A 72,089-nucleotide genomic window follows, 5' to 3' on the forward strand; every position below is an offset into this window, starting at 1 on the left:
AGATGGTGGACGCCAGAATGGGGTCTCCCTTGTGTTGACCCCCGGGAGCCGCGAATCTAACGGCATCATGAGGATAATCTAGTTGAATTTTCATTGTGATTCACATATCCAGGGTGGGGAATTGCATATACTAGAGTCAGCCGTTTCCAAGATTACACTGTTAGTAAAAGCGGAGCATAACTCTAAACTCGGGAATCAACCCTGTTGTAGTCTTCAGAGCTGACTCAAATCCCAGGACCAAAATCCATCCTCAGAGTACTGTGGACTGGGTAGGAGGCGGCGCTTCAGTGACCCCTGGGTCTTAAATACTTTACACATTTCCACATTGCCCCTTGTTAGCAGAGTGGGAACAGGAAAGGTACATAAGCAAAATAATAAGGGAGGGGCTGGATGCTGGGGAGGAAACTGTATTTATTTTCCTTATCCTTATGTTCCTCTTCCTTATCCCTGTAACGAAATACCATAAGAGAAGCTACTTGAAGGAATCCTCTGTTTCGGGTCTCAGTTTCAGAGTATTCAATTTTATGCTAGGGCAGGGATGGGCAGTGGCTTCCTCAGTGGTGACAGAAGCTTGGGGCTGCTGCTCTTCCGGGCAGATTGGGAAACAAACCTTGGGCAGGAACCAGAGGTGATTATAAACTTCAAGGCCCCTCCCCTAGTAACTACTTCTGCTACATGTCTCAAAGGTTCCACAGCCTCCTCCATACATTTCCACCAGCCTGGGAAGAGGTGACTCAGCCCATGAGCCTTTAAGGATCATTTCAGACTCCAGCCATGATAGGAATCAATAATAACATCACAAGAACATAGGATTAAATTCTTCTTTATGCCTATGTAATTTTAATATATTCCATCCGGGAAGTAAAATTAAGTGCATAGACAAAGTGACATCCGGTATGATCTGACAATTTAAGACTAGAGATATAGCTGTAGCTCAGTGATAGAGCATGTGTTTGATCCCAAGCAACACACACACACACACACACACACACACACACACACACACACAAAACCCAAAACAAAACAAAACAAAACAAAAACCCTAAAGAAAGGAAGGAATAATACTGAGCCAGGGTACAGTATGACAGCCAGGAGGTCTCAGCTCCCTAGAACAGACACTTCCTGGTAAGAAACTTCAGTGCCAACACAAAGGACTAAATGATAAGCCAATTTCTAATTGTTCTTTTCTCTTTAAAAATCAAGATTTTAGCTGGGGTGGTGGTGGTGGTGGTGGTGGTGGTGGTGGTGGTAAATGCCTTTAATCCCAGCACTGGGGAGGCAGAGGCAGGCGGATCTCTGAGTTCAAGGCCAGCCTGGGCTACAGAGTGAGTTCCAGGAAAGACTCCAAAGCTACACTGAGAAACTCTGTCTCGAAAAACCAAAAATAAAAAAATATAAATAAATATTGAGATTTTAAAAGCATTAAAACAGAAAATAAGGCAGATAGCACAGAGACGCAGATTAGTGTGTTTTTCGGCATCATCGAAGACCCCTCTTTGTGTAATAGAGAATAACACAGAGACTCACAACTGACTAAGGTGCAGAGAATCAGAGACCGCAAAACACTCAGCCTTCCATAGAAAACCTGTATTTGACAAGGATTAGGAGGTGTGGCCTTGTTGGAGGAAGTGTGCCACTGGGAGTGGACTTTGAGATTTCAAAAGCCCATGCTAGACCCAGGCTCTCTCTTCCTGCTGTCTACAGATGTGGATGTAGAATCCTCAGCTACTCCAGCACCGTGTCTGCCGGTGTGCTGCCATGATGATAATGGAGTAAACTTCTGAAACTTTATGCAAGTCATAATTAAATGCTTTCTAAGAATTTCTGTGGTCGTGGTGTCTCTTCACAGCACTAGGACACTAACTAAGGCAGGGGCAGAAAGGTTCTAAGAACCAGAGGATGACTGCAAGAAAACCATGTTCTGAACTCAGATTGCACATGTGAACTCACAGCAGTCATGACAGTATACACAGCCCAAACAAGATTTCAGCATGGAGAGGAGAGGTGGGCACAAAGCCCCACCCTCCTCAGGCCGATATTGGCAAACGACTTTTGTGGAGTATTATTTTAAGATGTGTTACATTCATTTATGCTGTGGAATAATTGTTTAATGATATGGAGATGTGTTGCATTCTTATTATGTTGCATTTGTTTAACTCTGTAAAACTGTGTTACTTTGCCTGTCTAAAACACCTGGTTGGCCAATAGCTAGGCAGGACAGAGAAATAGGCAGGGCTGCCAGGCAGAGAGAATAAATAAGAGGAGAAATCTAGGATCCCTTGTGGCAGAATGACCTTGGATGTTTTCAAAACAGATGTATTTAGTTTTACTTTATGTGTATGAGTGTTTTGTCTATATGTATGTATGCACATTCTATGCAATCCTGGTACCTGAGGAGGCTAGAAAGGATCACTGGATCCCCTGAAACTGGAATTGTGATGACTGTGAACCACCATGTGGTTGCTGGGATCTGAACTCAGCGAGAGCAAAACACTCTTAACTGCTGAGCCAGTTTTGATCCTGCTTGCCACCACGTGTACCACCATGTCAGGTTCTCTCTTTTGTTTTTGTGTTTTTCAAGACAGGGTTTCTTTGTGTACCTCTGGCTGTCCTAGAACTCGCTCTGTAGATGAGGATTAAAGGCGTGCACTGCCTTTAATCCTAGCACTCAGGAGGCAGAGCCAGTTGGATCTCTGAGTTTGAGGCCAGCCTAGTTTACAGAGTGAGATCCAGAACAGGCACCAAAACTACACAGAGAAACTCTGTCTCAAAAAAAAAAAAATTAAAAAAGAGGGGCAGGTGGATCTCTGTGAGTTCAAGGCCAGCCTGGGCTAGAGTGAGTTCCAGGAAAGGTGCAAAGCTACACAGAGAAACCCTGTCTCAAAAAAACAAACCAAACAAAACAAAGGAAGGAAGGAAGGAAGGAAGGAAGGAAGGAAGGAAGGAAGGAAGGAAGAAACATTTAATAGCAGGGTGGTGGTGCAGCATGTCTTTAGTACCAGCACTCAGGAGGCAGAGGCAGGTGGACCTCTGTGAGTTAGAGACCAGCCTGGTCTACAAGGAGAGTTCCAGAACAGCCAGGGCTACACCGAGAAACCCTGTCTTGAGGGGGAAAAAAGTGTGCACCACCACCTTCCCAGTCTTACCATGCCATTTTCAATGTGGTGCTGGGGAATGAGTCTAGGACTTTGTGCATGCTAGCTAAGCATACTACTGACCGAGGCCCAGCCTCATCATTTAGATTAATGTAATTGTTGTAATTATTAATATAGTTTTATTAAGCTCTCCAAGCAAAACTACAGCTTTGGGTTAAGAAGCACAAACATTTTTTCCTCTATCCAGCAAGCCAAAGATGAGAGGCATTTCCTATAAAGGAAGAATATGGAGGGGACTGACCTTACTTTGTCTAGGCAAAGTGGGGCAATAAACTCTCCAGAGTCCTGTTTGTGCACAGTTTGGGACAGAAGATGGCAGCAGGCGAGGCATTGGGGCAATCTTTCCCAGTGGTTAGCATTACCACAATCCAGGTGGAGTTGTCACTGTGCCCCATTAACTTCTTAGAGATCTTGAGGGCCACTGCTAGGGTCTGGGAGTCTTTGTCATAGTAAGTTTAAACATCTTAAATGCCATGTTCAGCAGATCTCTTAAGAGTTAGAGGACTGGTAGGATACTAGATATAAAGCAAAGGATAACTAGACTACAACACACAGCTCCAGAGAAGACAACTAACAAGGAGGACCCAACGAGGGATGCATAGATCACCCCCAGGAAGGTGAAATAGATGAGATCTCCATGAGTAAACTGGGTATGAGGGGTAGGCAATGGAGGGTAGGGCATGGGGGATGAGAACATAAGGGGATGGTATGGTCAAGCTGGAACAGGGATGGAGTGGAAGAGCAATGAAAGAGATACCATAATAGAGGGAGACTTTGTGGGGATAGGGGAAAACTGGGTGCTAGGGAAGTTCCAAGGAATCCACAAGGATGACCCCAGCTTAGAATACTATCAGTAGTGGAGAGGGTGCCTGAACTGGCTTTCCCCAGTAATCAGATTGGTGAATACCTCTCATCATAGAGCCTTCCTCCAGTAACTGATGGAAGCAGATGCAGAGATCCACAACCAAACACTCGGCCAAGCTCATTTTTACATTGGACTGCTCCTTCTGTGATATTATTTTACCTGATGACAGGTGAGAGAAGTGATGGAAAAGAAACTCAAAATCTGCAGAAGTCTCATAGGAACGTTATTTTCTACCCTGAGCCTTGGGGGAAAAGAGCTTGACTCCAAGTCCTGCCTTAGGAGGCAGTACAATAGAATTAATATAACATATCACAGAGCCTGGCAGCTCTCCTAGACACACCAATAACCTCCACAAAGCATTGGCTTTCTCCCCTCTACCTCACACTTTCTAAGGTACCTGCATAGGTTCCCATGTAATTCCTAAAAACAGAAGTGTTTGACCTGCCTGAACATATACTGAGCAAAATCCATTGAGTTCAGCTGTAAACTGAAGTTCTCTCAAAAAATAACCTACACCTTCACCAAGCATTTCACAAGATTGATTGAGTAATGAGAAATTGAATGACTGTGGAGAGTTAGAATGTTGCAATTCCAGAGCCAAATTATCTTGGGTTACCTTAACCCTCTAAATAGCCATTTAATGTCTACTGCTGTTTGACTTGACATCCTTGTGACTAGTAGGTTAAATTTCTTGGAATATACAAACAGACCCCTACCTTCCACCAACACAAAATCTATAAATTTCATCAGATAACATCTGAAGCCTATTCCAGAGACTTCACCATTTTGCCACCTGATGTTTCCACCAATGTCTTCAAAAAGTGCATTGATTTATAGGTTTGTTATGCCAAGCATGGTGGTGCAGTGTCTTTTATCCCAGCACTCAGGAGGCAGAGACAGGCAGGTGGACATCTCTGCATTCAGAGCCAGCTTGGTCTACATAGCAAGTTACAGGGAAGGCAGAAGTTACTACTTTGGAACATATTTGGAAAACCAAATCTGTGTCCTCTGCTCATATGTGTCTTCAGAATGAGCTATCTATGACTATCTTTGTGGGAGATAGGTGGGAGCTTCTTTTGTTCTTACTGTTGATATGGCATGTGTTTTTCCCCCCTGAGGAGTCTATTTGTATTCACCCCTGTGGTGGTTTAAAAGAAAATGGCCCCCAAAGGGAGTGACACCATAGGGGGTGTGGCCTTGTTGGAGGAAGTGTGTTACTGTGGGGGCTTTGATGTCTCCTATGCTCAAGCTATGTCCAGTCATCCTGTTGCCTGTGGATTAAGATGTAGAACTCTCAGCTCCCTCTCCAGCACCATCTCTGTCTGCAGGCCACAATGGTTTCCACCACAGTGATAATGTAATAAACATCTGAAATTGTAAGCTCCAATTTAATTTTTGCCTTTATAAGAGTGGTTGTGAGCCGGGCAGTGGTGGCGCACGCCTGTAATCCCAGCACTCGGGAGGCAGAGGCAGGTGGATCTCTGTGAGTTCGAGGCCAGCCTGGTCTATGGGTGTTCCAGGACAGGCTCCAAAGCTACAGAGAAACCCTGTCTCAAAAAACCAAAAAAAAAAAAAAAAAAAAAAAAAAAGGAGTTGTTGTGGCCATGTTGTTTCTTCACAGCTATAGAAACCCTAGCTAAGCCACTGATACCAAGGGCAAAGACAGACAAACAAATTATTCCTCCTAAGTACAGCTTGGTGGCCTAAAGCTGCATCTTTAGAGTACTCTGGACAATTTGCAGACAGCTATACTGCCACAGACTTTCCTTTGCCAGGATGGTGCTGCACGCCCTTAATCCCAGCATTTGAGAGGCAGACACAGAAGGTCTGTGAGTTTCCAACTAGCCTGGTCTGCATAGTTAGACCCTGTCTCAGACCCTGTCTCAAATGAAACAGTTTCCACAACTTGCAAAGCACAGAGACTAAGTGTCAGTGGAGTGCTCTGCCACAGATGGGAGATCTGTACTGTACCCTCCCATCGAGGATCAAATGTCAGCACAGAAAAAGGGTGGAAAGAGTGTAAGAGCCAGAGCTTAGGAAAGACTGGACTAAAACAGTGTCTTCTGGGCATGACAGGTCCACTGCAGCATCTGCGGTTGCCTGTACAAGACCCACACAAGCCCATTGTGGTAGCACACACCCATAGGATTTGCTGAAGGAGGTGGGGGATCAGGAGGATCACAAGTTTGAGGCCAGCCTGGGCTATACATTCTTATGGGACATGGTGGTACATGCCTTTAGTCCCAGCACTCAGGAGGCAGACAGATCTCTGTGAGCTTGAGGCCAAGCACATCTACAGAGAAGGTTCCAGATTAGTCAGAGCTCAAAGCTACAAAGAAAAACCCTGTCTCCAAAAAAATAAAAAATAGAAAAACTAAAAACCCTGAACAGGATCAAGCTTGTGAGGCTCCACCTCAACTAAGTAAAGTGGTATGAATGACTGTGGCTTCTGAAGAAAAGAGAATCAGTTTTCTTTAAAGTTACAGCTCCTAATAGACCCACCACACTGCAGTGGATGACCTCACACCCAGGAGTATATGGGCAGCAATGATTGAACTTACATATTATTAAACAAAAAGGACATGAAGCTGAGGGAGTGTGAGGTGTAAGTGGATCTGGGAGAACTAGGGGGTGAATATGATTAAAACACATGAAATTCTGAAGGATTGATAAAAAAACATTATGTTTCTTAAAGAGTGTCTTCTTATGTGCAACTGATTACTGCTTATCTATCCTTGAGGAGGGGTTTCATGAGTTTTCTTCTCCCTCCTTATAGGAATTTATTTAAACGTGTGTGTGTGTGTGTGTGTGTGTGTGTGTGTGTGTGTGTGTGCGCGCGCACTCCAACATGCATGTGCCATATTGCATGTATGGGGAGGTCAGAGGACAACTTGTGGAAGTTGCGTCCAGGGGACCAGACTTAGGCTGCTAAGCTCCACAGCAAGCACTGCTGAGCCATCTTACCAGCCCCTTGTAGGAAATTTGCTAAGCTCAGTCTGGTAAAGGCCTCCTTGAGATGATCATAACTCCTCTCACTACAGATAGCAATAATGATGTCCAGCCAGGAGGACACGTTATGATCACATGGCCATCCTGTTCCTTCTGTCCCCTAATGAGCACTAGAGAGCTTTGGTGGTCTGCGTTGTTTTAACAGGCAGTCATGCCATCCATATTTTCACTTCAACCTTATTTCTTTTAAGTCCTACCTAGTTCCTCCATTCTTTTTTAGAGAGATCAAACCTACATCACCCAGTGATTTAGGCAGAGTATGCAGAAGACAGTGTTTCCCTCTGAGGCTCTCCTTTCCAGAGAACCTTGTATCCCTATTTCTACCTGCTGAAGTATCCCAGATCTCTGTCTTCTGGTTCTGAAAGTGGGGTGCAAATAGACTTTAAATAGCGCCATTTATTTGACAATAATAACTTACAATTCGAGAGGAAGGTTGGTCATTCCTCATGACTAATTCCACAGTCATCTAACATTCTAGTTCCCTGTCACACTTTTGTTATTACATCCAAATGCCTACTTACAATAACAGTGCGAATATGTATGTTGAACACCCACACTAGAATTTTAAATCTTAGCTCTTTCTGAATGCTGTTTTGGTGAATTCAATGTGGGAGGCGGGATCATTTAAAACTTCATATTTTCTACTATAGTGAAAGGCATAATTTCTCTGACATGTTTTTTTTTTCCATCTCGAATAAGGAATTACACTACAATAGTGTTTTAAAATAAGATTTGTTGACATAATGGCATTTTTCCCTCTTCACTTCTGCCCAAACTAAAATAGTTCAGGAACATTTATTGACTTATCATAACTGTTAAGAAATTATAGTCATTATATCTACCATCACTTTCCTTATAAATCATTCTGGGGAAAGAACGTACCATTCCATCCCTGAAGAAATCCTCTTGTGTTCCTGGCTTTGTTCTTTATCCATCATACAGCTCTTGGGCAGCTGAGCAAAGCACAAAGCACACGCAATCCAGCCTCCCTCCCAGATCTCACTTTGAAAAGGCTTTCTTCACCATTGCAGAGTGGAAGGTTATCTTACTTCCCTGGCGAGGAGTCCACAGTGTGAATGTAAAGTTGCAGACTTGATCAATGAAAGGGCAAAACAAACAGTGGAACCTTTCAGTTTAAATTTTCTCTTTTCTTTTTTTTTTGTTTTGTTTTGTTTTGTTTTGTTTTGTTTTTCGAGACATGGTTTCTCTGTGTAGCTTTGGTGCCTGTCCTGGAACTCACTCTGTAGCCCAGGCTGGCCTCAAACTCACAGAGATCGGCCTGCCTCTGCCTCCCGAGTGGTGGGATTACAGGTGTGCGCCACCACTGCCCGGCTTCTTTGGGGTCTCAGTTTAAATTTTCATGTTGTGAGTGGCAGTGGCATCATAAATCAACAAGTTATACTACATCTAACTATAGGCATATTTACATATTTTACATTGTTGTACATAGTCAAGATCTAAATAAAACATTTGTTATTTCATTAGCTATTACACATTCAAAGTACTCAAACCTAAATTGAAAAAATGCTATTTAAATATTTAACATTTGGATCAGGAGAGGTGGTTCAGTGATTAAGAGCACTTGCGTCTCTTGCAAAGGACAGGAGTTTAGTTTCTAACACCTACAGGCAACTCAGTCACTTATAACTCCAGCTCCAGAGGATCTGATGCCCTCTGCTGACCTCCACATACACCTGTACACATACACATATGCATAAATAAAAACAAGCCTTTAAAATAAATATTTTATGTTGAATTCACTTACTATTAGACTTCGAAAATAGTGCAGTGCCCTGTTTACTAAAATGGCATTAGATAGTCCTTTGGTTCTGCCATATAACAGAGTTTGTTTGGGACATTGCTTATAGGCAAAACAATGTACCCACATAAGTGAGAAGCCAGGAATGAGATATAAGAGACTTAGAAATAGAGAGTAAAGAAACAGAAAACACAGGTGTAGTATTGTGTTCCCAAAAATATTGTGCAGGCTAATAAACTTATCTGGGGTCAGAGAACAGGACAGCCACAATATTAAACTTGAGGATAGGCAGTGGTAGCACACGCCTTTAATCCTAGCATTCCAGAGACAGAAATACCTCTGGATCTTTGAGTTCAAGGCCACGTTGGAAACAGCCAGGCATGGTGACACTCGCCTTTAATCCCAGAAATCCAGCCTTTAATCCCAGGAGTGATGGTAGAAAGTAGAAAGATACATAAGGTGTGAAGACCAGAAACTAGAAGCATTTGGCTGGTGAAGCTTTTAGGCTTTGGAGCAGCACAGTTCAGCTGAGAGCGATTTGGATGAAGACTCAGAAGCTTGCAGCTGAGGAACTGGTGAGGTGAGGTAGCTGTGGCTTGTTCTGTCTCTCTGATCCTCCAGCATTCACCCCAATACCTGGCTCAGGTTTGATTTTATTAATAAGAATCTTCAAGATTCATGCTACACACAGGATAGACTTGGGCGGGCCTGGATCCTTATCCACCAGCCCAGAACTTTATACCAAAGGTCTATTTATAACAATGCCAAGGGGTGGAGCAAAACACTTCCCCTTTGCTAGTTACAGTCACCTGGTATCCAGGTTGGTGGTCCAGTCAACCTCTTATGCCGTCCTGCTGGGTACAGCCACTAGGAAACCTAGTGGACTTCAACATGGGAGGACCTTACAATGATGCAGACTCAGCTCAGCTTGCCCTTACCCAATCGGATGATTACTTAACGTAACTCCTGGATCAACTCATGTGTTGGTTGTTTGATTAATTGTGAAATCTGCCAATTTTGAAATATTGGCATTCCATGTTTTTAAGATATTGTGATGCTTCATGTCTCAGGGGTCTTGTCTACACAAGCTATTCTGTGGCCACTGAGTTAACGAATGACCTCTGTTGGATGATTATTTCCTTTGAGTTGGACAAGATGATTGCTCTCTTCAATCAGAGTAGCTTGGGTGACCCATGCAAGACATCTGGGTGAAGCGTTAATCTCACTAATCTTTATCAATAAAAAATCAGGAGTCAAATACTGGGGTAAGAACCTGAAAGATCAGAAAACAAAGAGCAGCCACCAGTTGCTTCCTACCTCTTCGTTCCTCTATCCAAAAAGGCAGAGATCCTCTCTCAGCCCCCACCTTCCCACGTCCTGTCTCCTCTCTGTCTACAGTCCTTCAAACCTCTAAGGTCACCAAGTGGCTAGCTCAGCCCTCTGAATCCAAACAAGCTTTATTTGTCAGAACACAATCAAAATATCACACAGCACCTGGGGCTCCCCCAAGCTAGGTAAGGACTGTGAATATTCCTGCAGAGAAGGCAGAGACTCAAGGATCTTCAGTATCTGCTGGTCAGCCTGTCTAGCTAAATCTTGGGGCTCCAAGCTCAGAAGAAGACCCTGTATCAAAATATAAGGTAGAGAACAACCGAGGAAAAACTTGATACCAACCTCTGGCCTCTACGTGAATGCACACAGATGTGCACATGTACCTGTACACACACATGTGTGCACAGATGAACAAACCATTACAACTGGATCAATGGTGGTTCAACAGGTGAAAAGGTGCTTGCCGCCAAGCCTGATGACCTGAGTTTGATCCCCCAAATCCACATGGGAGATGGAAAGAACTGACTCCCACAAGTTGTCCTGTAGCGGCACTCATGTGTAAGCACACACTAAGCTGATATCTGAAAAATAATGAGGGAACAGCACTATATAGCCCTTGGGGTTAGTATGAGTATCTCAGGAAACAGAAGACAGTGGGGATCTCCTGAGGCCGTTTTTTTTTGTTGTTGTTGTTTTTGTTTTTTTGGGTTTTTTTTTTTTTTTCGAGATAGGGTTTCTCTGTAGCTTTGGAGCCTATCCTGGACTAGCTCTGTAGATCAGGCTGGCCTCAAACTTGCAGGGATCCACCTGCCTCTGCCTTCCGAGTGCTGGGATTACAGGCATGCGCCGCCACCACCACCCGGCGAGGTCACTCTTTTGTTGAGGAACTGGAAGGATTAGGAGATCAGGGCTGTTGGGACACAGCTAGAGAGGGAGGATGAGGCCAGCAGAGTGCATGGAGGTGACTGTAGGGAAACCTTGTGATCATTCTAAGATCTCATTGCCACTCCAGGGTCTTCTGCTGAATTGGAATGACACCTAATCTTCAGTGTGACCAAGAAAAAACAAAACAAAACGCTGTGTGGAAGCAGAAACAGGAAGGGACCTTTGTAAAAAGCCAACAAAAGCTGTGGCAGTTTGGGCTTGGAGCTATGAAAGATAGTATAAATGAAGGAAGTGCTGGCTTTTGAGAAATGGAGTGGACTGAAATGGAGTTAAGATAAATGTGAAGGAAATTCCAAAGCTTTGCCATAACCCAGACCATTGCCTATTCACCAAAGTGAAACACTCCAGAGAGGAAACAAGCTTAGGGTGAGCAAATGTCTATGCTGTATGGATGATCAGTGTGTCCAATATGAAACAGGCAGAAGACTGGGGGATTTGGATTAGGTTAATACAAAAACCATAGGAGTACTGGATGTGCCTAGTATGAGCAAAAAGAAGAGGGTTGGAGCAGAACCTCTGTGTTTCCTGGCTCATTCTCCTCTCTCTGCTCATCTGCAGAGACATGGCTATGTCCACAACTCTTACACAGTCCAGTGGACACTCACACCTGGTTTCCAGACTATTACATTCTATTTTTATGAATACAGTATGAAACCCAAACATCCCAAGTCCTTCTTAATTTCCTCCAGAGCATCTATAATGCCCAGGTGGTACTCAGAGCCCCCAAACTTCACCATACTGGCACATTAGTATACTACAAATACTAGCTAAGCTTGATATGTTGCCCTCTTATGATACAGTAAGGTTGTACCTGATTGATATTGTGGTAGTTTGAGTAAGAATGGCCCCCATAGACTCATATATTTGCTTGATTGGTCTCCAGTTGAAGAACTGTTTGGAAGGATTAGCAGATGCCTTGTTGGAGGAGGTATATCACTGGGTGTGGGGTTTGAAGTTTTAAAAACCCATACCAGCTTCCCCACCCCGGCCCCACACCTGTCTGCAGAGCAGGATTAGCTCTCAGCTACTTCTTCAGCACCATGCCTGCCATGCATGCCACCATATTCCCACTATGATAGTAATGTAGTAACCCTCTGTAACTGTAAACAAGCCTCAATTAAATGAATTATTTTATAAGAGTTGCCATGATCATGATGCCCCTTCACAGTAGTAGAAACTCTAAGACAGGAATATTTCAATATGCCCCATGATAGGATATATTGAATAATCATGTAACCTGTAAACACATATTTACTTAATAAAAAATTTAAAAACCAATATTTAAATTTTTCTCTACCCTCAATGTTTTGACTCCTTATAACTGGCTAATTGGCTTGACCAGTTACTAGGATGGTTTTCTTACCTCTCTGTATATGTAATGAACTTCAGTGATACTTTCTTTTAGGATCCCATATTGCAGCTAAGCTGGGGTAGCCACGTGGCTCAGAGTCAGGTGGAAAACTTGAAGAGACTCACTGAGTTCACCCAGACCATGGATGGCAGAGAAACATGAACTCTGGACTCTGCAAGATTGGCATTTGCTAGGTCCAATTCTCTATCCTCCTCCCCTTCCCTCTTGTGTTATTAACCAAGACACTGTTGGTCTCATAAAACCTGAAGGGCTGAGATTAATGAACATATTATTGTTTAGTCTCTCACAACACCTAGAGCTCACCGCCTGGCTAGACGAGCTGGCAGTGAGCGCCCACCTGTCTGTCTGTCCTTTAGTGCTGCAATTATTTGTCACTGCACCTAGCTGTGGGTGAGTGCTGGAAATCCAAACCCAGGACGCCATGCTTGTGCAGCCAGCATGTCACCCAATGAGTCATCTTCTCAGCCACCCAACTTTAATGGGATCCAGCAGATTTGAAAAGTGATATTTCAATAGATAGCAGATGAAGAAAAACATGTTATGGATTGTTTTCATTTGGAACCACAAGAGAAGCATTTAAAAACTAAGCCTTCAAGTGCTTTTCTATTAATATGATGTAAATAATGAATTTATCAAGATTGGTTTATTTATATATACTCAACTGTAAAAAAAATTAACTTTGTGTAGTGTTTACACCATCAAGCCTAATCAAGCCAAACAAGATGGTGAACTAAAATGATTAATGAATGCAGATTTAGCAGAGGGCTTTAGATTGAGAATGTCTTGCTGATGTCAGGGTTGATTAGTTCTTCATCTAACACTGATGCTGTTAAAAGCTTTGAGCAGTTCGGATATAGTCATTGAGTAAAATTTCAATGGGGTGAGAGAAATCCTATCTGGGCAAATTCTACTGGTAGAATGGCAGGTATGCATGTGTGCGGGGAGTGGGGCTTTATTGATGGGCTGGAAGAATAGGGAGCAGAGGAACTGAGCAGATGGCATCAATCATGGCAAAGGTGAGAAAGTTTGTAATTAAAGAAAATCTCATCTTTGCACGAAGATTCCAAATGGTGTGTGAGTATGAATATTGATCATTTCAGCTTCAGAATGTTCAAGAAATTGGAAGAAAAAAAATGAAGGGAGGCAGGAAGTTAATACAGTGGCATGCCCCAGTAACTCTTCTAAAAATGAATCCATGGGGAAATCACTGTAGCCAGTGGTGGAAGCCATTGCTTTCCTTATTAAGAGAACAGAGGCAAAAAGTGGTTCAGGTCCTGAGATCCTGGGTGGAAGGATTGGGCACCCTAGTTCTTCAGGGCCTACCAACAAACTGGAGGACTGAGCGAGGATCTAATGGCTGAAGAGGTGTCCCTCTTGTGCTGGAAGTTTGCACTGAGTCCAGTTCCAGCCGGCTGCACTGGATTTGGGGGAGTGAAGGTTCAAGTTGCTGTGACTTTGGGAAGGTGAGTGACAGGAATGATAAACCGTTTCAATGTCTGTGTCTTTCACATGTTTTATTACTGGTCCAAATGTCTCAAGACATTGTAAATGGGGAGGAACAAATACTTTCCTGGATTGACATTTTCTGAAATTTTCCAGCTCCAGCTTTGCCCAGGGTCTGAGTGGAAAGATCTGTCAGTGGGTCAGAAGACGCTGGACGGCACCTGCTGTCATGAGCGCTGCTTTGACAACTCCAGGAAAAAGGCAGCGAATAATTTGGACCCCTGTATGTAGTTCCACCTAACAGAAATAAAAACAAGGAAACACATTTCCACTCACAATGAAGGAAACACAGCCAACCATGTCCACAGAAAAATTGTATGTAGTATATAAATCCAGTCAATTTAAAGTATTTAGATTGCTTCTGTGTTTAGCATTAGCATTTAGTATTTAGCATACTTTTGAGATCCTAGGAGCAAAGTCACTTGTTAATCCAGAAGGAGAATGACATTATTATTAAAAAAGATGAGATCAGAAGATAAGATAACCAGATGTGGTTTGCACACCTGCAATCCCAGCATTTGGAAACAGAGGCAGGAGGATTGCTGCAACCTCAGAGGTCTGCACAAAGCTTTCCAGGCCAGCCAGGGGTGCAGAGCAAGATTCTGTCTAGGGGCAGGAAGCAGAAGGAAGAAAAGGGGAGAGGGGAGGAGAAAGGAAAGGAGGGAATTAATCTTGGACTCAGCCCAGAAATGCCCATTATCGTTGTTTTTTGCTTTATTCCCCTGCCTTAGTCTCTTTGGGTGCTAGGATTCCTGGAACGCACTGCCCCACATGGCTTTCTTGAGTTTCTCAGAGTTTCTCTGGCTTCTTATTTTTGACATGACAGGGATTGAAGAATCAAACATTCTTGTTTCTCACTTATTTGGAGGTTTATATAATCTGTCAATGTGTTCATATCAAGCATTCCTAAATATTCTTTGTTATGCACCAAATGTCAGTCTCCAAATCCGTATGTTGAAGCCCCAGCCTGCCATGAGACAACACTGGAGGGACCTTGCAATGAAAGATGATTCCATTAAATGATGCCTGAGAATGCGCCATAATCGGATGGCGCTAGTGAGTGGATAAGGGAAGAAACACCAGAGCCCCTTGCTTGCCTGCAGGCAGGACCAATCCTTCCCTCTCCCCCTTAGCTCTAGTTCTGCCACATGAGGACACGCAAGGAAGGCAGTAGTCTGAGACCAGGCATGGTAGTTTGAAAGAAAATGTTCCCCAAAGGAGTGGCACTATCAGGAGGTGTGGCTTTTTTTGAGTAGGTGTGGCCTTGTCAGAAGAAGTGTGTCACTGTGGGGGTGGGCTTTGAGGTCTCCTATGCTCGAGCTACACCCAGTGCCACAATTCACTTCCTGTTGCCTGCAGATCAAGATATAGAACTCTCAGCTCCTTCTCCAGCACCATGTCTGCATGCATGCTTCCATGTTCCACCATGATGATAATGGACTAAACCTCAGAAACTGTAAGCCACCCCACTAAATGTTTTCCTTTATGTGAGTTGCCATGGTCATGGTGTCTCTTCATAGCAATGGAAGCCCTAACTAAGACACCAGGCTTAACTGGTGTTCCCAACCTAAGGAACTGTGGGGTGCTAACCTCCAAGTCTTTAAGCCTCTAGGTCTGTTATTGTCCTGTCTCACACCAGGCTGATGGACAGGCCCTCATGAACTCCCCACCTTCACAGGGTCAGCTCACCTGTTGATCTTCTCATTCTGAGAGTGCTCTCCATCATCCACAGCCCCCAACGGGAGCATCATTACACTCTTTTGTGTAATAGCCTGGAATAATTTAGCAATTGGAATGGTTGATCCATCCTGGATCATATCAGGATCTACTCCAAACACTGAAACACAGGAAAAGGAGGCAGTCAACTAAATCATGACAAGTCTGCCTGTCACTTGAGTATAGTAATATGTGCTTTTCTTTATTTCTTGGGATCTTGTCATGTAGCCCAAGATGACATAGAATTCATGATCTAGTTCAGACTTCCGATAAACTCAAAATCCCCCTGCCTCCTAGATAATCGACTTAAAAGTGTGTGTGACCACACTTGGCTTAGATTTTTAATTTTGAACCAAGGTGAAAATTTTAGAATTGAGAAAAATGGCAAACATAGCATGCACAGCATTCCTATATAGCACTAACCCTTCTTTCCTCCATGTAAACATCTCATGTAACTATTGTGCAACAATCAAGAATCAGAAATTAACAGTGATATATTTTTCATTTTATTTATATATATATATAAATGTTTTTTTCCTGACAAGGTTTCTTTTGTATAGCCTTGGATGTCCTCAAACTAGCTCTGTAGACCAGGCTGGCCTTGAACTCACAGAGATCCACCTGCTTCTGCCTCCCAAGTGCTAGGATTAAAGGCATGCACCGCCATTGCCTGGCTTAACAGTGGTATATTTTATCTACTATTGTTGTAAGACTTTTCCTGAAAAAAAAATTCATTCACTCTAGTCATGGCACCAACACAAGAAAAACAATTCTACCCAAGACTAGCTTGGTGTCCAAATGAGTTCAGTTGGTGTTAGTTGCAAGAGCATGGACAACTTGCAGGTAGCTACACCACCAAAGAAAAATCTCTCCTTACACCAGGAATTGTTAACCATTATATCTACTCATGGAGGAGCATATACATCCTCATACATCCACTGTGAAGACATCCTGTGGCATGCCTTCTGTTGCAGTTCCTCCTTTCACTGGCATTATAGGAGCTGAAATACCCCATCCTATCTCCCCTGCCGTGATGGATTAAATCTCTGAAACTGTGAGACAAAGAAAATCCATTCCTTCTCAAGTTGTTTCCTCCAGGTACTTTTCATGGTGATGAAAAAAATAACTATCACAGCTCTCTTTCACAAATTACTTCGTCTCTGTAAGCCTTCATTTTCTCTGTAAACTGGAGAAGGCTGTTGTGGTGACTACAGGAAGTATCAGGTAAGAAACATCCTGTGCACACAATACTGTGCCCTGTGTGGTGGTCCATCTTAGTTGTCAATCTAAGCTTGACTGGATCTGAAATCAACTGACAGGGAATCCATGGGGCACTCCATTGAAGGACATTCTTCTTCTTCTTCTTCTTCTTCTTCTTCTTCTTCTTCTTCTTTTCCTTTTTTTTTTTTTTAAGGACATTCTTATCTGATCATCTGAGGTGGGAAGACATGCCCCCCCGCCAGATGTGGATGGCACCTTCTGGTCTTGAATAAAAGAGACAGAAAAAAGAAGCATTTTCCCCCTGTTCACCTTTCTTCCTACTGCCAAGTTCATCATTGCTGTTTCTGCTTTCCTTTGCTACCAGAACCCAGCCCCTCTGGACTTCCAATGTAGACTGAAGACCAGTAGGTCTCCAGGAATCTTCCAAGCCTTTAGAACCAGGTTAGCACCCAGCCTCAGGGACTAAGCAACTACTGAGTTCTTGATCTCTCCAATACGAGGCAGCCCTTGTTGGAATGTCCAGACTGTATCATAAAAGGCAGCCAAATAAATCCCCTTTTACATAGACTCGTTCTATTGGTTCTGCCTTCCAGATAACTGCAAGTGATGCACGCTGGATAAAAAGGACAGTTGATATTTGTGTCTTAAAAGTACCTTGGCCCCGCTGCAAACAGGTAAATCAAAACATCTGTAAGGCCCACCTGTCTTGATGGCTCTTTTTGCTGCAAGGTACTGAGTATCATTGATGTTTGCAGTCCATGGGTGGAGTCCTAGTACCATAGAAACAGTCATCTTGTTGGAACTGTTTCTTTTGGAGAACACAGCTTCGAGATGCTGCTTCACCTAGAAGGCAACACTGTCAATAACAAGTAGAATGCAGGACTTTGCTCCTGCAGTGTGTACAGTCTTCCACCCGGAAAACAGAGGAAACCCTGACCTGATGAGTTGGAGCATCATGAGTCTTTAGATACGCCACTGGGTGTGTAACAGTGAACAGGGGCTTCCAAGGCTCTGGGCTTTATCCAGAGGGGAATACATGCTCTAATTGCCCTTCATCCTGTGTACTTGCACAGTCCCTGATCCATAGTGTTATCTGAGTGATGTTTGCTGGAAATTTTGAAACATAATCCACATAGAGCTCCTCCATTGCCGTGTCTTTGGTTTTTGATCTAGTAACACTCTAATGACACTTTGGGGGACATTACACATTCTGGAAAATTCTTAAAAGTGGGAGCAACTCCAAGTTAAACGGTGAAGGAGACACATTAAGAAACTGCTTTACTCCTTTCCAGTGGCTGCTGAGGAAATCCTTCCAGTATGCTCCAGCCTTGGAAGCATAGCTTCCGTTCATTCCTTCAGCTAGCACTCATTAGCACCAGGGGCTGGGGATGTAGCTGTGAAGGAGACAAGGGAGTTCCTGCCCTTGTGGAGTGTGTATCCATAAGATAGAAGAGTGGTGCTTCCTAAAGGGAGGGAAACAAGAGGGAAGGACTGAGTGATGGGAGAGGAAGGAAGGGCTGAGGGAAGAGGGAAGGACTGAGTGGAGAAGGAAGACTGAGGGGAGAAGGGAGGAGACTTTTAGGATGCAATTAGAGCACAAGACTAGGAAAGGGCACAAGAGAGTTGAGAGCTGGGGGAGGCATGGAAGTATTTCCTGAGCTCTCTGATTCAAGAGTCTATTTCCTGCTAAACCAACTCGAGGTAAATTAATAATGGGCTGATAACTCAGATAGATAACTCCTTCAGACAGTTCTTTCCTCACAATGGCTGCCTTCCACACTCTGGCTTCAACTATCATGAGCTAACAAATGATTGGGCTTGACGTTTTCCAGCTCCAGCCAAGTGTGGCCAGTTACCTACTCCATCTATGTGTAAAACCAATCTCACCTTTATAGCTAACATCTAATTTTTAAAAATTTCCCATCATCGCAACTTCAAGTGGCTATCTGTCTGGCTTCTGTAATTGAGGAGAGAGGTTTGCAAGGAGTAAGGCTGACACTGGCGTCTTGACAGTTGCTCCATTCTTCTGTGTTAGGGGAAAAAGTAACTTCGGTAATAACCCTAGAACGGCTCCACTTGCCATGGTGTGCGGGACTCAGAAGTGGCACTGCTGTGCCCAGTGACAGCAGACACTTGTTACCTGTTTTTCCACCACAGACAGATTCATGTGAGGGACTAGGCGGATTGAAAATTTTCCAATGACTCGACCAGGAATGACTGTTTTTATCCCAGGCTCATCAAACGCACCCTCGATGCCGTGGATAGAGAGAGATGGATACCTCCATAGGTGTATCAGGAGTTCCTCCTACATCATGCAAAGAACATATGACTAAACTCAGATGAGGCCTGGGGCTGGAGCTCAGGTGGCTACAGTGCTTGCCTGCCATTCACAAAGCCCTGGGTTCAGTCCCCAGCACCACATGGTCTTGGCCTAGTGGTAGATGCCTTTAGTCCAGCATTTGGGAGGTGGAGGCAACAAAATCAGAAATTCAACATCATCCTTGTCTCCTTAGTGAGTATGAGACTGGCCTCAGCTAGAAGAGATCCTGTCTCAAAAGGAAAAAAAAAAAACCCAAACCAGGTGTGGTTGCATACACCTTTAATCCCAGCACAGAGGCAGACAGATCTCTCTGAGTTCAAGGTCAGCCAGCCTGGCTCACATAGTGAGTTTCAGGCCCACCAGGGATACATAGTGAGACCTTGTCTCAAGATAGATAGATAGATAGATAGATAGATAGATAGATAGATAGATAGATAGGTGAATACATGAAGAAAGGATTAGGGATATAGCTTCATAGTAGAGCACTTGATTAGGATGCCCATCCCCTAGTACTGCAAATAAAATAGACCTCAGCTGAATTAAACTGCTCAGATCTCCAACATCTGTGTCCCCGAGACCCACTCATGACCAATTAATTAGCACAAGTTAGCTATGTCTGGACTAATAATACAGGCAGGACATGAGGCTTCTTCCTCCTGCTGCCCATGCTGCCCATGCTGCCCATGCTGCCCATGCTGCCCATGCTGCTGCCCTGCCCAGAACATCTTCCTGTCTGAGGGGCTGCTTCAGAAATTGAATCACAGAAGCCTGGCAACCTGAGTTTGATCCCCAGAACCCAAGTCAAACAGTCCGACATGGAGACACACATCTGTAATCTCAGTGCTCCTCTAAGAATACAGACAGAGATAGCTCATGGGCTAGCCTGGAGTATGAAGAGTGGCAGAAACAATAAGAAAATCCTGCCTCGGTGAGGTAGAGGGAGAGAACTGACTCCTGAAAGATGCCCTCTGGCTCGTCGAGTGTCACACATGTGCGTACACACACACACACACACACACACACACACACACACACACAGAGAGAGACACACACACACGCACACACATTACATTAATAATAATGATGATAGTAATGGAAAAATAGTTTAGAAAGAAACTAGATCCGATTATACATTTCTAACCAGGGCTATACACTGATAATGTAGCAAATATCATTATTCAGAAATCCCTAAATAAACCTTCAATATTTGAGCCAATTTCTTTCTTGTGTATTTTCACAAACTTAGTCTGAAGGAAGGAATACAGTCCCACAGATAGCCATACCACTTATCATCATGGTTTTGCCCTCTCTGGGAAGTTCCTGGGGAATCAAACACAGGTATCAATACCTGAGCAGGAAAACATTCTTTTTTTTTTTTTTTAAAAGATTTTCTTTTTTTAGTTTATTTAGTTGTGTGTGTGTGTGTGTGTAGGGAGAGGGAGGGAGGGAGGGGGAGAGAGAGAGAGAGAGAGAGGGAAAGAGATGCATCCATGTGAACATGGTACAGTATCCAAAGAGACAAGAAGAGGATGTCAGATCTCCAGGAAGTAGTGTTACAGGTAACTGTGAGCCTCCCAAAGCATATACTGCAAACTGAACTCAGGTCCTGTGCGAGAGCAGTCCATGCCCCTGACCACTAAATCATCTCTTCAGCCCTCAGCAGGCAAAGTATTCTTCGAGAAACAAAAAAGGAGAAAGAAAACAAACAAAAATTTAAATTCGTCAGGAATTTCTGCACCACATTCTACGTTTCTTCACAGCACAAAGGAGGGATGTTCCGGCTTGCCCGTCAGCCCTGAAGGGTCTCGGTAATGCCTGAGAAAGTGAACAATTACAAGTGTTGGAGCCAGTGTCTCAGACAGTGGCTCCCAATCTTTGAACATTCGGAAAGCTCAGCTCCCTGAAGAAGTGGAATAGGATTTAAATTAATAAACTGCTGTGGAAAGACACCAGTGTCGAATGAGTCATTATTCATGGTTAGATGCCTGAAGCCTGTACCAACTGCTCCCTAGGACTGGCTGATCTAGACCAAAGGAAAGTGACTGTGGATATCAAATCTGCCTGGGATTTAACCTTTGCCTTGTGTTTTAAGATGTACAGATCAACACTGCGTGGTGCCGATTAGACACCGGGAAAACATGATTTGGGAGGAGCGATCCTCTTTCAGAACATGTGTGCATTTAAGATTATACCTTGGTGTCAAACAGAAATTTCTCCACTTGGCTGCTCTTCCGGTATTCTTCTAGGTCCAAATCAATGTTTTCATATAGTGTTTTTTCCTCCTCTGCAAGAGGAGCCATTTGATCATAGATTCCCGGAATCAGGATGTGGCCTGATGAATCCACCAGGCTACCTATAAAATAGATGTAGAAATTACAAGTGTGCCAATGCTGTGGTCCTAGGGCCAGCCCAGATAAGACTCTCCTCTGTGGCAAAACATTCATGACTGCCTCTGTCCCTGGCTAGAATCAGTGGCAGCATTTCCCTTTACTCAAGAGATTATGGTACCAAGAAGGAAGTGGTCACAAGGCAGACTAGCCTCAAGGGCAGAGCCAAGACATGGGTCTGCAAAAGGTAAGTTCTCAGCTATGTTATATATACCGTTTGTTTCACAAGCAAGCCTCGTGTTTGTATTTTATCTTGAGTTAATAAGTAATAATTATAAATTATTAAATAGTTGAAATGTATATGTTTTACACATGTATACATACAAACTTGCACAAGAAACTTCCCAAAATTTTTCTCAACTTTCTCTCTCTCTCTCACTTACACATGCACACAAACTCAAAGAAAATACATATCAAAGGGAAATTACAATGAGGAAGTTCATTGGTATAACTCACACAAAATTAGTCCAGCTGAGCACATTTATTTAAGGAACAGCATTTCACAAGTGTGTGTTCTGTGTTCTTAATATGATTAGAATTTGACATTATCAGGGTAGGAACTTTATACTCCAAAGCACTCTGTTTTACAACTATTAAGTCAGGAGTAGTGGTGTATGACTGTCATCCTAGTACTAGGCTGAGGCAGGAGAATGGTTAGTTTGAGGAGAGCCTAAGATACATAGCAAAGCTTTAGGTCGGTGTCATTAATTACAAAGCTCCTGTGCAGACAGTGGACATGGACGCCTTAACGTTGTATGTTGGACACACAATCTGTGCTAGGTGCTGGGAAACCAGAAGATGCCTGCCACCTTTAGTTACTAAGACACCATCTCTAACAAAATAACAGCCTGGTGGAGATGTATCAACAGGTTCTTTGGTTCTATGTAGACACAATGAAAGTCAACAAGTGCTTAACAAAGTCTACCAAAGGACAGAAGTTTCCCAGAAAGTGATCATAGGAAGCCAAACTTGAGGAGCAAGTGTGTGAAGGCAGCAGAATGCATGGGAGGCATCAGTGCTCTGTGTTTCATCAGCTCCTCCTTTGGCCCTCTCCTGTCCACAGAGCTTCCCCAAGACTTCTATTCCTTCTATGGCTGCACTACATGATGGTATTGAAGACTATTGTGCTTCCAGTTCTGAGTTACACAAATCCTTCGCTAGTCCAGTGAACTACACGGTGTACCAATATGGTTCAAAGCCATAAATTGTTGTTGTTTTGCTTTTTGCTCTTTTTGGGGGGCCTGCCACCCAGCTCCCAAATAAATCCACTCATAGAGGCTTATTCTTTTGTGGTGGTATTGTGTTCCCCAAAATATTGTGCACCCTAATAAATTTATCTGGGGTCAGAGAACAGAACATCCACTAGATACAGAGCCAAAAATGGTGGCTGGAAAATGGATCAGAGCAAGCCATAGCAGAAGCTGGGCAGTGGTGGTGCACGCCTTTGATCCCAGCACTTGGGAGGCAGAGCCAGGCAGATCTCTGTGTGTTCAAGGATACAGCCAGCCTGGGGAGACACACGCCTTTAATCCCAGGGAGTGATGGCAGAAAATAGAAAGGTATATAAGGCGTGAATACCAGAAACTAGAAGCATTTGGCTGGTTAAGATTTCAGGCTTTGAGCAGCACAGTTCAGCTGAGATTCATTTGGATGAGGACACAGAAGCTTCCAGTCTGAGGAAACAAGATCAGCTGAGGAACTGGTGAGGAGAGGAAGCTGTGACATGTTCTGTGTCTCTGATCTTCCAGCATTCACCCCAATAACTGGCTCCAGGTTTGATTTTTATTAATAAGTACTTTTTAAGATTCCTGCTACATTCTTTTTTTTTTGTTTTTTGTTTGTTTGTTTGTTTGTTTTTCTAGACAGGGTTTCTCTGTGTAGCTTTGTGCCTTTCCTGGATCTCACTCTAGATCCGCCTGCCTCTGCTTCCCGAGTGCTGGGATTACAGGCCGAGGCTTATTTTTAATTATGAATGCCCAGCCTTAGCTTGGCTTATTTCTTGCTAGCTTTCCTTAAATTGACTTACCCTTTCTACCTTTTGCCTCTGGGCTTTTTCTGTTTTCTTCTGTAAATCTTTCTCTTACTCCATGGCTTGCTGTGTATCTGGGTGGCTGGCCCCTGATGCCCTCCTCTTTCTCTGGCTCCTCAAAGCCATTCTTGGCTACATATTGTGTTTGAGACCAACCTAGGCTCTAAGAGACCTTGTCTAAAACCAAACCAAACAAACAAACAAAGCAAAAGAAACAGTAGGAAGAAAAGAAAGCTCAATGGTCTTTCCAACTGTCCTCATGGCCTTTAAAAGTTGCTGAGTAGAAAAACTGGAAAGGAAAAGCCATTGGTGGTTGGAGATTTATCTGTGAGCACAAATATTCACTTATTCTTGCCTGCCCAATCTATGACATTTTCAGCCTTATTTGATCATATAGTGTCCCCTAGCAGAGGTTATCATAGGCTTTACCTACTTTGTGTCCAGTGAACATTTGTTGCTGTTAGTAATCATGATGGTTGCCAGCATGATGAATGACAGAAGATGATGAAGGTCAGAGACTTGCATAAAGTCAGGCTGGTTCTAGATTCTCAGCCCCTGGTGAACATGCACTCTGCCAGTCATCAGGGAAGGACAACCAGCTCCTCCATGTTGTATGATTGTTTGTGTTCTGATAAATAAAGTTTGCCTGGAGATTAGAAGGTGGAGCTAGCCACTAGTTAACGATAGAAGCCAGGCAGCAGTGACATACTCCATTAATCCCAGCACTTGTGAGGAGGAAGCAGGAAGATCAGGAGTTCAAGGACACCCTGGGATACACAAGATTGAACAAGTCTAAAAGAGAAATAGCTGGGTGGTGGTGGTCTACACCTTTAATCTCAGCACAAGGGAGATGAGGCAGGAATATAAGGAGGGTGGAGACAGGCCCCCCATTTGGTCTGAGGATTCATAGAGGCTAAGAGTTCTTTAGTGGCTGCTGCTCTGCTTTTCTGATCTTTCAGCTTTCACCCTAATATCTGACTCCAGGTTTTTATTGTTAAAACTAATTAGGATCACACTTCACCCCCAAGATATTGTGACCTGCTAGAACCCTGGATTTAATCTACTGTTGAAGTTTCTCCACCACAGCCCAGCCCCACCCACCAGCAAGCAAAATTCCTGTTGGTTTGACTAACACTAGCGATCAAACTGGCATCCCTGTGATTCTGTACTAAGCACTCAGAAAGCATATGGAGTATAAATCCAAAAGGTGAGCTGTTGTAGGCTGTTTGGGATGTACCAAAAGCAAATGGAAGTATAACTTGTGGTTTAGTTCCATTTATGATCTCAATACACTTTTCCTTAGCAAAACAATACATATTTGTAAAATTAAGTGAAACTCCATGCCTGGCTAAACCCATGCAGGCTAACATGCTATCACGAAGTTGAGCCGGGTGGTGATGGTCCCAGCACTTGGGAGGCAGAGGCAGGCAGATCTTTGTGAGTTTGAGGCCAGCCTGGTCTACAGAATAAGATCCAGGACAGGCACAAAGCTACACAGAAACACCCTGTCTTGAAAACCAGAAAAAAAAAAAAAAGATATCACACAGTCATCATGACTGAGGGAAAACTTGAAGCCTATTGCTTGGGATTTGGCAATGTGAAACTGGGAATGACGACTTATTCCTATGATCCCAGTATCTGAGGGGCTAAGTAAGGCAGGAGGATGAGTTCCAAGCCAGCCTGAGCTACAGTGTAACATCCTGTCTATGAAAAAATAAATAAATGTTTGATGATGATAAAAGGAAGGAGAAATTAGTATGGTAAAAAGATCAACTATCCCTGCTCTAATATATTAAGTTGTATATTATTTGAATTCTTTTTTTTTTCCAGAGCTGAGGACTGAACCCAGGGCCTTACCCTTGCTAGGCAAGCACTTTACCACTGAGCTAAATCCCCAACCCCATTATCTGAATTCTTTAAAGGAAAAAAGCTTGTTATATTCTTTCTGAAATTGCCAAGCATGAGATACTGCCCAAGAATATTAATATTTTAGAAAAATATAATGTCACTGAAGAATGTATAGAAATAGGTAGATAGATACATAGATGGTAGATAGATAATTAAAATGTAGATTAATTTCACTGTTTAATTTTAATTTTTGGTCATGGGGAAGGAAATTCTACAGCTAAAGATTCTGATGAAGACCTTGAGAAGACCCTCCAGCATCTTGGCCATGTAGACTGTTTATATTCAGTCTGGTACTATGAAGGCCAAGAGGACTTACATGCAGCTTTTGACAATTTATCTGCCCCAGAAGAAAATAATATAATTTTACATATAAAGCATAGTGCCACATGCTGTACCAGGTGTGGTGGCACAGGCTTTTAATTCAAGGACTTGGAGGCCCAGGCTGGCAGATCTCCATGAATTCAAGGTCAGCCAGGTCTACATAGGAAGCTTCAGGCTAGTCAGAACTGAATAGTGAGACCCTATCTCAAAAAATTAAAATCTGGACACAGTGGCATGCAGTTGTAATCACAGCACTGGGGATGCAGAGGCAGCAGGATCCCTGTGGCTTGTTACCTATTCAAACTAGACAACTTAGTAAGCTCCAGATTCCAGTGTCTCAAAAATAAAAGTGTACACCAACTGAGGAATGAGGAATGACACCCAAGATTGACCTCTGACCTCCACATGCATGCCCACACACATACACATGCACACATGTGCATCCACATTAACACAGACATTTGTGCACCTATAAATATATTCATGTCTACAAAATAAACAACTTTTAAAAATAAAGAAATAAATAGACAATAAATAAAAGCAGAATTTCAGTCCATGAACAGAAATAACACATAACATGGAGTTAATTATAAATAGTCTAGAGAGCACACAAGTGAGAGGAGAAGAGGCTAAGGGGATAGTTTTTCTTATACTACAAACGTTTTCAGAGCTGATTCAGAAACCAGAGGAGCAGAGGCCAGGAGACTAAATAGAACTGATGCTCACAAAAGGAAGTAGAAATATTACCTAGAAGAGCAACCAAGTCAGCCATTGGTTCATTGAGAATGCCACCAAAGGTCCCAGAATGAAAATCTTGATCTCTGCACTTTACCTGTAGAGTAGATACAAGAGTAGAAATTTACCTACTGCCATGGTTCCTATGCCTGGTGTCCTTCAGGACTCAGGTGGGTGACCTCCAGAGCCGACCTCACAGCTCGTGTTTCTCAGTCACATGACTTGAAGACTCTCCTCCTTTCTGTTTTACACTGACTTTACTCCCCGACTGTTCCACCAGCACACTTCTATCCTAGATGACCAGACATTCCTTGGCCGAATTATTGCTAGTCACATAGCTGGCCTGCTCTCGGCTTTGCACCATGCTATAGGTCATCTCTCTGGAGAATGTTTCCTCTATTGATTTCAGAGAAACTTGCTTTTCTTTCTCTTTTTACTTGCAGTGAAACTCCCTTGTTGCCTCTTTTAATAATTTTCTCTCTCTCCTTCTCCTTCTCCTTCTTCTCTCTCTCTCTCTCTGAATGTGTATTGTGTATGGATAGTGTATGGGTTTGTGTGTATCTGTGTGCAAGCATGTACATTGTGTGTACACATTGAGAGTCCAAAGAAAGTCAGATATCCTCCTTCATGCTCTCCTCTTTATTCCCTTGAGGTAGGATCTCTCACAGAACCTGAAGCTCACCAGTTTGCCTTGCTAGCTGGCCAGTCTCCCAAATCTAGGCTTATAGGCACCCATAGTCATGCCCAACTTCATATGTGTATTAGGAAGTCCAATTTATACCCTAATGCTTCCACAACAAGCAGTCTTATCCACTAAGCCATTCCCCTAGCTCTTTTCTCATAATTCCTCTTTCTACCTCCTCTACAGCTTCTTCCATGACTGATTTTGTGTTGGAAGATGGAGTGGCTCACACAGTGGCCTTTACTGCCCTTTACCTTTCAGTGTCATCCTGGAAGCTCTGACCTTTTTTCTAAGGCCAGACCTAAAACTGTGGTTACTCACAGTGTACACCAGTTGAAAGTGCTTCCCATTTTTGAAGATCAAGAACTGAGTTCAACATCGTCTCCAGTTATTTCGTTCCATCATGAACATCATGCTCCATCAATTACCACATAGGTTTTTTGTTTGTTTGTATATTTATTTTCTTTTTTAATTTTTTTTCATTTTTATTTATTTATTTTTCTTTTTCCCCCCCCCCCCGGACCTGAGGACTGAACCCAGGGCCTAGTGCTTGCTAGGGAAGCACTCTGCCACTGAGCTAAATCCCCAACACATTTATTTATTTTTCTATTATCAGATTGATACAGTATAAATTCTTATCCTAATAGTGAAATGTTTCACTGAGGCTTGCCCAGTGATTGAGTAATACCAAAACTTACTATAAGCCACAGTCATCCTAGGGTCCCCCCTGCTATGTAGCCTCCCTGGCTCTGTACCACTCTGGTTTAAACATTGTCTCCAGCTCCTTTATTTATATCATTCCTGCCTAGCAGTCCTTACTTGCTCTCACCCACCTTTCATGGAAGAGGAGTCTCCCACTTGGTCACTCCAGAGGGAGAGTATCACTTGATTAGGTAGTTGTACTAACTAAAGTGTGCTGGGGTTGACATTCTCACATCTGTGGAACAATCTTTTTGTACACTATGAATATGTTTGGCTAATAAAAAGCTGATTGGCCCATAACTGGGCAGGAAGAGATTGAGCTCCAGAGCCAGACTGGGAGAATTCTGGGAAAAGGAAGGACAGAGTCAGAGAGTTATCAGCAAATTCAGAGAAGCAAGCTGAGAATGCTGTACTGAGAAAAGGTACCAAGCCATGTGGCTAAGCATAGATAAGAATTATGGGTTAATTTAAATGTAAGAGTTAGCTAGTAACAAGCTTGAGCTATCAGCTGAGCATTTATAAGTAATATTAAGCCTCTGAGTGGTTATTTGGGAATTGGTAGTTGGGAGAGAAATGTCTGACTACTACACTGTCCATTCTTGGTTCTTATGAAAACATTCAATACCTTAGCTCTTCCAAGATTTCCCGACCTCTTGTCTTTTGCTTTTATTTTCCTCTATTTGTGCCACTACTCATCACCTCCCCCATTCTGTGGTCTCCATCTTGATACATTTTTTTCACTACTTTCTACATCACACTATCAGGAATAGACAGCCTACATTGAATTACCCAAATTGATTTCTCTGGCCTTGGCTACAGAGCACAGGTAGTAGAGCAAACGTATCTATCTACGTGGACAGAGGATGTCATCCCTTAATACTGCCTGGAACTATGTACTCTAGCTGCATGTAAACTTTCTTCTTACCCAGCAGGGGAGGCGGGGGGCCAACAGCAAAACATGATGCTCTGCCATTTTTACTGTCTATCTACCCGATACCTTCTCAAGAGGGGGTTCCCTTCCCTTGGCACAAGCACTCCTCCCTACCCACCTCCTCAGTGCCTCTGTTCTCCTCAGGGTTTCCTGGTGCCTGGTGCTCTTCTTTCTTGCCTTGGGAAGGTTCTCAGAGAGTCTGTGCTCCTTCCAGCCATGACTGTCTCTCCTCACAGCCAAGTTTCTTGACATTCTAACTTCTGGCTTCCTATTTTCTCAGTATTCCCACAGCATCTCTCCTACTATGTGTCTTCTTACAGTCAACTCCCTGGAAGCCGAGACTGGTTTAATCAGTCCTTTATCCATGGGCCTCACATCAGCTAATTTAACAAAGAGAACATGCTGTTTTCTAATTCCTTTTTCCCCTCTCCCCTCCTCTCCTCCTTTTCTACCTCCTCCTTACTTCCTCCCTCTCTCTCTCTCCTCTCTCTCTCCCTCTCTCCTGTCATGCTGAAGTGGAACCTGAAGCCCCATACAGATTAGATAATTAAGTGTTCTCCATGAACTATATCCCCAACACTGCTTTTAAAATGATTAAAAATACATATTATAATTTCACAAAAATTATCCATGATATTTCTATCTGGTTCATAACATTTAAGTCTCATACATGCCTGGGTCTGTATACTTCCATCACATCAGCTAGGAAATCTACAGCCTGTTATGTGAGAAAACTAAAGTGGCTAACTAATGGTCCACCCAGGAGGGGCTTTTTATTATAAACTGTATGAGCTGTCATAGGTTACCTATATTACTGAAAAACAAATTAAAGATCAGAGATAGAGACCTCTACACGAGGCTGAGTGTCAGAGAACGATGGCTCTGGTGCCATCAGCCTTCTATTTCCTTTTGACCACAGCACAGGTGCCCTGCCACCAAGGCCTGCAGGCACACAAAATGCTAGCCTAGCAGCAGACCAAGTAGTCATCTTGGTAGGATATATTCCTGCTTTCAGATCCCATACCCACAATACTGAAAGAAACATCCAGGACTCTAGGAAAATATACACTCAAGCATATTCACTCTGAGATTTTAGGAGTCTGTGAACTATACTCCCAAGCCCCCTGACTTCTGTGACCACCTAGGCTATGAGACCCACATGAGAGCTTCCCGACTTCCTCTTTAAGGTCCTCAATAATTCCTCTATCCTATCCACAGCCCCAATCTCCCCACAGGTAGAGCTTGCCAGCACCTCCACCATGAAGTAGCAGTTCCCCCGGGTTCCATAAGTGAGCGCCGGCTTCCTCTGGCTCATCCACAGGTTGTCTGAAATCACAATGTAGTCCACACTGGAGAAGAAGCGGTCCTTTTCTTTTTGGACCAGTTCTTCCAGAGCAACAGAGCCGGCCTCTTCCATCCCCTCCAGGATGAACTTGATGTTCACAGGAAGATCCTGGATTAACAACAGAACAAAGAGACCGTCCGATATGCCCAAGCAAGGTTTTATCTATAAGCTTGTACTTAATAAAGATACATTAATAATCACCTATACTCAATGCATGGATTGTTTACCTTCCCAGAACTCTGTTTACAGCAGCAGAGGAGAAACAAAGGGAAGAACAGCTGACAGGTTCTACGTGGCCCTTTGATTTAATTCTAGGACAGAATTTGGAGCAGAGACCCTGAAGACAGCCGCACCCGGACCTCGAGGCTTGACCATGCTTCAAGAAGTTGGGGTGGAAGGGTGGGACAGGAAGGGCTAGGACAGAGACATCCTTCTCACTAAAAGGAACCGTGTGTGTATGTTTGTGTGTGGTATGCAATGTGTGTGTGTATGGTGTGTGTGTGTGTGTGTGGTGTGTGTGGTATGTGTGTGGTATGTATGTGGTATGTATGTGTGTGTGTGGCATGTGTATGGTGAGTGTGGTGTATGTGATGTATGTGTGAGTATGGTGTATGTGTGTGTGATGTGTGTGTGTGTGGGGGGGGTGTATGTGTGATATGTGTGTGAGTGTGGTGTGATGTGTGGTGTGTGTGTGTGACCTGGTGTATGTGTGTGAGTGTGCTATGCTGTGTGGTGTGGTGTGTGTGTGTGTACGTACATAGTTAGATGTGCATATGTGGGTACACACATGTGGAGACCAGGGCTTTATGTCTAATGTGCTCCTCTGCTATTCTCACCTTAATTGTTGAGACAGGGTCTCTCACTGAATCTAGCTATGCTGGCTGGCCAGAAAGTTGGGGGATCTTCCTGTCCCCCAGCACTGGGGCTACAGGTATGAACACCTGGCCTTTCACATGGGTCCTTTGGATTTGAACTCGCATTCTCATGCTTGCATGGTAAGTACTTTACCACCTGGACCACCTCCACAGTCCACCTGGACCACCTCCACAGTCCACCTGGACCACCTTCCCAGTCCACCTGGACCACCTCCACAGTCCACCTGGACCACCTTCCCAGTCCACCTGGACCACCTCCACAGTCCACCTGGACTACCTCCACAGTCCACCTGGACCACCTCCACAGTCCACCTGGACCACCTCCACAGTCCACCTAAAAGGAACTTTTGAAGAAAAGTTACTCAGTTACCATAATTCTGATCATGATAAATGAGAATCTTTTCCTTTAAAAGACTGTTAAGCCTCAGGGTAAGTTTTCTTTTAAGAATGCTATTTTTCAACTGCGTTCAATCTGCTTTTGAGTTACTCAAAGGCTTTGATCATGAGCAAAATGGATCTTACAGTTTTTCTCTGTGTAAGAAGGACATGGACACCCCCTTTAAAGTTCTGATCCTTTTTGTCTGACTAATTTATCTTTGAGAGCCACAGTGAGAGATTAGGATTTTTCTCCCCCAGCACAGAGCCAGCTTTGGAGAACTCTAATCATTTCCTGCTGAGAAGCAATGTGGTAATCAGCCTGGAGTGAGTAGATCGGGGTTCCATGGAGCAGAGACACAAGTCCAGAATGAGAAGAACCCTGTGCCTTAGAAACAAGTGACCTCTGGTCACCTATTTAGATGAAGGCGTCTGGGAATAAGAATCAGCTCCGTGGAACCCACTGCACATCTGTGTATCCTAGGAAGAAGAGCCGAAGCTCTGAATCCACACAATCAGGTGTCCTTTACTGACACTGGGTGAGCTCATGATTGCTGGGGCATAGCTGGAAAGCTAAAAAAGTCTTCAACAAATCATATTTCATAAGATGTAAACCACACACACACACACATTTTTAAAAATTAAAAAAATAAAAGATGCAGACCAATCTGATAGCTACTAAGTGTGGGGCCAGAAGCCAAGGTCTGTATTTGGTCACCTCTGCTGCTCAGGGGACCTGTGACAATCCAGGGTGAGCTGTGTCACTTTTTAGTGGCTCATTTCTCTAAGATGAAACAGCAGCATTAATGGTTGCCCTGCCTCTTAGTGAGGTGACGCGTTGAGGGGACCCATGTTTGAGTTCTCTGAGAGCAGGAAGGAAGAAAGGGAAGGAGGACAGGAAGGAGGTCTCATCACCATGAGATATTTGCAATTTTTCCTCCGTAGTTGTTTGCTTAAGATGGCGTCTCTCTATGCAGTACAGGCTGAGCTGGAACTCACAAGCCTCCTGCTTCAGCAGCCTCCCAAGGGCTGGGATTCCAGATATATATTACATCTGTCTTGAAAATATCTCTTCATCTAATGCTCCCCACAAGCCTGTGTGGTAGAAGTTCTCATCCTAGTTCACAGGTAAGGAAAACGAGGTTCAGTGAGGGAGGTTACGAGATGTGTCCAAAGACAGTAGTGGTTATTTCTCATTTGTTTGTGATTCTAGAATGTCCAGAGCTGAACTTGAAAAGCAAAGCACATCATGGCCTTTATATAGTCATTTCCTTATAAATATTGGTTATCACACAGGAAGGAAGGAAGGAAGGAAGGAAGGAAGGAAGGAGGGAAGGAGGGAAGAGGGGGAGGAGAGGGGAAGAAAAGGAGGTGGAAGGAATAGAGGGTAAGGGAACACAGTTGAATGGAACTCTACAGAAAAGGAGTAAAGGGAAGGAAGTGGATGGAAAAGAAAGAAAAAGCAGAGGAAGAAAAGGAAAGGAAAAAAGGGAAAGGAAAAAAGGGATGGAGGGAGAAAAGGAAGAAAGAAAAGAGATGGGATAGAAGACAGGGAGAAGGAGAAAACAGGAAGGAAGGAAGGAAGGAAGGAAGGAAGGAAGGAAGGAAGGAAGGAAGGAAGGAAGGGGCCAACCATTTTAGGAGTAAGAAAAAGAAAGCAGAGAGGAGGGAAGGAGGGGGAAAGACAGGTGGCCGCATCAGTGCTCAGAGCCTGTTTAACTAAGCAAGTTCCCTGCATAAGAAGACGATCAGTGGGACCCAGCCTGACACCCCCTGATTGGCCAAGCTCGTGTTTCTCAGTGTAATGAAAGATTTGAATCCAAGGGTGATTCCCGTCTCATCTGCTTGTGTCCCAGAGAGGGAAGCCCCTGACGTTCTGATGAAACACTCTGGTCTAGCTGATTGGTCAGTGTTTAGGAGAAGAATCTGTCCACAATGGAAGCCTGGAGCCTGGGCAGGGTGGCTTGCTGCTTGTGCCTTCCGATTCATCTGGTGACAGGGCTCAGAGATTAAGTTGCAATGGGTGAGGGATCTTACTCATGGGAGATGCCAGCACTCGCAATGAATGGAGCCAGGGGCCAGGTTCCATACTTCAGGCTGGACAGGCTACTTCTGGACAACATGAAAGTATGTAGCAGAACATAGTGTTTAAGCCTGGCTTTCCAAATCAACATGTCCATTTGTATAGAAGGGAATCTGATAGGTCAAACCACTTGCCCATAGCCACACAGAAATTTAGTCCTCTTTGAGAGTCTAAGCATGAAAATGGAAGGACTGGAGACAAAACCATCCTTGTTAGTACAAAGTAAGAGACAAAGATGCATCTGGACCTACCTATAATGTTCTCAGATAGCCAGAAAGAGTGGACACCCTCCTCAAAGCTCCTCCCCTGCCTTGCTTCCATAACCCTATAAGGACACCTATGGGAAAAAGCCTGTCTTGGGCAAAGGGCCTAGTGGACTCAGGCAGCAAGCTCCCAGTATCTGCATGTCTCCAGGACCTTAGCTCTGGAATTGTAGGCATGTGTCACTTTTCCCAGCATTTTACAGCAGGTGCTGGGGTTCTGAGTTCAAGCCCCAGTACCCACTGAACTATCTTTCTGGCACTATATTGTAGGTTTTTGTTTGTTTGTTGTTAGGTGTGTGTGTGTGTGTGTGTGTGTGTGTGTGTGTGTGTGTGCAAATACCACAGCACACATGTAGAAATCAGAGAGCAGCTTGAAGGAGTTGTTTCTCTCCTTCCACTGTGTAGGTCTCAGGGGATCAAAGTCAGGCTTGGCAGCAAATTCTTTTCCTTGTCTAGCCAGCACACCAGCTCCATGTTGTTTTTAACATGGCTGACATTGCAGGCTGGAATCCATGCTTCTAGGATGATTGCTCTCTGGCTGGCTAGCTCTATGTAAGTTCTCCGAATTTCCAGAGCTTTTTCCTTTCTGTCCAAAATGGTTAGGACAATAACAGGCACTCAAGATTGTGAAAAGGGAGTAGCCCTGTGCATTGTCCTGAGAACAGGGTAAGCAACTCAAGCATGTTTTCACTACAGTTGCTTCATAGCCACCGCCCTCTCTCAAGTCCAGCTGGCCACCTACCTGCTCCAGAGCTCTGAAGGAGCTCACGGCATTAATCCAAGCCAAGACAGGGCCTTTGTTGTCTGTTGCGCCCCGCCCATAGAGTTTTCCTTTAAAAAACGAAAGGAGAAAATTTCAAATAGTGTAGGCACGTCTGCCGAGTGACACGTGTTATAAAACTCATGTTCTGAGATCAAACAAAAGCCATATATGTGTTAGAAGTTTCTACAAAGCCAAATGACTGAACTCTGTGATTGCTGTTAGTTAAAATACTGCAGACACAAACCAGACTATTTGGGACTTAGTCCCATTGGGACCCATTTGTTTCCCATCCCTGTGTCTGACCTGAGAGCTTCCTTGTGATCTCTAAAGCTTGGAGAATATATGCCAGGAGGCCCCTAAGTTTTACCAATCAAAAAGCAGAGCATGTCATCAGATGACATCTGAAACCTAGATAGATTTTTTTCCCCTTGACTCGTGTGACCCACCTACCTGTGGTCTCTGCCAATGTATTTGGCAGCTGTGATGAGTTTTGTTGTTCTTTGACTAATAAAATATCATAGAACCATTTCCATAGTGGAATGTGTTATTTTGAGAAGCATGAATCTGTGTTCCTGGGCCATGGTCATTCATATTTGGCTCCAGAATAATCTATCTTGTAAAAACATTTTTTTATTTTATATGTGTGGACAGTTTTGCCAGCCTGAATGTCAGTGTACCACTTGTATGGCAGCAGCCCTCGAAGACCAGAAGAGGGCACTGGATCAGCTGGAACTAGAGATACAAATGGTCATAAACTGCCATAAGATCTGTGAGTCAAACCCAGATCTTCCTGAACAGCAGCCATGTTCTCAGCCACCAAGCCATCTCTCCAGCCCACAGAATGAACCATCTTTTATTCCCTTTTAGGTGTGAGCTGTTTTGGGATCAACAGCTAAAAATAATGCTTCATGAGTAAATACTTTCAACAGTTATTGCTAATATTCCAGGTATAAATCTTGCTCTGAAATTGCAAAATGTGCCTGGTATGATGGCACATGCTCACAATTCCAGCATTTGGCATTCAGTAGGTAAAGATGAGAAAATCAGTTCAAGGCCAACAATTGGCTATATAGCAAGTTCAAGGCCAGACTAGGCAACTGGAGACACTCAAAAAGAAAAGCAAAACCAAGAGAAGAAATGCAAAGCATAATTTTTCATGTACAAATAGGATGCTCAACACCAGTCATATAAAACAAGCTAGTCTAAACACATACACGTCACTAGTCTTGGGAGAACTTAGTTGTTTTGTCCAAGTTCCTTAATAGCCCTCAAGGCTGTGGTGCTGAACAGCTCACAGCATGTTCTCCCATGCTGAGACTTCTGTTGGAAGAATAATGAAATGTCTGTACATCTCTATTAACCTTTCATCTTCCTTTCTTCACAAAATACAAATTAGATCTGCTAAAAGAAAAGTTGTGATCTAGACAACTGTTCTTATTGGCCAAACACTCCACTCCCTAGGGTCACAGAGACACAAAGTTCATAGTTTCTTCCACAATGGAAGGAGATGGACATCGTTGACATGAAAACATGACTTCCCTCAGTTCCCCCTTCTTTTCTCTCTCAGACCTGGGGTGTATGTGTGGTGTGTGGTGTGTGGTGTGGTGTGTGTGTGTGTGTGTGTGTGTGTGTGTGTGTGTGTGTGTGTGTGTGATCAAATCTAGGACCTGGTGTATACAGGACAGGAACTTTACTACTGAGCTATATCCTGGACCTCTTTTTTTTTTCACTTTTTCTTTTGAGTGGTCTTGCTCAGTTTCCCAGGCTTGTCTCAAATTCATTTTGTAGCACAGGTTTAGCTTAAAATTGTGATCCTTTCTCCAGCCTTCTGAGAAGCTGACTATAGCCCTGCTCTGCCAGACTTAGATCTGCTTATTCTTAACCATAGCTAAGGACATGGAACAGCCTTTGACTCTGTGCCCAAGCCTTGAGTACAGAGAAGCCCCACCCAAAATCAGATGACACTGACCATCCACCTCTGTGAGCATGTAGGGGTCTGTGAGCCACCCATCATCCTTCTGAGCTGGCTGCACATCCAGGTGCCCATAGAAGCATACGGTGGGCTTCTTGGGATCATTTCCCAGCTCAGCCAATATGATTGGAGGTATGGGTAGACTCTGACCATCAAGCATCTGTGGGACAGGGAATCACAATATTAAAACAAACAAAAAACAAAGAAAACCCACTCTCTATTCTTCCAGAACATTCAAAACAAGAGTCCTATCTACTCTATGCTCGAGGCCCTATAAAGCCTACATCATTTTTCTGAGCATCACTTTTCCTATCTCTAAGGTGCACACAATGGCTGTCTATGGTGATGCATAACTTTAATCCCAGGACTAAAGAATTGAGGCAGGCAAATCTATATGAATTTGAACCAGCCTGGTCTATAAAGTGAGTTGTAATCTAGCCAAGGCTACATGGTGAGAGTCTGTCTCAAATAAATTAATAAATAAATAAACCCAAAAATGTATACAGTGATACACTTTTAATAAGTATATGAAGCATCATTGGAATTAGTATTATCAGTAATCACCAGCTATACAATGCCAAATGGTATAGTTCTTTGGACATATTATTCAAGAACTCAGATCTCAAATGGCTTACAGCAGCAGATTTTCCAAATCCTGGAAGTCTTTGATGATTCTGAAGTGCTCAGTGGTAAAGCAGGAGACACTAGATGCTTTTATGAAGATCTGCCATCCATGGTAGAATGGCAGTTCTAAGTAAGCAATGGTTCTGTGCTGGCTGCTTTTATGACAACTTGACACAAGCTAGAGTCATCTGAAAGGAGGGGACTTCAATTGAGAAAATGTCCCCATAAGATGCAGCTGTAGGGAATTTTCTTAATTAGTAATTGGTAGGAGAGGGCAAAGCCCATTGTGGGTGGTGTTATCCCTGGGCTGGTTTTTCTGGGTTCTAGAAAAAAGCAGGCTGAGCAAGCCATGGTGAGCAAGCCAGTAAACAGCATGGCTTCTACATCAGGTCCTGCCTCCAGGATCCCATTCTGTTTGAGTTCCTGTCTTGACTTTCTTTGCTGGTGAACAGTGCTGTGGAAGTGTGAGCCAAATGAACCCTTTCCTCACCAATTTGCTTTTTGGTCATGGTGTTTCATCATAGCAATAGAAATCCTAACTAGGACAGGTTCCAGGGAAAGAACACACTCTTCACATGGGTTTGTTCAGAAAGTTGCCTATGCATATAAGAAAAGTCAAGGGGGAAATGTGCATGGAGTACAAGAGGGGCAGGTCTTCCAATAACATTCATGGCTTTCATTTTCTCCTTAAACTGTCCCCAGTCCTGCTATGACGAGAAGTCCACAGCACAGTTTCATTTTGGACTAGATGGAATGTTTAATTCTTATGGGAAATCTGGACTCTGTGGGGATTGAGGTGAGGATCTGAGTAAGTCCTTTCCTTATCACCACCTAAGGAAGGCATGGCTGATGGTCATAGAAGTGGAGGCTCCTGAACTGGAAGGAGACCCCCGGCACCTGTTGAGTTCCCAAGTCCACAGAATCCACCCTAGCTCCCAGGTGCTGGAGTTTGTCTGCAGCCAAGGCCATCATCCTGAAGATCTCCTGTCTGAGACGAGGCATGGGCTGCACAGAAACACTCTCAATGGCCACCCATTCCTTCAGGGTCTGTGAAGAAAGACAATTGAGGGGTTATCATGGTAGGGCACAGGAGCCCAGGTCCAGTTGGGTAGGAGTACCCAAATGCTCTTTAGCTCACAAAATCTTGTAGATTAGTTTAATAACACAGTGAAATTCAAAAGTAAGTGGTGGGAGCAGGCTGTATTTCAGTTGTAAAGCTTGCTTTGCAAGTGTGAGAACCCAAGTCCAGTTCCTCAGAGATGACTTTGTAAAAACATAGTCTGGACATTATGGTACATGCTTCTAATCCTAGAACAGGCAAGGAAGAGACAGGTGGGTCCCTGGGTCTCAATGGCCATCCAGCTGAGCCTACTTAATAAATCAATTAAGACTCTGGTTTCAAAATGAACAAAACAAAACAAAACAAAAATAATGAAGTGGACAGTACCTAGGGAAAAGTGTTGACCTTTGACCGACCTACACACACACACACACACACACACACACACACACACACACACACACACACACTTGATGGGGAGCTTGGGATTTAATGAAAAAAAAAAAAACAAAAAACTGGAGACCAGAGCATCTAATAATAAAGATGAAGTAGGGTAGGTTGAGGGAATATAGTCAACCCATCCCTACATATTTGATCCTCTAGACAGCGTAGCCAGGACTTGAATTCATCACTGTATGAGTTTAGTTACTCAACCCACCTCAGCTTGTGGCCTTACATGCCTTTGACAACTCCTTAACCTTTCAGCCTCAGATTTCCAATTGTAAAGGAGAGGAGTGGGGCTGGAGAGAGGGCTCAATGGTTAAGAGCAACTACTGTTCTTGCAGGGACCCCGGTTCAGTTCCCAGTACTCCCATGGTGCCTCACAATCTCATGTGACTCCAGATCAGGGGATCTAGTGCCCTCTTCCAGCTTCTGAAGGTTTCTGCACCATGGGTGATACACATCAATTCATATAGGTATCCACACATACACAGAGAAATAAAAAGATAAATTAATTGATACACATAGAAATAAAAGGAAATAAATTAATAACGTTTTTAAAGGGGAGAGTGTTCCCTAGTTCCAGGAGGACACATTGCCTCTGTGTTGTAGGACTTAGCAAACTAAGAACACCCACGATAGAGTAATTCGTAATCATTGCTTATGGTCCAGTGTTGGAATCTGAACTGCTTAAGCCAAACTTTTTTTTTCTTCTTGTACTATGTAACCAGAATGGCTTAGAACTTGTGAGAATCCTCTTATCCCTGCCTCCTAGATGCTAGAATTACAGGTGTGCACCACTGTGCCTAGCAAAACACCATTGTTTTTAATGAAAAAAAAAAAAGGTATCTATTTGGATAGCTGATCTTGACTCTGTTTCTTTAGTTTGATTTCTCTTTTCAGCTTATAGCATTTACATTCTTATCACAGGAGAATTTCCTTAGGGAATATTAGGTTTTACATTCTTCACCTGGAGTTTGTAGGGCAGGTACTGCTGACACTTACACCACAGAGTGAACGGGATGTTTGAGGAGGCCAGGAAGAGGGATGCTCTGACTGAAAGCCCACATCTGCCCTCAGCTCCTGGGAGACCCTATTTCTAAACAGACGCCAGAGATTCTACTTGAATTCTAGAAATCCCAGAGGTCATTCTGTCAGGTTAACATTGCAGGAAGGATCACGTAGAGGTCGTGTTTAGGCACATTGGCCTGAGGAGTCACTCCATGCCTTTGGCGTGAAAGGCTTCACCTCTGTCTGCATGAAGATGGTCCTAACGTTGGCTGTTTGACCCAACCCTTGGACGAGTGTGGTGTGAGGATGTAGAGCATGCAGTCTAGTGAGATCCAAAGGAGGCCCCAGAGGGGCCAAATGGCGTGGAAGTCAAGCACACCTACAGTCCTAGCAACTGGAGGGTAGAGACAAGAGGATCAGGAATTCAAGGCCATCCTCTAGGTATTGAGTTTCAGGCCAGTCTGGGCTATGTGTGACCCTGTCTCACAAAAGCAAAACACACAAATCAGCGTGGGGAAGGCTGTGATCATGGGCCCAGATGCCCACAGAGGGGGCAAGAGAGCCAGTGGAGAGGGGAGAGGGAAGTTACCCAGTGAGACATAAGGACATACACCTCCTCCCCGATTGGTCCGCTCTCTTTCTGTTACCAAGGCCTCTGTCTATTCATCTTTTCTTCACTTGCCCATATGTCCATACCACATGGCTAGGAACCAGGCTGATGTTAGAAATACAGCTAGGGATTATCAGTGTTGGCACTGAAATGTAAAAATGTTCTTCCATTCCCCCAGGACATCTCTGGGAACTAGGGAATACTGTCAGTGGATTACTTGCTGGACTAGAATAATCACACACTATTATGGAATACTATTTTAAAGTGTGTTACATTCATTTATGCTGTGGAACATTTGTTTAATGATGCAGAGATGTGTCGCATTCTTTTATGTTTTATTTGTTTAACTCTGTGAAGCTGTGCTGCTTTGCCTGTCTAATAGTTTAATAAAGAGCTGAACAGCCAATAGCTAGGCAGGAGAGGGATAGGTGGGGTTGGCAGGCAGAGAAAATAAATAGAAGGAGAAGAGTAGGAGCAAGAAAAGGAGAAATAGAGGAGGATGCCAGGGGCCGGCCACCCAGCCACCCAGCTACCCAACCAGCCATGGAGTAAGAAGGAAAGAGAGGTATATAGAATAGAGAAAAAGCAAAAGCCCAGAGGCTGAAAGTAGATGGGATAATTTAAGTTAAGGAAAGCTAGCTAGAAACAAGCGAAGCTAAGGCCAGGTATTCATAAGAATAAGTCTCCATGTATTTATTTGGGAGCTTGGTGATGGGCCACCATAGATTTAAAGAAAAAAAAAAGAACTACAATGCTCCATAGAGGTGCTGTGAACACCAGACACAGATCAGATGTGCCAAGGACAGAGAGTGTCTCATTAGAAGCCATGTCTGAGAAGTCTCTGCCACAAATCTAATAAGTACTGATGTTTTGACCTAATAAGAAGTCACCACCATTTAAAATGGCATCATTGTCAGGCACAAATCCCATGAACTGATACCACAGGTTCTGAAGGGAGCAACCAGAACATCACCACATGTGGCTTCTCCTACCTGCACAAAGTCATCCTGGTGGAGGTCGATGTACCGGAAGAGCTTCTCCAGCAGCCCTGAGGGTGGCGGAGAGCAGAGCATTCCTGGCTCCAGCAGCAGCAGCAGTGCCAAGATAGCTGAAGCCTGTGGCGACGACAGGTAAACAATGCCGGCATTGGACTTCTGACATTTCCAGTGCTCTCTTGAAGCTGCTACCCAGTGCTGCAGCTCCACGTGGGTGAGACTAGTGACCAGAGGCTGTTGAACCAGAAGTGCATGCCTCCTCACACCTTTCCCCACATGCTTCCTTTACAAGTGGATTTTTAAAATAAATATATCTGTATGTGGATATACTTTTTAAAGATTAAATTTTAGCTTAATTATTTAAAATTTTTTATGTGTATAGGTGTTTTCCTACATGTCAGGTTGTGCACCTTGTATATGCCGGATACCATGGAGCTAAAAAGGAATATTGGATACCCTGAGACTAGAGTTACAAATGGTTGTGATCTTCCATGTAGTTGCTGGGAATTGAACCTGGGTCCTTTGGTAGATCAGCCAGTGCTCTTAACTACTGAGTCATTGCTCCAGCACCTACTTTTTTTTTTTTTGAGAACTTCATACATTGACTAGTTATTTCATCTACATCTGTCCACCCCCTCCCTACCTGCCCTCCATCTCCTCCCATGTCTCCCCACTCTCCCTAGCAAATTCATGTCTTCTTTTTTTAATTAATTTATTTTTTGTATGTGGAGCTGAAGATCGAACCCAGGGCCTTGCGCTTGCTAGGCAAGCGCTCTACCACTGAGCTAAATCCCCAACCCCGTCTTCTTTAATTATATTGCTACACACATAGATGTATATATGATACGTATCTATACATCTCTACATATGTCTTAGTGACTTTTATAACGCTGAGAAAAATGCAATGACCAAGGCAACTTATACAAGAAATCATTTAATTTGGGGGCTCATGTTTCCAAGGGGTTAGAGCCTATGGCAGCCGTGGCAAGGAGCATGGCAACAGACAGGTAGGCATGGTGCTAAGTGGTGGTATTGTGTTCCCCAAAATAGTGTGTTCCCCGAAATAAATTTATCTGGGGTCAGAGAACAGACAGCCACTAGATACAGAGCCACAAATGGTGGCTAGAAATTGGGAAGAGTAAGCTATAGCAGAAGTTGGGCTGTGGTGGTGCACGCCTTTAATCCCAGCACTTGGGAGGCAGAGCCAGGTGGATCTCTGTGAGTTCAAGGCCATGTTGGAAACAGCTAGGCATGGTGACCCAGCCTTTAATCCCAGGGAGTGACAGCAGAAAGTAGAAAGATATATAAGGTGGGAAAACCAGAAACTAGAAGCATTTGGCTGGTTCAGCATTTGGCTGGTTAAGCTTTTAGGCTTTGGAGCAGCACAGTTCAGCTGAGAGCCATTGGGATGAGGACACAGAAACTTGCAGTCTGAGGAAACAAGACCAGCTGAGGAACTGGCGAGGAAAGGAAACTGAGGCTTGTTCTGCTGCTCTGATCTTCCAGCGTTCACCCCAATAACTGGCCTCAGGTTTGTTTTTATTAATAAGAACTTTTAAGATTCCTGTTACAGTGCTAGAACAGTAGTTGAGAGCTTACATCTGATCCACAAGCAGGAGTGGGGAGGCACGTAGGGTGGAGTGAGTAGGGAGAGCACTAACTGGGAAGGGCATGGGCTTCTGAAACCTCAAAGCCCACCCCTATGACATACCTCCTTCAGCAAGGGCACACCTCCTAATCCTTCCCAAACAGTTGCACCAACTCAGTGGTTCTCAACCTGTGGGTTGCAACCTTGTTGGGATTGAATGACCCTTTCATGGGGGTAGCATAAGACCATTGGAAAACACAGATATTTGCATTACAATCATAACACTAGCAAAATCACAGTAATAAAGTAGCAACTAAAATTATTTCATGGTTGGGGGGTTTACCATAATGTGAGGAACTGTATTAGAGGGTCACAGCATTGGGAAGGTTGAGAACCACTTCACTGTTTTCAAATATATGAGCCTATGGGGGCCACTCAAATTCAAACCACCTCAGCTACATACACATGTAGACAGAACCCACTGAGGGTTGTTGTTCATTTTAACTCTTTTCTTTGGGGGGGGGCACCACCCAGCTCCCAAATAAAATCACACAAGGAGGCTTATTATTACTTATGAATGCCTGGCCTTAGCTTATTTCTAGCCAGCTTTCCTTAACTTCAATTACCCTGTAAACCTTTTGCCTCTGGGCTTTTCCTGTTCTCTTACTTCTGTAAATCTTATTCTTACTCCATGGCTTGCTGTGTAGCTGGGTGGCTGGCCCCTGGAGTCCTCCTCCTTCTCTGGCTGCTAGCTAGCTCTCCTCTTTTTCCAGATTTCTCCTTCTATTAATTGTCTGTGCCTGCCAGCCCCACCTATCCTTTCTCCTGCCTTGCCATTGGCCATTCAGTTCTTTATTTGACCATCATGTGTTTTAGACAGGTACAGTAACACAGCTTCACAGAGTTAAGCAAATGCAACATAAACAAAAATAACACACCTTAAAATAATAGTCTACTACAACTGAGTCCATGTAGCAAGGCTCATATGTGTTCAGTCTAAGGCTGAACACGTGGGATTGGGCAACCTATGTAGGACCTTGTTCCCGGAGGAAACAGACTCCCCACCCACTCTCAGCAGCTACTTGTAGTTGTTCATCTATGGAAAGACATGTTGAATTTTCCTGTCAATGTTGGCATGTCAGCTGGTGTTGTCACTGTGCTTGTCTGATTCAAACAACCATGTTATTGAAAGTGTCAGGTTTCGGGGACACTATCCAGTCACAGGCACCCTGGTCTCCTGGCTCTGACGGTCTTTCCCTCCTCTTCTTTCGTGTTTTCTAAGCCTTGGGGCTAGGGGTTACACTGTAGATATATCAGTTGGGGTTTGACACCCCGCAGCCACTTATTCTCTGCATTTTCACCAGCTGTGGGTCGCTGTCATCGTCTCCATCTGTTGCAAAAAGAAGCGTTGTTGGGACTGGAGAGATGGATTAGCGGTTAAGAACACTATCTGCTCTTGCAGAGGACCTGGGTTTGATTCCCAGCACCCACACAGTGACTCACAACTGTCTGTGCCTCCAGTTCTGGGGGATCTGGCACCCTCACACAGACATACATGCAGGCAAAACACAAATACACATTAAAAATAAACTTGAAAAACCAACATAAACAAACAAGTGAAAAGAAGCTTCTTTGAGCAGAGGTGAGAATGACACCTATCTGTGGGTATAAGAAGAAGGATTTAGAACACAGAAGTTACGTGTTTAGGGAAAAGGAACCAGTAGATTCTCCTCTACAGTCTATGACCAGTCTAGCCACAGGTAACTCACTAGGCTAACCTTACCAGGCATGAATTCTTTCCCATCAAGTGGACCTTAACACTGATGACACAGCTGTTAGTTACTCTCAAGAGACAGCATCACTTTGTTTGCTTGTTTGTTTGTTTGTTGAGACAGGGTTCCTCTGTGTAACATTCCTGGCTGTTCTGGAACTCTTAGCAGACCAGGCTGGCCCTGAACTCACTGAGACCAGGCTGCCTCTGCCTCCCCAGCACTGGGATTAAAGGTGTGCACCAGCGCCTCCTGACAAGAGTATCACTCTTGCATCATTGACACTATCTTGAGGAGCCGTCACTGAGGTGCATAGGCTTTACACCTGGGTAGGACTGCCTCTCCCTTGGCAGCTCACATTGCACCTTCTGATACTAATTGATTTTAATTGGACCTCAGAGGCTTCAGAACCATCCCTACACACCCAGAGGGGACTTGGATGTTACTGTTGCCTACAGCAGTCAATGAGCTTGTCTTTAAGCTATGAAACTTGGGTTATTCCTATGACACAAGCAGTCCCCTGGGCCACTTCCTATATAAAGAGCCAGTTCTGAATGACAGATGTGAGGGGCATTGCTTGAGAGAAGGAGAAGTAGGACCAGGTGAAACCAAGCACATATGCACGGAAATCTCAAAATGCTTGTCCTGTGCAGAATGGTGGGGTTCGCCAACTCCTGCAATGAGAGTGTCTTACATACAAAGAGAAGACATTTACAAGTTTCAGTGTTATGAGGGGCAGCCACGGCCTGGGAACATCTTCTGTTCCTGGTCTGTGTCTCTCAGCCAGTCTCTCACTCTATACTTGGATGTATTCCTTCCCTCCCTTGCCTGGCTGTGCACAAGCCACTGAGCCACTCTCCCTTACCTTCCTCAGCTCTATAATCTGTTATCTCCACCCTACAGCCACTCCTCAAGAATGATTCTACCCAGATGTCCTTGGATACCTTTAGGAAAAATTTTCTCCTTGGCCTGGACATTGTACCATGTCAAACTCAATAAGATTGCACCTGGGTGACATAGTTAGAATCTATCTAAAGCATTAATAATAATAATAATAATAATAATAATAATAATAATAAGAAGAAGAAGAAGAAGAAGAAATGGAAATGGAAATTAACAATGTGCCAAGATATTACAGTGGAAGCAAAACAACCAAACCCATATAACCCAGTGTTTTACTCAAGTGGTTGGAATCAAAAGTCAGATAGAAAGGCTGGTGAGGGCGTGGAGAAACTGGAACCTTCATGTGCTGCTGGTAAAACCATCGACTCAGCCAGTAAAAGCTTTTATCACCAAAGCCAATGATTCCCTGGACCACACAGTGAACAAAACAAAACAAAACAAAAACCAATCCATTCCCAGTCCTCTGACCTACACACACACACACACACACACACACACACACACACACACACGTGCCCTGCCCCAGTAAATAAATAAACGTAAAAACAAAAAGTAAAATGGCACAATCCTTTTGAAAGACAGTCTGGCTGGGTATGGCCATGAAAGCCTTTGATCCCAGCACTCCAGAGGCAGAGGCAGAGGCAGAGGCAGAGGCAGATCTCTGTGAGTTCAAGGCCAGTCTGGACTACATAGTCAGACCCAGCAAGCCACAGCTATGTAACAGAGACCATGTCTCCAAAATAAATAAAGAAAGAAACAAACCCCTTTTAAAAAATCCTAAAATAAAAGCACTTTTGATGTTCTGCACATTATTAATCATGTTCCTATATGACCCAGCAATTCTGCTCTGAGTCATACATAAAAAAAAAAAAACCTGAAAAAAATGGTTACGGCAGCATTATTTATAGTAGCCAAATGGCAGAACCAGACCAAATGTCCATCATCAGATGAATGGATAACCAAAGGTGGTATATCCCTGTAATGAGACATTATTTGGCTGAAAACAAACAAACAAACAAACAAACAAACAAACAAACAAACAATAAAGTATTTGGTCATAAAAAGTATTGGTGAGGTTGGGGATAGTTTAGTGGTCGATCACTTGCCTTGACAATATAGTACTGAATGAAGTAAGCCAGACATAGGGACCACTTGTTGAATGGTTCCCCTTATATAAAAGTCCAGAATATATCAGTACTGGAAACAAGAAACCTGGGTGAAGGAGTCAGTGTCTGTCAATGAGAAAGAGTTTCCTCTGAGTAATGAGAACGCTCTAAAGTGGATTGGGACTATGGAGGTTCAACCCTGAGAGTACACTAAAACAGTTGAACTGACCAGGCTTTACTTGGCTGAATTGTAAGATATGCGCATTGAGACACAGATGTAAAGTAACCATCAGACACATAGCCACTCACTGATGATAGCCACTCTGACTGATGTGAGAAATGCTTGAGGGAAGTGAGGGGTAAAGTCAAGGGGCCAGCGAGCCTGGCTTGGTCTTGATGGGAATAGAGAACTTAGGCCAGCAGGTGGCACTGGCGATCTGTTGGTATCCCATGCCCTGGCTCTAGACACAGCTGGTTCAGCTAGATCCTAATGAACCAGGTGGGGAAACAACCAGGTTTGTCTTCCAAAAACTTGGAAAAAAAGAGCTCAGAGTCCCAAGGAAAACTCATGTTAGCTCTTTGAAACTGAAAAGTGCTAAAATCTTTTTTTTTCCCTCAGCTCTGGGGATTGACCAGAGCCTTGTACAAACATTATACCATCAAGCTGCATCTCCAACCTCAGACAGAAAAATTCTTGGCAAGCCATTGTTGAGATTAACATTTGAATTTATTTCTCATCCAGTTGTTATTAGGAAAGTTTCTAATTAAAATATTTTCATTAATTCTGAAAATTTAATGTGTTTTAATCATGTGCACAGCTACTCCTGCCCCTAACTCCTCCCAGTCCACCTGACCTCCCCCAATTTTGGGTCCTTTTAAAAAAATAACTCATCTAGTCCAATTTGTGTTGCTCATTTACTCCTAGGTGTGGGATCATACACTTGCCTACCAGGGGCCATACTCTAAAGAAAAAAATGCCTCTCCCCTGGAAGCCATCAACTGCCCATAGTGCCTCAGTGGGGGTGAGGGTTCATGAATCCTGTTGCCTTTCATAAAAAAGGGGGGGCTATTTTTAAGAAAAAAAGATTTGGGACATGTTGGCACATGCCTTTAATCCCAGCACTTGGGAGTCAGAGGCAGGTGAATCTCTGTGAATTTGAGGCCAGTCTGTTCCACATAGCAAGTTCCAGGTCAGCCAGGGCTTCATAGACCATCTCTAAATACAGAAAAGGGGAAAGGAAAAGGGCACAGGAAGGAGAGGGAAACAACACTGGAATCTTTAGGTACAAGGACTGAGATTACAGAGTCAGTGAGGCCACCTTGGTTGTCAGGGACCCAGGCCTGTCCCTGGGGACTATCTGGGATCTGTAGCCCTGTTGGTGGGGCAGATAAAGGATCCTGTATACTCTTTATTTTCTTACCATTTTGTGCCCCTCTCTTCCCCTTCCGCTTACAGAGTTGGACAGAACCTGCTGCGAAGCATTTGGTCCAGGCCACCAAGGTAGCCTTTCTTTGCCACCCTTGGATGGGACCCCAGGCGTGATCTGTTGGTTCTCCCTGTCTGGTTCCTTATTCACTGTTTGTTTTCTTTTGTTATAGTCATGCTGGACCTCAGACCATTCTAGTCTTGGCTTTTGTGTTTGCAGAAAGAGGAGCCAGGCACCAGGAAAGGAGACTGGATGTGGGGGTTCTGGGACAGAGGTCTGGCCTCAGTGCCTCTTCAGCTGACATCCAAACTTGGGTTCCTGCTTATTACTGATGGTTGCTGTATATTTGGAACAAAGGTTCCCAGTGTCCCAGGCTTAGCTTCTGAAGTCTTCCCAGGGCTCCCTTGGCTGTACCCTGCCCTGTGCCACCTACCCTAAGGAGCAGATCCTCAGAATCTTCTTAGCTTTTCCACAAGTTTCTGTGTCCCCATGTACTGTCGTCTGATCAGCCAGTGTGACCCCAAAGCTGCAGCTGAGGCCAAGTTTTGCCTAAACTCATTGCCATAGTCAAAGGGGACACCTGCACACTTCCAAAGAGTGACGCTAACAAAGGGGCCGGTTTGGAGGACCCACCAGACTTCTGAAATGTTGGGTGGGTCACAAGGAACTCAAAGCACCATACACCTGCTGCCTAGACTTCCTCCCTGGTGAGACATCACTTGTTCTTTCTTTTTGTACCAGGCTAGTCAACATGCGTGTTCAACTGACTCTGAACCACCTTGACCAGAGCCACACTCACCAGGGATAACCCCTTTGCACCATGGCTAGCAGACAAAAGTAGGCTGTAATCAGGGAGCTGGAATCAAACCTGCTACTATATGGGTCGTCTTTGACTACCAACAGACTGCAGAGTAGAAACGATAGCATCGCTGTATCTGCAGTGATGCCCCTTATCCCTTTGAGCTTTCTCTGCTCCCTCCCTTTCCTATAAAACCATTCCCTATTTCTCTTTATATAAACAGAAAAGGGGGCCATGTAATGTTCCAAACCAGACTACCTCTGAGACCACAATACCTGCAGCAGCTCCTCCCCTACAGACACTGACCGGCAACCAATTGGTCTGGGAAGCCGGAGTTACCAGACTTGCAGGTGCCAGGATTTTTTACCTGGGGAAGTAAATTTACATCTATTGGTGGCCAAATATCCTGTTCCCCACCCAGTTCCCTGCTAACTGCCAGGGAATCAGAGAACCTGGCTACAGGCTCATGGAGGTAATGTCTTCTCCCTTTCTTACAGAGCTGGAAGAATGGACTCCAACTCTACCACAAGAGTGGTAGATCTTTTCCTCAGATCCTTTGCCATGCCATCTTTGTGGTGCTGAGGCCAGAACTAGACTCAGAGCCCCCACCACTGCTGTCTATCTGTCTGTCTGTTCACGGCATTCATAACTCTCTTAAGAACCTTCTTATTCCAACAGTCCTGTACAACGTCTCTCTTGAAACTGCACCTGAGACCCTTCAGTTTCCCATTTGCCAAACAGGTATCCATAACACAGGAAGTTATTTCAGCAACAACATCCATTTAGGCACCAAAAATTTTACTTACCAAGTCGCCTGGAGTCCTAGTGTTCCTGGTAGACAGAGGCTGCTCTGTCCTGTCTCTGCTTCGATGAATGTGTTATGACAGAAGAAAACGTGTTTTATTAGCCTTGTTTTTCGAAGACAACAAAACCCTCAGGTTTTTCTGAATTATGTTAATCCTTGGCAGGCAGAGCACAATCCAGGGATTCCTGCGGAGAGGAGTGGCATCGACCCAGGGGGCAGGGAGGGAGGGGCCTCCTGCAGGGAGCAGCCCTCCCCCAAGACAAAGGCAGCAGCAGTTCTGAGGAGCAAAGCTCCCTAGAAATGTACAGCCAAAACAAAACATCTCAACAAGCTGACAATTGCTGCGGACTGCAGGAATATATCATAAGAACTCAGCTGGTTATGGCAAAGTCACTACCTGGAAGGATCAAGGAATTCCTCCAGAGGAAGCCAAATTCCAAGGAGCTTTTGGTATTATTTGGCTTGTTATATATCAGCTGTATTCTGTTATAAAAATCATGTGTGCCTTCATAGTTTTCCCAATTGATTTTTCCCTATAAAGGGCTAACAGTGTGGACTGATCACTCTCTGGACATACACATTCCAGGACTTTGGAGAACAGCCTCAGGAAAGGCTTTCTCTGGAATCAGATATCTCCCTTAGCCACTTTCAAGGACTAATAGTGATAACAGCCCACATGCAAGATTCCTGACTTAAGGTAAATTTCACAAGGAAACACCACCTAGGTCAGGTGGACCTTAAGTAATAACTTTACACAAGTTAGCTCGGACCCTCTCTTCTGATAGCAGGACTTCCAGAGCACGGGACGGAGGAGAGAAAAGAGAATGGAAGAACTAGATGGGTAAGAACTTGAGAGGGACAAACTGAGATGGAGGAGAACTAGATTGAAGGGCTAGAAGAGAGTACTAGAGGAACGAGATGGGAGGTGAGGAAGAGCCAGATGGGGAGAACAAGATGAGGAAGAGCCAGATGAGAGAAAAGGAGATGGGAGAGGAGCTGATATGGGAAAGAACTAGATGGATGAGAACCTAGAAGGGGCAGAACTTGATGAAGGAATTAAGACAGAACCTGGAGGGGATAAAAGATAAATATAAAGAGAAATTGGGCAAGAAAGGAGCTAAAAATGAGAGCAGAGTATAAGCTTGTAGAGAGAAAACTGACACAGAATAATAAAGTGTATGGACTAAGGAATTTCGTGTACATAGATTCATCTCTTTTCATCAAAGATTAATTATCAGCTGGTTGTAGATTCTTCTCGGGCCCTGGGAGGGGACTATTGAGGGGCTGGACCCCCATAGTCCCCAATAGACGATCCTGATCCAAGGATTTGTGATGTCTTATACAAACATTTAGACCCCAAAAGGCCAGGCTCAAGAGAGACAACAGGTGTGTAAAATTTACTCCTTAAGAGAAATTAGCCGCCCCCTCCGATGTGGACACACACACATTGCCCATGAGATAAAAGATTCCTACCCCTCTCGGCTGCACTGGGTGTGACTGTCTCCTGTGCCTTGCCAGTCTGCTGTGGCTGTACCTCAGTGCCTTCAACAGTCTACTGCCCCTACCTCCCCACCCCACTTTGATGAATCTGTCACTGTCGTCTGAGCACAGCAAAGCCCCGATAACTGAGTTTCTGTACCATCTTCTACTGAGGTCTAAGGGGCCAGTTTGACTCAAAGGCTTTGGCTGAGGCCAAGTTTGGCTTAGATTCATTCCCATTGCCAAAGACAAGGCCCACACACTGCTGACTAATGAGTGACACTGACAAAGGAGATCCAGTTTGGAGAATCCTAAGCAGCCTTCTGAGAATGCTGGGTGGAGTTTTAAGGAGCCAGAAATCACCAGAGGCTGAGTGTAGAAGAGGACCTGATGTTGAATTCTGGGCTCCTTGTATTTCAGGTCATCTGGCACAGGTAACTGAATCAAGGACAATTGTATCCACCATGCTCCATCACTACTGGCAGGAGAAGTAATAAGATGAGGACAGTATCCCATAGGTTTTTTTTTTTTATTTGTTTCACAGAGATCCACCTGCCTCTGCCTCTGCCTCTGCCTCCCGAGTGCTGGGATTACAGGTGTGCGCCACCGCCGCCACCACCGCCACCACCGCCACCGCCGCCACCACCGCCACCACCGCCGGCCGCCACCGCCACCACCTGGCCCCATAGGTTTTAAAGGGAGACAAGGATTAAAACCCATCATTAATGCAAATAATTAGAAAATCTAGGAGCTCCTAAAAGCTCCTAACAGAGATGACTCCTGCCTTCAAGAACTATGATGACAGATACTAAGAAAGCTCCCCCAACTGCGTCACTGGGGTTCATAGGCTTTGTGTGACACTGTCTTAAAACTTTACGGATGCACAAAGAGCTATACAATAGCCAAACAAATCACAGAGTTGTCCCATATGTAAAAAAAGGTTAATAAATGAACCTAAGGAAACAGTGCATGGGAGGAGAAACCCTGGGCTTAGGTCCTTTCAGAACATCCAAATTGATTACATTGAGATGCTCAAGGCAGCCAGGTATCTTTCAGTTAGATGTAGTTCAGCTATAGTGATCAGTTAACTAATTGGGCTGAAGCTATATTCCATTGACAAATGCTGCTGCTTCTAATGTTACTAAGGTGCTGTTAGAAATGGTCTAGTTGACAACAGAGATTCAGATAATGGAAGGCGTTTTGTAGCTAACATCCTCAGAGGACTCTGGGAAGTCACTGGGCCTATCACACCCCACTCTGTGCATCCTCAGGTAAAATGAAGAGGATGAATCAAGCTCTAAAGAATCAATTAACCAAACGTGTCCTGAAACAGGAGCCCCCTGGACAAAGGGTCTTTGATTCTCTGCCTAAGCGTCAGAACAGCCCCATGCAAGGACTGACCAGCTCATCTCACCAAATGCTCCACAGGCTGCCGTACTTGGCCAATCTACTGGCCTTCCTACTTTAAGACCAAAGACCTTTTCCTGCAGAATTATGCGCTTGGTCTGTCTTTTGTTTTACCCTCCTCCAGGCAACAGTCCCCAGTTCACCCCATTGGTTGAGTTCTAATTAAGTCTTAGAAGGAAAACAAGCTTGAGTTCACATGGGAGGGGCCATATCAGATGCTGTTAACAAGGAAGACCAAGGTCTCTCGGACTCTGAGGAAAGATGGATGGCCATTCCTGGCCCATCTGACACCAAACTGACTCTAAATAGATTGTAATGTTGTTACTGTATTACATCCAGATGATTAACTGCTCCTGGGTCATTAATAAAACAGAGACCAGCTCTCTCTGACTGTTAAGTTTGATGCCTGTCTTGTTTTTTTCCTGTAAAAACCATTACAACAGAGTCTATTTCAGACAGAAAACATCTGCTGGTGTGACCACCCTGGAACCCTCCTATGTACCTGTGCTGGAGAGCCATCTGTCAACTTGACACAAGCTGGAGTTTTCAGAGAGGAGGGAACTGAGAAAATGCCTTCATAACGTTGGGCTGTGGGCAAGTCTGTAGGGCATTTTCTTAATTAGCAATTGATGGGGGAGGGCCCAGCCCATTATGGGTAGTGCCATCCCCGGCTGGTGGTCCTGGGTTCTATAAGAAAGCTGTGGTGGTTTGAATAGGAATAGCCCCCATAGACTCATGTGTTTGAAGGCTTGACCCATAGGGAGTGGCACTATTAGGACGGATGCCCTTGCTGGAGGAAGTGTGTCACTGTGGGGTGGGCTTTGAGGTCTCAGAAACCCAAACCAGTTCACTTCCTGCTGCCTCAGGATCAAGATGTAGAACTCTCAGCTGCTTTCTGCAGTACCATGTCTGCCTGCATGCCACTGGCTATGATGATAATGGACTAAACCTGTAAACAAAATAAACAGTGAGCCAGCCCCAATTACATGTTTTCCTTGATAAAAGTTGCTATGGTGTCTCTTCACAGCAATAAAACCCTAACTAAGACAGAAGTCATAAAGAGCAAGCCTGTAAGCAGCACCCCTCCATGGCCTCTGCATCAGCTCCTGCCTCTAGGTTCCTGCCCTGCTTGAGTTCCAGTCCTGAAGTCCCTGGATGATGAACAGTAATTTGAAAGCATAAGCAAAATAGAACTTTTCCTCTTCAAGTTGCTTTGGGCATGGTGTTTCATCACAGCAACAGAAACCCTAACTAAGACAGTGCCCATATGTACTAGCTGTCCATACCTCCACTGGGCAGATGTTTGATGGTCACCTAAGATAATGAATAGACCCCACTCCATAATAAGAATGATCTTAAACCACTGCTGAATAAAATCCAACTAATTAGAGGAACCCTTTCTCCCAGTTGCAAATCCCTTGAATGTAACTCCCCTTCTCCTGGCAATTAATAATCCTAAATGAACAGGTCAGTCCTTATCTGTCATTAGGACTTAACGCACATAGATGTGGAATTGATGATCCCTTGAGCACCTTTCAGCTGCCCCACAGCCCCATTAGACCTCAACCTTCCCATGAATAATGATCCAGCTAAAGTTACTATAGTAGAGATTAAGAACCAAGACAAACTTATGCTATCAAAACAGGATATGGGGATGCAAATGCCTGGTTAGAATAGATCAAATGTTCTGTTCACATGTTCAATAGAGTGATTGTTATGCCTGTCCAACAGGAAAACAGGAAGGTGAAATTGTCCCATTCCCATTTCACCTTAACAAAATACACTGTATGGTCTCTCTCTTCTAAAACCAGTTAGACCTCCCAAAGGGACAAGGAGTCCAGACCATGTAACCATTGTTTCTGCCACTGAAGGATTTGAGATACTGACAGCTTTTGGGAGCAATAAAGCCTCCATCCCCTGGGAATAGATCCACCTCCTGCCTCTCAAGATGGAGGGAATAATTAACTCCCATGTGCAATGTAATAGTGATGACCTATCGTTTGAAGAGATGCTCAGCTAGTCAGCCCTAGTGTTCACAAAAACAGATATCTGGTGGTATTAGTGGGGGTCCCTACTTGAGACTTCACTAGTCTGTTGGAGTAGGACCTGTACTTTGACCCAACTGGCTATTTGTTTCTCTCTGGCGTTAGACACCTCAGCTCACTCCAGAGTCTTTCCTACAAGAGGAGAGCATTCTTTTTTTTTTTTTTTTTTTTTTTTTTTTTTGAGGGGGGTGGATTTCGAGACAGGGTTTCTCTGTGTAGCTTTGTGCCTTTCCTGGAACTCACTTGGTAGCCCAGGCTGGCCTTGAACTCACAGAGATCCTCCTGCCTCTGCCTCCCGAGTGCTGGGATTAAAGGCATGTGCCACCACCCCCTGGCGAGAGCATTCTTGATTTGGGGAGGCACCCATATCTACCCAGATGCTATATAGGTACCTAGGGATATCCTTAGTTAGTTCAAGGCTCTGAACCAGGTAGCTGCTGGATTTGAGTTGGTATTGTTCCAGTGGTCCACTATCAATAGAAATGTAGTTTGGATAAACTGACTTTACTACAATCAACAATGGTTCGCCAACAACACAAGGGAAGTGGTGAAGGGAATAGCTGTACTGTGAGACTCAATTAGTAAGATTAGATAAGTAGAAAAATAGATGAGGTCTAGATAATGATTCTAGCAGAGAAATGCAGAGTTAGTGTAATGTCACTTTTTGACCTAACAATACAGTTCTCAGTGGAACAACTGCTAAGGCCCTTCAGGGTTAGCCTGCTTTAGTCAACAAATTAGCTGAGGATTTGGGAGTAGATGACTCCTTGACTGGCCCTATGGACCATTGTTTGGAAAATGGAGAGGAGTGGTGACTTCAGTTCTAATAGGCCTTGTGATTGTGGGATTGTGATCCTCTTTGGATGTTGTGTGGCTCCTCATGTTAGGGGCCCCATCCAGAAGCTCATTGGAACTGCTCTCAGCTCACCAAACATCCTTAGTCACAATAACTTATAGTTACTGGAGACTTTAGAACGTGAAAACAGCATAGGCTGCCTGGATTTGAAGAAAAGAATGAAGATGTACCATCAAGAGAAAGGGATTGTGAGAAACAGTCTTTTCCATCAAAGAATGCTAGTTTGTCAAGGGCCAGTATTCTACAAACCTCCCTCATTCTGAAAGTTGATTTTCTGTTACAGGTTAGGATGTTACAGATTAGGATGTTCATCGCCCACCTGTGGTTGATATACTGTATACCCCAATAAACTTATCTGGGGGTCAGAGAACAGAACAACCACTATATTAAACTTAGAGGTTAGGCAGTGGGAGCACACGCTTTTAATCCTAGCGTTCCAGAGGCAGAGATCCATCTGGATCTCTGTGAGTTTAAGGCCACACTAGAAACAGCCAGGCATGGAGACACACACCTTTAATCCCAGGAAGTGATGGCAGAAAGCAGAAAGGTATATAAAGCATGAGGACCAGGAACTAGAGGCTTTTAGGCTTTTTTGTTTTTTGGATTTTTATTTATTTATTATTTATACAGTGTTCTGCCTGCATGTATGCCTGCAGGCCAGAAGAGAGCACCAGATCTCACTACAGATGGTTGTGAGCCACCATGTGGTTTCTGGGAATTGAACTTAGGACCTCTGGAAGAGCAGCCAGTGCTCTTAACCTAAGAGCCATCTCTCCATCCCGCTTTTCGGCTTTTAACAGCAGTTCAGTGGAGATCCATTTGGATGAGAACTCAAGAGGCTTCTAGTTTGAAGAAACAGGATTGAAGTTGGCAAGGTGAGGTTAGCTGTGGCTTATTCTGTCTTTTTCATCTTCAAAATTTACTCCAATAGCTGGCATTGAGTAGTTGTTTTTTTGTTTTTGTTGTTGGTTTTTTTAATTAATAAGACCATTTAAGATTCGTGTTAATCCCAGTACTCAGGAGGCAGAGGCAGGCAGATCTTTGTGAGTTCGAGGCCAGCCTGGTCTCCAAAGTGAGTTCCAGGAAAGGCGCAAAGATACACAGAGAAACCCTGTCTCGAAAATCCAAAAAAAAAAAAAAAAAAAAAGATTCGTGTTACATGCACCAATGTGGTGAAATATAAAACTAAGTGAACTTCTCAGCCTGATTGCTTGCTCACCCAGTTTTGACTGTTGCCAGAGTAAATATTGCCTGAGTTATTTTTGGTTTGTCCATGTCTGCTTGTGTGACACTTTGAATAATTTTTTCCAACACCACCACCCATGGAACTACTTCTCATGCTGGTTTTCCTGTTTAAACCCTGTGGTAGCTGTTTTCCAGGTCTGTATTTTGTTGATTTGTTTGGGTGGTTTGAGACAGGGGCTCACTAGGTGGTCTAAAGTGACCTCGAGCTCACCACGTAACTCAGGCTGGCTTTGAATTCCTCCTGTCTAAACCTCCTGAGTGCTAAGATGATAGGTGTGCAACCTGCTCATTTGGAATTGAGTCATTGTTCTTGATAAAGTATTGTTAAGTTTGGATTCCTGCACGTGGGTACCATTCTTTCACTTTTCCTTAAAGATTTCAGACATGCTTATTTGTGCCCCTCGACACACGTCCAATGTGCACGGAGCTGGCACATTGCCCAGCAACTCCTCATATTGTTTCTGCAATGCTTTCTTATTGTTTGTCTCCTTCGGTGGCTCAGATAACACACCCTGAGGGAGGCACTTTGATGGGCTGAGCTGGAGAACAACTCAGAACCTGGTCTCTATGGCTATCCCCTGCCTTTCCAGTCTGGAGATTCCTCCGATCCTCCTTCCTTAAAAATGCAGACAGGGGCTTTTGGTGAACTCCCCTGTCTACCAAAGAACAAGCAACTGCCTTAAATCTACTAACCAAGGGTAAGGGCATGGCAGAAAAACAACAGCAGGCCCAAGACCCAGGGGGACTTTGACCCAGGTCATTGTGTGTGCTTCCCAGATCTTCCCTCTCTTCTAACAGTGTCTACTGCCTTACCATGCCTCTTCAAGCCCTCCCTTCTCTCTCTCTTTCTCTCTCTCTCTCTCTCTCTCTCTCTCTCTCTCTCTCTCTCTCTCTCTCTCTCACACACACACACACACACACAGATGTCATCTACTGGCCCTTCGGGTTTCATGTTTGGCTGGCTCTGTATACTTTAATAAGTGCACTATGTGTTTTCTTTGGCAGTCTGCCTTCTGTGATAGGGTATCAGCCAGCCTCTAATATTATATTGGGAGGACCAGGTCACTTTTTTTTTCCCTGTCCCATCTTTATACACATCAGAATTTCATCTTGCGGGCTCCGATCCATTGGCAGATATTTTATTCTACTTTTCTGTCACGATTGTGTCTAGAAGTGCTGTGGTAGCTCCCTCCTGGTTCAAGGTGTCCAATTCAGGTCTAGGGTTCACGTTAGTGGCTCAGAGTCCCAAACAATGTAACCGAGGGGGCTACATGCAATGGAACTCTAAGCCCTAGAGGAGGTATGTGTAGCCAGAGGCTAGACAACCTGTGGTCTGTTTGGTCTTACCATTTCAGGACAGTGAGGCAGAGCTTCTCTCCCTCATGCTGTGGCCTCTTTAGACCCAGCCCAGCTAAGCTGAAGCTCTGCTGTTTGGGAGGAACACGAGTGTGCTTTTGATTAAAATGTTAAGTTGCATGTTGTTGCTATGTTTTGAAATGAGGTTTTAAGAGTGGATAGTATCTTGATCAGAGCACACAATTTAACTTTCTAGAAGGTAATATCTCTAGAACCTGGCTTTGCACTAGGCTCAACCCAGTCTCCCCCTACAAGCTCCATGTAGAGTGCTATCTACCATGCATTGAGGACTTTCCCAAGTGCAACAAGGCTAGGCTGAAGAAAAGGAGGGCTCAAAAGCTAGAACACTTGGTTGCTTACCTTAAGAGGCATGTGTTTGACCTGGATGTCTTCGGCCTTGAGACTGGGAATTGCTCGTACCTATGACCCTGACACCAGGAGTTCAAGATCCCAAACACACCACTTGGTCACCAGGACCAGGACCAGGTGGTCGATCTGGGCAGTACTCCTGGGTGGGGTCTGGGCCTAGTGTAAAGTGCAGAGCTTGGTAAGAGCTGCTCCAGGTGCTCTGACACGGAGGAGAATGGAAGGGAGAGGAGAGGTCACTGGTGAACCGAAGCCAGGATAATTCCTGAAAGGCCTCCTTGATGCACGGTCCAGTTTGGCTTCCCATTTTATGCTCTACAACCCCAAGGTGGGGGCAGCAGGTGAGATCTCACAGAAGCATGCATACGTGGCAGTCAGCAAACTGTTAAGGGCAATGGTCTGTTGTTCCAGCTATTTTGCTATTTGTACATGTAGTGAAGTCATGTTTGGCAAACAGGCAGTTTAGGCAGCACAGTGAGTAAGTCACTAAATCAATCAATCAATCAATCAATATCTAGTAATCACTCTCTTCTGCCTTATTCCTCTTTATCTGAAGGTGAAACAGACATGGAGACGCTGGACTCAGGAAACCTGGGACATAGAGGTTGCTCTTAGCCAGGTTGGTGTCTCCCTGTGACCTGGGATCTTGGGGAACTCTGTAATCTGTTTCTTCCCAATACTCTCCTCTCCCACATACTGAATCTCTGCCTTGTGTCTGCTGGATCCCGTTCTTTGGGGTTCTGCAGGGATAGTCTCTGACTGGACGTGCTGTTGGCTGCCAGAAGCTGGGTGTCTTTTTCTGAGCCACATGTGTGCCATCAAAGTCCCTCTGTTCACCAATATCCTTCTGAAGAGGGAGGATTGTAACTTCTTGAAAGGGTGATTGAGTCACTGGACACTGGGGCATTGTGCTTTGGGGACAGAAATCCCTTGCCTCCTACTTACTTCAGTGTGTGGAGGGCTGACTCAGGACAGGGAGGTTTTAAAGTTGGCCACAACCTTCCCCTGTCTGTCCTGAAACAGTAAGACTAAACAGATCATCACTGGTCTAGCCCCCGGCATATAACCACGCATGCCTGCTCTAGGGCTGAGAGAAATGGAGGCAGGTACTGGGAGGACAGAGGACAGACTCCTCTTGGTTTTTCAAGACAGGATTTCTCTGTGTAGCCTTTCCTGGATCTTGCTCTGTAGACCAGGCTGGCCTCAAACTCACAAAGATCCCCCTGGCTCTGCCTCCCAAGTGCTGGGATTAAAGGCATGTGCCACCACTGCCCGGCTCAGGCCACTTCTCTAGGAGCCTAGCTCCAAGCACCAGAAAAGCCTCAGTTGCTGATGGATTCCTGTTCATACGTTGTTCTATGAGAGAACTGGGTATGGGCCTGGAAGGCATGGGGGAAATCTTCAGAAACTGGCCAAATCCTGGTGACTTCAGAGCAGGTATCTCAAACAGACTCTGAAATGGAGGAGACCGCTCTCCACACACACGCCTCGTGGCACTCTCTCCATTGCTTTTGGAACTGGCAAGTTGCTGATATGATTGACAGAAAGGTGAATCTTTGGAACTCAAGGATCCCCATGGTTCTTCCAAAATGCCACTGGGAGTATTCTGGGGACAGGGTTTAACCATCTACTGTGTTGGATGGCCCCTGTGGTTCTCCCAGAACCTCTGGGAGGACTCCAGGGACACTGTTTAACCATTTACTATGCTGAACCTCATGTGCAGGACAACTGGCCTCTCTCCACTAAAAGCTGAGTGTTGCCAGGATTCCTCCCTAACTTAGAACCCTGGAGAGAATGGAGGATTTCACACCACCCCCAGTTTGTTCATTAATAGAAGTCCCAATAGTTTACAACCAGGATTTTTGTCTGTATTACAATATGTAGGATGGGAAGGCATTGAGCTGAGATTAACAGCTGTGATCATTCTACATAACTCTGACAGTCATGGGAGGCAGACTCAGAAGCTGCCCCATCTTGCAGATTAGTAAACTGAGTCATTAAAGGGTTAAGAGAGGTATAGGGACTCATATCGTAATCCCAGAATGTAAAAGGCTGGAGCAGGAAGATTGCTGTTGCTTTGAGTTCCAGGCAGGTCTGGGGTATACACTGATATAAGACACACAGAGAGAAAACAGCTTTTAGTGTTTACAGCATGCCACTTGTAACCCAAAACACTGCTCCTGTGACAACAAAGGTCACATTTTGTAAGTTCTAGAACTCTGACAGTAAGAGGGGAGGACAGGCTAAATCATTTACTGACACTTGGCTCCTTGCTATTCTTTGCTTATTCGGGAGAGGAGAATGATTAAACTTGTTATAACTGCCAAGCAGAGCAGAAACTTAAAATCATTATGAGTTACCTGATGATCACTTACAGGTTTAAAAAATTGACTTGTTGTGTGTGTGTGTGTGTGTGTGTGTGTGTGTGTGTGTGTGTTGGGGGTATGCATGCCTCCATGTGCCTGTGTGGTGGTCAGAGGACAAATTTGTGGAGCTTGTTCTTTCTTCCACCTTTATATGGGTTTCAGGGACTGAACTCATATTTGCAGGCTTGGAAAGCAAGTACCTTTACTTGGTGATCCATCTTGCCAGCCCAACATGTATGAATTTTTAGAAAGTGACCTGGCTTCTTTAATTACTAAGTACACTTTATTTTCAAATGAGAGAGAACACCCTAGAAGAGCAAAGATATAAGAGATACACAGAGCAAATATGTTGACTTTCTGTGGACTCTTTTGTTTTTGTTTTTGTTTTTTCCAGGAGCTGCGGACCAAACCCAGGGCCTTGCGCTTGCTAGGCAAGCTCTCTACCACTGGGCTAAATCCCCAACCCCTTCTGTGGACTCTTAACAACTGCAAAAAGACATTCTGAAGTGATATGTCTGGTCTCAGGTTGTGCGTAGGCTGTGTATTTGTGGAGATGAAGGAATGCTTGCAATTTTTGTAGTGTGTGATGGTATCATTGATGTGTACATGTTTTTTATGCTATGTGTGGAATGGCTTACAGATGAATACAGCCATGTCTAGGACCTACTTTAGAATTACCTTAGAGCTGGAAAGGGAACTGAGGGGACTTTCATTGAAATAAGAGCATCCAAGAGTTCACATTTGTTGGAAACTGCTGACAGGCAGCAGAGAGACATGTAGTCATGTCTACTTTTGGGTATGTTCCAAACTTTTTTGTTAAAAAAAGAGCGAAAGGCTAGGAGCTACCTGACCTTTGGCAAGCAGGTGATGCCGGGGGCCATCTTGAACCTGTGTCTGCCATACTTTTGATCCCAGATGCTACTTTCTGGTGAGGAGCAAGTGGCGGCCTCCTTTATGGGCACTCCTGCACGTGGAGAAGATCCTTGGCTATAGGGCTCACAAGGGAAGAGGTGGCCACCTCCCTGACAGAGCTGCATTTTCTGCAAGTGCTGAGACGGGGGAGTTTCTGAGAGCAAAAGTGAGCCTGACTGGCACTCCTGCCTTCTTACACGGCAGTTGTGAGCTGGTGTGAGGGAGGAAGTGGAGGGGCGGAAAGCCACAAGTCAAGGTGTACTGGGCACCTGTTCCACCTATGGCGTTGAAGTACCAGTCCCTCAGGGCTAGCTTAAGCTGAGGGGCATGGACACCTGGGACCCTCTCTCCCTCTTGGGCTTGGATGGTGTGGACTGAGTCAGGCGGCAGGAGCATCGTGGGATAGGACATCAGCCTTCCAGGACTGACGATTTTGCCTATTCTGTTCAGTGAGTTGTTCTCCCCAATATAATTTCTAAACAAACAGTTCCTCTATCAGTATATGGATTATCTGCACTAGCAAGGCTTGGCTGCCTAGAAATTGAGGCATGGGGGAAAGCCTTCATCAGTCTTGGCAAGCTGGAAATCTATCACTACAAAGAATAGACATTAGTAGACACAAACACTGAAGGACAGTCCTTCATCCCTGATAGACAGGAAAACCCTTTCCGGAGAGGGGAACACCCTGCATGATTGTTAAATAGTGGCAGCTTCTAATATCCAGTTTTCTGATGCCATCTTTCCCTTTCTAGTTCTTAAGGAGCTTCACGGGTGAAAGACAGATCTCCTCTTCTGTAGATGGACAGCAGAATTGCTTCCTCAGAAGCAGTCTGATCCTGGAATAAGAATTCTGCTTAGGTTTGCGATACTGGAGCAAGAGACACATCCTATCTGAGCCAAGCCAAGTCAAGTCCCATGGGACCTTTCTGTATCAACTTGAATGTGTCCTCACCACCCCCCATCCCTGACCCACTAGTCCTTTCAGAAATGCGCACCCCAAGAAAACAGTCTGATATCATTTTACATGCCTGTGTTAAACTGTTGAACTGTCTCTCAGGGTCTGTGCAGCTGGACTCTTGTGTCCAGTGAGGAGATAAAAAGCTCTGTTCAGAGCTAATGAAATGGCCAGCATTCAGCAACAATGTTTCCGAGGAAACTGTGCTGTGGGTGGAGACAGCTCTGCACTCGTGAATATTTACAGCTGGTTTCCACGGTTTCTCCACAGCAGGAAGCTGGCCTCTAGGAATGCACAACTACCTGGTCCAGTTTGGAAAAGGAGAGAACGTTTGCCACCACATTGCTGACCTCAAAGAGAGACTCCTGTCCTGAAGGAATGTGGAGTCCAGTTGTTTCTGTCCTTGTCACTTTCTGGAATCCGGGTCAGAGCTAGTGGTATAGGAAATGCTCACGTTTCCAGTGGCCGTGCGTTACTTAGTGATGATGCAGGACAGACTGCCACAGCCTCAACCACGAAGGCTTTGAGCCGTGTGTGAAAGGTGGTGCACCAGGGCTGGCACGGTGGCTGCCCTGTCATGTGGGGCCAGGACCCTTCTGCTGCGGCTCTTCCCTTCCACTGTCAGCTGCATCTCATGGGGCATGGTCTCTGCACCACCTCCTGCTGCAGCAGCCTGTAGGGAGGGCAGGTGATGCTTTCATCAGACACAAGATAGGAATTTGTTTGCATTTCCTTCTCCAGAGAGTAGTTGATAGTTATTTGGCGCTCTTACCCCACGAAGAACACGTCCCGAAACACGGCAAATCCACGGAAGAGTTTTTATTGAGATAGGATAGGAAAAGAGACGTGACAGGCCTGTGGGAACCACTCATGGTCAAGAGAAGAAGGGGAGGGGAGAAGAGAAGAGACCAGTGTAAAAATGGCGCTGGCTTTTTAAAGGGTGGGCCGCGCATGAGTACAGGAACGCATGTGGCTACTCGGAAATTGCCCAAGCCCGCCCACTGTTAGCAGAAAGCTTGGAGATAAAGCAACTCTTATTTTCCCATTTGCTGGCGGTACCTGCCACACTGTTATGCAGTCAGGTTTAACAGTACCCTCCCCATCCGCCAATGTAAGTGGGTGGTATCAGCCCCTTTGTCCCATGGCTGTAGCTGAGAGGAAAAAGTAAAAAATGGAAAAAACTAAACCAGGATCAGCTCAAGTCCCCCACTCCTCTTCGTCAAGGGATGGGAAGAGCTGTTACTGCGCTGCCGTTGGTCCACCCGGTAGACCCCAGACAACATTTTTGTAGGGAGCAAAAATGTGCCTGCCAATGCCAGCACAGACCCAGGACAACCCCTGGGGTGTCCGTCACAAAAATATCAGACTACAGCCAATGAGAACGGCAGACTCACTGCGAAAAATCGTGGCCGTATCAGTAGTGGAAAGCTGTGCTTCTCATGGCTGGCCACTGCCTGTGGCAGCCAGCCGGAGGTGCGTGCTGGTTGGCAGAAGAATCACAAGCCATGGTTACCTTTCTAGAGCTTTATTGAGACAGACAGACAGACAGACAGACAGACAGACAGAGACAGAGACAGACAGAGAGACTGCGCAGAGGGAAGAGAGAAGGGGGAATGAAAGTTGGAGCCAGAGCAGGGCCTTTGGAAATGGCTGCTGCCAAAGAAGAATCCGGAAGAGGAGCTGAAGGAACAGACGCCCTAGGAGTAGGGGTGGGAGCCGGAGGTCGGAGAGGTGGAGGTTCATTAGCAGCATCTAGAGTCAGAGATTCCGGAGTCAGAGAATCTTCTGGTTTAGGCATAGCTAGGAGCACATGAGCAGGAGAGAAGGAGTCCAGAAGAGACAGTTTAACACTGAGAAAGAAGAAAGCAATGATATAGAGCAATTCTTTCCATTTGCCTGTTCCCTGGCCAAAATTAGATAACTCTTGTAAAATATTAGGATTTTTTGTTATTTCTAAAGCACACTTGAGCCATCTCTCTCAGTACAGAGATGGATAAGCCTAGGAATCTTTAAGTAAAACTTCAAGAAGACAGCCTAAGGGAGAGGAAGAACTGATCGGGTTGGAAGCCTTATTTCCCATGTCTACAGTGGAGAGTCAGAAAAATAAAAAAAACAGATGTGATCCGGAGCCTAGACCCCCCAGGCGTCCCAGAGGCCAAGGACGGATCCCGGGCACAAGCTGCTTTATCGCTCGTCAGCTGAGAAGCAGGGGCCCCGCTGTGTGAAGCAAGGATTTCCCGTGAATCCTTAACATCTAACCGCTCCATTGTGCTCGAAAAAAACGTGCTGGCTTCACAGAGCTCCAGGATGCACCCAACGGTGGTGGTCCAATTGTGAGAAATAACTCAAGCTGCAGATGTGGGAGATGGCTGGAAATTTAGGCCTGAGATAGGGGCCGACCGTAGCCAGTGAAGACCGTGGCCAGGGTTTCCCCCGGTTTCAAGAATAACCAGTGAGGTGCCTGACGCTCAACGGTTGTTCTCAGGGATTCAGAAAACCGTTTACGCTAGCCGAAAAGCGGAAAACTCGCCAATCAGAGGAGCGGTGTTGGGTGCAAGATTGTGCAGCCAGGCGAATGGACAGTGGTCTGTCGCATACAGAGCAGAGTCCCCGGTTCCCGGGTTTCCAGGCTCAGGGCACCTGGAAGTGCCTGTTCCATCATAGCACCAGATTGTTAGTTATTTGGCGCTCTTACCCCGTGAGGAACACGTCCCGAACGTGACAAATCCACAGAAGAGTTGTTTATTAATATAGGATAGGAAGAGACAGACGTGACAGGCCTGTGGGAAACACACGTGGTCAAGAGAAAGGGGAGAGAAGAGGAGAAGAGAAGAGAGAAGAAGGGGCTGGTGCAAAAATGGCACCGGCTTTTTAAAGGGTGGGCCGCGCATGCGTACAGGAACACATGTGGCTACTCCACGCATGCGTGTAGATTACATGGCTGCGTGCGCTTTATGCAACCATGTAAAGCCATGGAGTCCTAGTCACGCAAGATGTTTTGACCTGGAAATGGTTATTTTGAACCGGAAATAACTAGGCAGTCCACCGAGAAGCCCAACCGTGTGGGCATGTTGTGACTTCATATCAGTAGTCACTCAACCACCCCTACCTGAATGGGAAAACAGGTCTGTGAGCATGGGGCAGGAGAAAGGTTCAGCAGTGACAAGCACTTGCTGCTCATCCAGAGTCCAGGTCCCAGTACCCACATCAAGCAGCTCACAATTGCCTGTAACCCCAGCTCCAGGGGATCCGATGCCCTCTTCTGGCCTCTGTAGACACCCACCCGCAAATGTGCGCGCACACACACACACACACACACACACACACACACACACACACACACGTAGCCAGGTATGGTGGCACACCTTTAATCTCAGCACTCAGGAGGCAGAGGCAGGTGGATTTGTGAGTTTGAAACCTGCTAGGGTAACATAGTGAAAGCCTGTCTAAATAAACAATTAACAAAGTATCCTAGTTAGCTCTGTTTTTATCAGCTAGACACAAGCTAGAACTGTATAGAGAGAAGAAGGAACCTCAACTGAGAAAATGCCCCCACCATATTAGCCTCTGGGAAAGTCTGTGGGGCACTTTCTTAATGATTGATGTGAGAGAGACCAGCCCATTGCAGGTGGTATCACCCCTGGGTAAGTGGTTGTCTCAGGGTTTCTATTGCTGTAAAGGGACACCATGACCATGGCTACTCTTATAAAGCAAAGCACGGGATGGCTGGCTTACAGTTTCAGAGATTCAGGCCATTATCATCATAGCAGGAAGCATGGCAGTGTGCAGGCAGCCATGGTGCTGGAGCAGTAGCTGAGATTCCTACATCTTGCAGACAACAGGAAGTCAACTGAAACACTGGGTGGTATCATGAGCATAGGAAACCTCAAAGCCTGCCCCCACAGTGACACCCTTCCTCCAACAAGGCCATACCCACTCTAACAAAGCCACAGCTCCTAATAGTGCCACTCCCTGTGAGGTTATGGAGGCCAATTACATTCAAATTACCACATTCACTCCATAGCCCCTACAAGCCTATAACAATATCATAATGCAAAATTCATTTAGTCCAACTTCAAAAGTCCCCATAGTCTATCACAATCTCAACAATGTTTTAAAGTACAAAGTTCAAAGTCTCTTCTGAAATTCATTTGATCTCTTAACTGTTATCATCTGCAAAAATCAAAATAAAAAAAACAGATCACAAACTTCCAACATATAAAGGTACAGGATATACATTACCATTCCAAAATTAAGAGATGGGAGCAAAGCAAGGAAATACTGGACCAAAGCAAAACTGAAAAACAGCTGGGCAAACTCCAAACTCTGCATCTCCATGCCTGATGTCAAAATGCTCTCCAACTCTGCTCTGCTTTGTTGACTACAACCACTTCTTTCTCTTGGGCTGGTTTCACTCCCTGTTATTAGCTCTCCTTGAGAGATATCCTATGACTCTAGCATCTCTAACATCTTGGGTTCTCTTAGACAATCCAGGCTTTAACTTCACAGCTTCATGCAATGGTCTCTAGGTCTCTATTCATGGACACCCCTGACACATGCCTGGCCTCAGCAGCTCTCCTTAATCCCAGGGGCAAATTCCATAACCCATCTATTCTACCTTTCACTCGAAGTCCAGAGCCATGTGAAGGTGAAGACAAACTAGGGCAATGTTATACAATCCAAGGAGGCCCAGGAACAGCCATCATCCATCAAACTTGAGTGGCAGCCAGGAGTTTGAACATATGCCTAGAATCCCGGTTCACAGCCTGGGAAAGACCTTATTTCAAGAGAAAAAGAGAAGGAAGATGGAAAGAAAAAGGTGAAGGAGGAGGAAGTGACAAAAAGAGGAAAAGGAAGAAGTAGAGGACGAAGGTGAGGCAAAGAAGAAGCAGAAACAGAGACTCTAAACAGGCATGGGGGGAAAAGAGGGGGAGAGGAGGAGGGAGAGGACGAGGTGGAGGAGAAGGGAGAGGAGAAGGTGAAGGAGGAGAGGAAGGAGGAGGTGGAGGAGAGGGAAGAGGAAGAAGAGGAAGAGGTGGAGGTGGAGGAGGAGGGAGATGGGAGGTGGAGGAGGAGGGAGAGGAGAAGGTGAAGGAGGAGAGGAAGGAGGAGGTGGAGGAGGGAGAGGGGGAGGGGGAGGAAGAAGGAAGCATACACACAAGACTAAGAAGAGGAGGAGAGAATAAGGAGAAAGTGACAGCAGCAGCTGAGGAGGTGCCTGGAGCTGATTCTTCCTCAGAGCCCTGGAAACCACCAGCCCTGCCCACACCTTGGTCTCCAGGTTAGGGAAAGCACATCTCTGTTGTTTAAATGACCTGGTAAGGTCCTGTGTTACTCCAGTCATTAAGGTACCAGCACACATCCTGCAGCACTCCAGCTGCACAATCCTCAGCAGCATAGCTGGAGTCTGTCTCCTACTGTGAAGGTGGTGTGGCCTTTAGCTTGTCTCTGCATGCAGTCCTCAGGGGCTGTGACCTTGTCATTTGCCCCCCAGTGATGTGCCCAGGATCAATTGGCTTCTGGTAGCATCAAATGACTTGGGCCACAACCTCATTCTAAATCTGTGCAACTGGGACACACTGTCTCTCCTTGGGAGAGTTGAATGAGGCATCTTTGTTTTCCAGATGTTGATAGATCTACTGATTCACAGGACCCTTCATTCCAGGGATCATGGTGGGCCAGGGCAGGCCAAAGCACAGAGAGGTGTTCAATGAGACCCACCCAGGGTCCTGAAGGACTTCCTTTTCCATGTTCCTTGGAGTCAGGGCTATGCAGAAGACTTTGGAACTCTGGCCCAGTGGACTCCAAGCTAGGGACAATGGTGAGTAGGACCCACGAGGCCAGGCACCAGCTTTGAGTGTCCATGCTGAGCCACCTGCTGGCTGGGCAGGTAGATGCCACAAGCCCCCATGTAACATACTCAGCTAGCAAACATTTTTAGGTGCACGCTGGCCCAGTCCAAAACATGTTTGGCATTAATTTTTCATGGTAAGTCTGGATGGTTACATATTCTTAAAAAACATAATTATAATATTTTCAAGTAACTAATGTTCAATTTTTTCTATGAATTCAGCCCTGAGTTCTTTGAACATAAAATTTTCAAGCCACGTTGTAGCACATATCAGTAATTCACCCCTTTGACAGCCAAGCACTCACTCACTATTCTATCATGTGGATAGAGCACATTTTATTTCTCAGTTGTTGGTGGACTGACATGCAGGTTATCTCGTCTCTTGACTAGTATGAATGATGATTGTACAAACATCTGTATAAAAGTTTTGTGGGGACGTGATTTCATTTTTCTTGTATATGTAGGTCTGGGGTAGGATTGCAGGATCATGTAGTCTTATCATTTGAGACATTGCTGGGCTGTTTTCTAAGCAACTGCACAGTGCTGCATCCCAGCAGCAGTGAGATAGTTCATGTCTCCACAGCCTCTTATGGCTGAGTACATGAGATATGAGATAATGTGGTCAGACTCACATTCTTCTGGTGGCAAGAGGTGCTGATCATCTTTCCATATTGTTTGGCCAAGGAATGTATTTAATAAGGATCCTCCACCTTACCTCCCACTCAAATTATTCTGAGGACACATTCAAGTTCATATAGAAAGGTCTCATGGGACTTGACTTGGCTCATATAGGGTGTGTCTCTTGCTCCAGTATCTCAACCCCAAGCAGGGAGGAGACATCAGGCTCCTGAAGATATCCCGGCTGTGACTCCAGGGTAGGAGGGCAAAGGGAATGCTGGGGCCTAAACCTTAGAGATGATGTCATGATTTCCAAAATCACTATTCTATTCAGAGTAGGGCATGAGAGGCTCCAAATTTTATTCAGATTATTCTGTAGTTTCAGAGTGTCTGGTATTTTGTCACTGAGTCTGAAGTCCCTAGAGCTGACATGCTCTCCTTAGAAAACCCCTTCAAGGATATGGGTCACTGATAGGCATCACTGCAGGATGCTCACTTGGTCACCTGGTCCAGGTATGTGACTCTGATGGGCATCACTGTAGGATGCTCACTTGTTCACCTGGTCCAGGTATGTGACACTGATGGGCATCACTGCATCACCTAGTCCAGCTATGTGACACTGACAGGCATGGCTGAAGGATACTCACTTGGTCACCTGGTCCAGGTATGTGACACTGACGGGCATCGCTGCAGGATGCTCACTTGGTCACCTGGTCCAGGTATGTGACACTGACGGGCATCGCTGCAGGATGCTCACTTGGTCACCTGGTCCATGAATCTGTTGGGGCTTCTCCACTGTAAAGTCACTGGGTTTCCCCTGGGGACCAAGGAACCTAGGGAGATAGTTTCAGACTATGCAAATCCCCCAAGTTTAAGCATTTTAGTACACCTGTGGTGAGCTCACCTGTGGCAGTTGTGGTGATACAATAGGTTCTCCTTTTCTTTTGCATTACTGAGTGGGAATTCTTCACAAGAATCCTTGCTCTGTTCACCACTTATTCATTTACTTGAATTAGTAGAGCTGGGTGGGTAGTCATTTATTCTGTAGGCCGTAACTCTGAAGCCATTTTTGTTTGCTTGCTATTCTGAGACAGGGTCTTACACTATACCCCAGGGTAGTATTGAACTCATGGCAATTCCTCTGCCTCAGCTTCCTGATCCTATACTATCACACTATTCCTTCTCCATCGAGTCCTTGGCAGTTGTGTGCTCTCAGGGTGGCTCCTAGATCTGTGCCATGATCCCTCAGCACTCATCTTGCATCTCTGTTGACCCAGCCCTGGGACTGCAAGAATTTGATGTGGAGGCAGAAGGGAGGACACAAGTCTTTCGTTATGAGCTCAGGCCACTACTTTTTATCATGAGGTGACAGGTACCCGACACTACCTGACACATACACACATGGGCTCCAGCAAGCAGGTCGTGCACCAATGAACACCTGCATGTGTATTCCCCAAGAAAGTGAGACCACAGCAATTCCTCTGGGGGCTCATCGGCACCTTTATTAGCAGGGTAGCTGGCTCTGAACTGACGCTTCCACTAGGACTGTTTGGACAGATTCTGAGGGGCTGCAACAGGAGAGGACACCGGTGATGGTCAGCTAGGGTCTTAAGAAGGGATACAGAGCACAGTGAGGGGTCACCATGGCACTGTCGCAGCACAAGCTCCTGAATATTCCCTGAGCCTCACCTGAGACAGAAAAGCAAAGAACCCATCCTGTTCATGCCAGTCCATGATGGACAATACCTCTCACAGATTGGAGCTTTTGGACTCTGGCTACTTTCTGGAGGTGAAGTCACACCAACCACCTCTGAGAACTTCCTCCCAGCCTGGGCCAGTCAGTTGTCCCCAGTAAGCCTTAGGACTAAACATTTCCAACTTTCTGACACAGCTGACTACCCTGGTGACAGTGGAGGCACCGTCTCCATTCTTGCAAGTCTGCCTGGGACCTGAGAGAGAGAGGGAAAAGAAACTTCCACTTTCCCAGGAAAGCTGGAAGGAAGAGAGGGCAGAGGGCAGATTGATTCTGGGCAGGCCTCATGGGAAGTGAGACATCTCAGTTCTTCAGCTGAGACACCTCGTACAGGTATGCTGCCAGCATCTTGGTCCCTTCTATGTAGTTGTGCCTAACAGAGAAAACAAAACAACCGGTTATCAGCTGTGGCCCAAGGAGTCGGGAGCCAGGTGGCCGGCGATTCCTCCTCTGTTCTGTCTCTAGGGAGCACCCCTACTCAGCCTTGAAGTGTGGTCTGGCTCTAAAATTCAGCCTGGTGGTTCTTAACTACAAGTTCAGCGTGACACCTCCTCCTGCCATTTCTCACTACAATAACTAGTCCTTGTTGTGGAATATTAAAGACGTGTTACATTCGTTTTTTGTTTGTTTGTTTTGTTTTTTGAGACAGGGTTTCTCTGGAACTCCCTTTGGAGACTAGGCTGGCCTTGAACTCACACCGATCTGCCTGCCTCTGCCTCCCAAGTGCTGGGATTAAAGGCGTGTGCTACCACCTGGCCTTGTGTTACATTCTTTATGCTGTGGGAAGCTACAGCCCTGTAGCTGAGAGGAAAACAGGAAGCAGAGACCCAGCAGTCACAGAAACCTGGCTACTGACCTATGGGTCAGAGAGCTGATCTTCAGAAACAATAGCTGTTCACTCCCAGGCTACTGGGTGAGACAAAGCCCTAGACCAGGACCTGTAGTTGGTTTTTGTTTGTTTGTTTGTTTGTTTTCCTTTGGAGGCCCACCACCCACCTCCCAAATAAATACAGGCAGACTTATTCTTACGTATGAATTCCCAGCCTTAGCTTGGTTTATTTCTAGCCAGCTTTCCTTAACTTAAATTATCCCATCTACCTTTTGCTCTGGGCTTCTACCTTTCTCTATTTTATATACCTTTTTTTCCTTCTTACTCTGTGGCTGGGTGGCTGAC

The 72,089-nt window shown here is 44.9% G+C and overlaps 2 protein-coding genes across 2 annotated transcripts in view; both read right to left on the reverse strand.

The window, feature by feature from the left end:
• Nucleotides 1-14,043: 14,043 nt before the first annotated feature.
• Nucleotides 14,044-49,754, reverse strand: Cndp1 (carnosine dipeptidase 1). Its single transcript, XM_036205262.1, has 12 exons — nt 49,708-49,754; nt 41,307-41,429; nt 38,090-38,239; nt 36,566-36,728; nt 34,576-34,664; nt 30,145-30,345; nt 26,590-26,674; nt 21,390-21,550; nt 19,018-19,182; nt 17,579-17,720; nt 15,630-15,777; nt 14,044-14,177 (listed from the first exon to the last, which is right to left on the reverse strand). The coding sequence occupies exons 2-12, from the start codon at nt 41,385-41,387 to the stop codon at nt 14,108-14,110; spliced, it is 1,455 nt and encodes a 484-aa protein (XP_036061155.1). The 5' UTR covers nt 41,388-41,429; nt 49,708-49,754; the 3' UTR covers nt 14,044-14,107.
• A 20,888-nt stretch (nt 49,755-70,642) lies between these two features.
• The window catches only part of Cndp2 (carnosine dipeptidase 2), a 20,567-nt gene continuing 19,120 nt past the window's right edge, over nt 70,643-72,089 (reverse strand). The window contains exon 12 of the mRNA XM_036205254.1: nt 70,643-71,288. Coding sequence (XP_036061147.1) covers nt 71,219-71,288 — 70 coding nt within the window. The 3' untranslated portion in view covers nt 70,643-71,218. The remainder of the gene's footprint in view (nt 71,289-72,089) is intronic.

Source organism: Onychomys torridus, chromosome 13, assembly GCF_903995425.1.
Source record: "Onychomys torridus chromosome 13, mOncTor1.1, whole genome shotgun sequence".
Classification (NCBI taxonomy): domain Eukaryota; kingdom Metazoa; phylum Chordata; class Mammalia; order Rodentia; family Cricetidae; genus Onychomys; species Onychomys torridus.

What these genes read in the sequence shown, in the direction of transcription:
- Cndp1 (XM_036205262.1), bottom strand. Translation starts at nt 41,387, where the DNA reads ATGCTCTGCTCTCCGCCACCCTCAGGGCTGCTGGAGAAGCTCTTCCGG. An exon ending in ACCAGGATGACTTTGTGCAG is followed by an intron (nt 38,240 to 41,306) that starts GTAGGAGAAGCC and finishes CTTTCTTCACAG; the next exon opens with ACCCTGAAGGAATGGGTGGC. An exon ending in CAGAATGAGAAGATCAACAG is followed by an intron (nt 14,178 to 15,629) that starts GTGAGCTGACCC and finishes TATTTCTGTTAG; the next exon opens with GTGGAACTACATACAGGGGT.